General features: G+C 34.0%; 9 protein-coding genes and 2 pseudogenes across 10 annotated transcripts in view; 6 read left to right on the forward strand and 5 right to left on the reverse strand.

Annotated features, from left to right (window-relative positions):
* Positions 1-4,360: 4,360 nt before the first annotated feature.
* On the reverse strand, positions 4,361-5,043 carry LOC120209152 (zinc finger A20 and AN1 domain-containing stress-associated protein 5-like). Its single transcript, XM_039208220.1, has one exon. It carries the CDS (start codon positions 4,895-4,897, stop codon positions 4,415-4,417), a length of 483 nt encoding a protein of 160 aa, XP_039064151.1. The 5' UTR covers positions 4,898-5,043; the 3' UTR covers positions 4,361-4,414.
* Positions 5,044-10,107: 5,064 nt separating this feature from the next.
* LOC120209151 lies at positions 10,108-14,574 on the forward strand. The gene is made up of 9 exons (XM_039208219.1): positions 10,108-10,482; positions 11,102-11,202; positions 11,359-11,710; positions 12,040-12,891; positions 12,975-13,032; positions 13,215-13,276; positions 13,370-13,476; positions 13,574-13,661; positions 13,787-14,574. Exons 1-9 carry the CDS (start codon positions 10,348-10,350, stop codon positions 14,060-14,062), a joined length of 2,031 nt encoding a protein of 676 aa, XP_039064150.1. The 5' UTR covers positions 10,108-10,347; the 3' UTR covers positions 14,063-14,574.
* A 374-nt stretch (positions 14,575-14,948) lies between these two features.
* On the reverse strand, positions 14,949-19,309 carry LOC120209154 (annotated as a pseudogene).
* A 5,148-nt stretch (positions 19,310-24,457) lies between these two features.
* LOC120209158 (coumaroyl-CoA:anthocyanidin 3-O-glucoside-6''-O-coumaroyltransferase 1-like) lies at positions 24,458-25,852 on the forward strand. Its single transcript, XM_039208226.1, has one exon. It carries the CDS (start codon positions 24,458-24,460, stop codon positions 25,850-25,852), a length of 1,395 nt encoding a protein of 464 aa, XP_039064157.1.
* Positions 25,853-28,424: 2,572 nt separating this feature from the next.
* LOC120209159 (GDSL esterase/lipase At2g42990-like) lies at positions 28,425-28,811 on the forward strand. Its single transcript, XM_039208227.1, has one exon. The coding sequence runs from the start codon at positions 28,425-28,427 to the stop codon at positions 28,809-28,811; it is 387 nt and encodes a 128-aa protein (XP_039064158.1).
* Positions 28,812-47,346: 18,535 nt separating this feature from the next.
* Positions 47,347-49,854, forward strand: LOC120209156 (ADP,ATP carrier protein 1, mitochondrial-like). Its single transcript, XM_039208222.1, has 4 exons — positions 47,347-47,506; positions 48,338-48,842; positions 48,929-49,300; positions 49,397-49,854. Exons 2-4 carry the CDS (start codon positions 48,339-48,341, stop codon positions 49,691-49,693), a joined length of 1,173 nt encoding a protein of 390 aa, XP_039064153.1. The 5' UTR covers positions 47,347-47,506; position 48,338; the 3' UTR covers positions 49,694-49,854.
* A 1,098-nt stretch (positions 49,855-50,952) lies between these two features.
* On the forward strand, positions 50,953-54,385 carry LOC120209157 (E3 ubiquitin-protein ligase BIG BROTHER-like). 2 transcript variants are annotated; one of them, XM_039208224.1, is made up of 8 exons: positions 50,953-51,109; positions 51,514-51,692; positions 52,399-52,612; positions 52,694-52,728; positions 53,230-53,274; positions 53,491-53,618; positions 54,053-54,164; positions 54,257-54,385. In XM_039208224.1, the coding sequence occupies exons 2-8, from the start codon at positions 51,552-51,554 to the stop codon at positions 54,305-54,307; spliced, it is 726 nt and encodes a 241-aa protein (XP_039064155.1). In that variant the 5' UTR covers positions 50,953-51,109; positions 51,514-51,551; the 3' UTR covers positions 54,308-54,385. The 2 variants fall into 2 exon arrangements, with proteins under 2 accessions (XP_039064155.1, XP_039064156.1); XM_039208225.1 differs by having other exon boundaries at positions 54,056-54,164.
* A 2,237-nt stretch (positions 54,386-56,622) lies between these two features.
* LOC120209160 (transcription factor MYB83-like) lies at positions 56,623-58,106 on the forward strand. The gene is made up of 2 exons (XM_039208228.1): positions 56,623-56,888; positions 57,884-58,106. The coding sequence occupies exons 1-2, from the start codon at positions 56,623-56,625 to the stop codon at positions 58,104-58,106; spliced, it is 489 nt and encodes a 162-aa protein (XP_039064159.1).
* Positions 58,107-61,061: 2,955 nt separating this feature from the next.
* Positions 61,062-63,951, reverse strand: LOC120209155 (zinc finger CCCH domain-containing protein 30-like). Its single transcript, XM_039208221.1, has 2 exons — positions 63,850-63,951; positions 61,062-63,270 (listed from the first exon to the last, which is right to left on the reverse strand). Exon 2 carries the CDS (start codon positions 63,257-63,259, stop codon positions 61,070-61,072), a length of 2,190 nt encoding a protein of 729 aa, XP_039064152.1. The 5' UTR covers positions 63,260-63,270; positions 63,850-63,951; the 3' UTR covers positions 61,062-61,069.
* A 2,392-nt stretch (positions 63,952-66,343) lies between these two features.
* Positions 66,344-69,903, reverse strand: LOC120209161 (annotated as a pseudogene).
* Positions 69,904-71,310: 1,407 nt separating this feature from the next.
* LOC120209150 (ras-related protein RABH1b-like) overlaps positions 71,311-72,089 on the reverse strand; it is a 2,853-nt gene continuing 2,074 nt past the window's right edge. The window contains exon 6 of the mRNA XM_039208218.1: positions 71,311-71,756. Coding sequence (XP_039064149.1) covers positions 71,610-71,756 — 147 coding nt within the window. The 3' untranslated portion in view covers positions 71,311-71,609. The remainder of the gene's footprint in view (positions 71,757-72,089) is intronic.

Raw genomic sequence — 72,089 nt, forward strand, 5'->3', positions numbered from 1 at the left:
TTTTTAAATATGGATGTGGGATCAAATTGTAATGGAATTTTTATTTTGGGGTTATTGTTGTTATTATAGAAGTGTTAAAGCTTGTGTTTTGTTATTACACTGAGTTTCGCATATGTGTAATGACATGGAGAAGTGACGTTACGTGTATTAATTAATCTACATTAAAGTGTATTACTTTTTAGATTAATTAATCTATATTTACAAGATATTTATATAGTTTTAGATTGTGTCAAAATTTAAATATAGTAATAAAAAAATAAGAATAAATCGTATAAAATAAAATAAAATATATTTATTTATTTATTAATCTTGGTAAGTAGAATATAATATTTGTTTTAAGATAACTCTCAACTATTTGATATTAAACGATCACACCTCTGATACTTTGAACACAAAATCTTAATGATATATTTTAAAAATATAATGATATGAAATTGATTTGGTTTATTTTAAAAATTAAGATATATTTTACAATGTACCTAAAACAATCGCACAAATCTACGGCTAGGCTTGAATTTATCGTCCAACTATTTAACATTGGAGTAAAGGGTGGTTGAAATGAATTTGAATGAAAAGGGGACAAGCATTATTGCAGCAATGGGGTCTCTCCGGTGTGCATAGATGATACAAAAACATGATCTCAATTATGATTTGATTGAAGGAAAAATATGAGTTAATTGCACCATATGTCCTAAAATTATGCCTTTTGTTTTAAATTAGTCATTTAATTTTCAAACTTTTTAAACATTCCAATTTCATCCCAAAACTATGACTCTTACTCTAAGTTCCCCAAACTATGAATATCATTCTGAATTGGTCCCCAAATTTGAACATATTCTAATTTATCCCCAAATTCATCCAAATATATAATTCATTTCAATAATAGTTTAACCTGAATTTTATTTTTTTTTCAAAACATATAATAATATACTTGGTATAACGATTATATTAACAATGGATGTGATTAACATATACATACAATTTATGATAAACTCAAATGTTCAAAAAGCCTGGGACCAATTTAGAATGGAGATTATAGTTTGTGGATGAAAATGAAATGTTAAAAGTTTGAGGACTAATTTAGAATAATAGTCATAATTTAGAGAAGAAATTGAAATGTTTAAAAGTTTAGAGATTAATTTGAAATGAAAACCATAAGTTAGGGACATATAAAATAATTAACTCGAATAATGTATTATCCATTTTTTTATATATAATTTGAGTATAATGCACAACGATTTAGGATTTGTATATGTAATTTACGTTTTTCACTCTACTTTGTATATATTATACCAATTACTTCAATTAATTGAAATTCAGATAAAACATTAAATAATCGTCTCATATCATAAAACATATAATAACATCTATAATTATAAAAGAAAAAAAAAATATTTGTCACCAAAGTTGGATCTTGATTGGGCATGTCTTGGATATTCACGTGTAAGTTACATTATTATATTAGTATGTATTTCTTTAATATAATTATTAATATCGGCACGAATTAAATTATTTCAATGGTCTAAAGAATTATTATTATTTTTAGAGATCTCATATTCAAACAGATTATAAGTAAGGGTGTTTGAATATTTATTGTCAAATGATTTGGAAGCCTTTTGAACATGTATTATCTTGATTAATCTTAATCGAATACTATGAAAAATATTATAAGATAACTTTTTAAAATTATTTTTTTTAAAAATATAAAATAATTATTAAATTTATTAAATTACTATAAAAATAATAAATCGATTAAAAATATATACAATTTTTTCGGTTTCCATGCCTACCCCGGATTTGGACTTTACCGTTGTTTTCTGCGGACCAGTGTTTTGAAAATCGGACCGGATCGGCTGGTTCAATCGGTTCAACCGGGAACTGTTGTCTAGTCCGATTCAATCCACACCGATTGAACCAGCCAGAACCGTTGAACCGTTCTAACCGGAACGGCTGAAAATCGAAAAAAACCGCCAATTTTTTTAAAATTAAATCAAATGACGTCGTTTGTTAAACGAGCCAAGTCGAACTCGAGTATTGCTGAGCTCGACTCGAACTTGAAAACTTTAAAAGTAAGCTCAACTCGACTCAAACTCTCGAGCTAAAACTTATAAAGTTCAGCTCAAACTCGAAATATAATATTGAAACTTGAACTCAAAAAGGCTTGAACTCAAAAAAAAATTAGAAGCTCGATTGAAGCCTAAAATTCGAGCTTGATTGAAGTGAAAGAATAGTTCACTCAATGCTCACCAAAAGGCTCCATGATTTTGAATACCAAATTACCTCTACTATTTATAGAAGTTAGTTGGGATGATCTTCTATGTTTATTAGCTATGTGAGATTGTTTTGTTCTCATATTTTTACTCTTTAGACTTTTGGGATGCTCTTCTATGTTTCTTAGCCATGTACGATTGTTTTAGAAAAAATTAAACCAAACAATATCATTTTGTTATGACTTTTTTAGCCCCAAAGTTATTTTTTAATTATAGTTATATAATTATATTTATTATTTAATATGCTTTACCTTAAATATTATGTTGTAGTTAATTTGAATCATTTTGTTTTACTTGATTTTATGGTTTTTAATTTATATAGGTTATGACTTGCTTTGAATATGACTTGTGATATAAAAAAATTTATTAAATATTTTTAGTATTTTTATTTAATTTTTTAAATAATTATGATATCGTTCGGTTTTTTTAATCGATCGAACCAATTCAATCGATTGAACCAATAAACCAATAATATAACCGTTCACTAATCGATCCGATTCTGAAAACCTTGATGCGGACAGCTAAGTTAGATTGGGAAGGACCCGACTGTTTATTTAATTTTAAATTAAATGGTTCCTCTCCCAACGAAGAATACAATCGTCGCTAATTATTGCTATTTTTAGGAATGGTGTCAGGTTGGGTTAAAGTCGAGTTTTTGTCGATCAAATACGACTTAAAAAATAATATTAAAAATATATATTATTTATCTGAATTCAAATTGATTCAAAAAATTTATATATTTTATTTGATTCAACTTAAAATATATATATCCTCTATTTGATTTTAATCTGATCCTATTTTTAGAATATAAAATTTATATATTTTAGGAATCTTTGGCTTCTTGGCTTTTTCGGTTCGATTTGGCAGATTTAGTTGAGCATAAACAAGTCTCGATTCAATGGTGCGACTTTCTCAGTTGATCAGATCTACAGTTCAGTTTTATTGCAGGTTGGATTCTGGGCAAACATTTTATCGCCATCTATTGTTCCTCGTGTGCTAGATTTCGTGCGATGTCCGGATTCCATTATATTCGGCAGTGGTTATTGACTCTTCGTGTTGTGTTTATTGTTCCTCGATTGTTCTTTGCCATCGGTTGACTTTCCGCATTATTATAGCTTTGTTTCCTTGGATATGTGTTTTAGAACTCGTGCAGCTTTTGTGGTCAGCATTTTTCATGTTTGAATGCATTCTAGTGGTTTTACTGATATTTTAGAACCACTTATGCGATATACGTGGCATCTGCTGAATTTTGGGAGCTGATTCTATTTGCCTAGCTTTGCTTTAGATCAGGGTGATGCTGCTGGCTAGTCTTCATATTATTGGTTTTTTCATTGGTTTAGTTGTTTGAGTGTTGCTCCATTCCTAATCCTCCACACTGTTTTTTGGTTTGTATATGTTCGTCTGTCTTGAGTGGATTGGGGGATAGTGGGAGGGAGGGGATTCGAATGATAACAATCATGTAATTTGTGTATTTGTCCCTTACCACCTCTAGGTTCACTCTTTTTCTTCCATTTAGGGTTAGGGAGATTTTTTAATGAGTCATTGAGGTGGTGTACTTTGTTATCTTTTATTATACAAAATACCATTTTTCAAAAAAAAAAAAACTCACCAAATTCGAGTTAACTTGACATCCTTAACTACTTTTGTATATAATCGTCGCTACTAATCATGTGTACAATCGTCGCTACTAATTATTACTATTTATGGGGGGGGGGGGATCGTAAAGAATCCTTCATCTTTAGATTTTGAAATTTTATTGTAATTTCAAAAGATCACAGAATTATAAATCCGAAGAATTTTGCAAGAATCAATTTTCCCAGAAAATAATTGCAATAATCAATAAGAATCTAAGAGTTACATATGAAGGAAAAATACTAAAATGAAAATGTAAGAATCCTAATACAATTCATTTTTTCCCAGGAAAAGGAAAGTCGTGAAAAAAAAGGAACAGCTAGAAGAGAGAATCATCTTCATCAACTTCAACAATCTTGACGTGATTTTATTTTTCTTTGATTCAATTTTTTTTTGAAACGATCTTTGCGATCGAGCATCAATCCCCAAAGCTTAGCTAAAATTTCCAGGTTGAAAAATGGTGAAGAAATATGTTTAATTTAATTTAAATTTCGATACAAAACATAAAAGATTCAGACTTTGACTATCTTCGCGGCTTTAACCACCGGATTTTCCCTGGCGATCGCCTCTCGCCCCGCCGTCTTGTAATCGTAGCTGCAATCGTGTCGGTCCGAATACCGATGATCCGCACAGAAAAGCTCCCCGCACCTGCACCGAAACCCGGTCAACCCGACCCGCTTCTTGCATCCGGAACAACGGCTCACCACCTTCTTCTCCGTACCGGAAGCCGGATTCACACCAACGGCGCGTGAAAACGTCGCCGTTTTAGGCGGAGAACATTCGGATCGCTTCTTCGGCGAACGCGACGGATTAGATCTCGACGATTGAGAACCGGAACCAACAGCAACAGCGGTTGTGGTGGTGGTGGCGTTGAAGCAATTTTGACACATGTTGTTGGTGGCCGGATTACCTAAAACACCACAATTGTTGACGCAGAGCGTCATGGTTTCCGGCACCTTGAACTCGGTCTCTTCCTTCTCGGTTCTTTGAGCCATCGTCTTCTTCCTTCTCACCAAGGAATCCGATATAATCAGAGGAAGGAAATAAGAGAAGATGGGGAAAAGGAAAACTCGAAGGAGACTATGAGAAATTTAGGGGCTTTTCCCTTAGTGGAACAAACGGGGAGATCGAGAGGTCGGTAATGGCGATGGAATTTGGACCGCATAGTATTACTCTCTTATATATATACACGCACGCACACATGCCAAATTGTATTTGGATAACCACATAAATTAATTATTATATTTGGAGTTAATTAGATGATCAATGAGAGGTAATTTTTTTTATATTATTTTTTTATTTGAATATATAATTAGAAATGAGCATTTTATTTGTATTTGAAGAGTTTTCTTATTGGATTTTTTAGAGTTAATTTTTAAAAATATATTATATCGTTTTATTAAAACCAATCTATAATTAGTAACGTCATTTTATTTGATTTTTTTAACTTGATTTTATTTGCTAGTCGTCATTGCGAAATGCGCTAACGCGTCTTTTACTTCGTCAACCGCGCATCATAAAAATTATTATAGTTATCTCGTTCGTTTTTTTCCTTCTAGGGCTAATTGTAGAAAAATCCTCAAACTATGACTCTAACTTTAAGTTGGTTTTTAATTTTTAAAATATTTTAATTAAATCCTTAAAGTGTAAATAGCGTATCAACTAAATCATTATCACCCTAATTATTAGTTTGAGCGTTAAATATCGGCTCGGAACTAACATAAAACATATTTAAAACAATATGTGCATAGCAAATAGACATATTGATCTAACATGCTTAAAAAACAACCTTCTTAAATTTTTGCTAACATTATTTTTTGATACTAATCAAGCGACCTCAGTGATAAATGAATTGTTATTATTCATTGATGTCTCAGGTTCGAGCACAAATGTCAGGATGTGAGCGTTCAATGCCAAATGACTGAAAGTTTTCTTTGAATATATATTGCTTTGTACTTGCTCCATATTAATTGAGAAAACAATATTATTTTTGGGTAAATTACAAATTTGGTAATTGAACTTTACTCTCTCTCTTATTTCACTCACTATACTTTAAATCTTTTTAATTTCCTCACTAAACTCAATCCATTGAATTTATTGGTTACTCAGTCATTAAATAGTTAACAGTGTTAAAATGAGTTGTTATATAGATGCAAAATGACGTTATTCTAGTAAATATATTTTTTTTTAAACGACATCGTTTTTAACACCGTTAACTATTTAACGGCTGAGTGACCAAAATAGGAGAGAGGATGAAGTATGTGACAAAAAAATAATGTATTAAGTTTGGCGAGGAAAATAAAAACTTGTAAAGTTTAGTGAGTAAAATAGGAGGGAGAGTAAAGATCAGTGATGAAATTTGTAATTTACCCTTATTGGTTTTACACATCAAATATTGTTCATGTAGTAAACATACAGGTGCTTTAGATATAACCTTCATGTTTTAAATATATTTCACTTTATATCTTAAAATGCATTTAACTCTTACATTACCGATTAAAGTAACAAACAAACGTAATTGAAACAATATTGATAATTTAATAATTCAATTAAAAAATCTTAAAGTTTTTGAAACCATTTAAAGTATAAACGATAATGCGAAGAGAGTTTGACTAAGTTAATCACTGGATTATTTAAAAAAACTTAGTTCCCTATCTTAATGTAATTTTAAGAAATAAAATTCTTTTAATCATTGGTTTTTTTATATATTACTTCTTATTATTCTTCCATAAAACATATTTAAACTTAACCTTCTAATTACGATGTAATTAAGATTTAATCACATCTATCATGATATTACTTCGTATCCAATTTGAATCGATATCGAGTATACGTATAACTTTCGTGCTATCACATCCGCCATGGCGTTACACTCGTTTACAATTTTCATATTGAATGAAAACTGAAAAGATGAAAAACTACAGGGACCGAAATAGAAAATTTCCAAGAATATCACACAGAGGAATAACATGAAAATATGGTCCCGAAAAGAAAGGAAAAAATAATCAAAGGACCAAGTTGTCAAGTTGCCTTATCAACCTTTTCAAGTTGAGCAATTTGTCTCAAGTAGAGCAGCTTTCTCCCATCCCCATTTGTTGCCTCAGCATGGCAACTGGATTTTCATTTAATTTAGACCAATTTACATGTAGAGACGATTATTTTTATCCAAATAAGATGGATTTTGATTTAATTTAATATTATTAAATCAATTTTCTTTAAAAATCGAGTTTAGATTAAATTTTGTGAAAGATGATACTTTATGTGGAAAATTATCCTGTCAGAGATAATAATATTTTTTCTATATTTTGGATTATTTTTATAATACTTATTTCAATGTTTTTATAAAATAGATCTCTATTTTATCAAATAAAGAATAATTATTTTATATTTATATCAGATTATATATATATATATAAATAAGTTCCTATCATAAAATTTGAATTTAATTTGAAGTTACATTGATAATCGAGTGAAAAATATATATATATGATTATATTTAATTTTTGCAAGAATCGAGGGACATCAGTGGTAAATAAATTATTGTTATTTATTGAGGTTCTTAGTTCGAACACTAAGAATGTCAAGGGTGTGAGCGTTCGATGTTAAATGATTGAGAGTTATAAGAGATGACAATTTCATCCGAATCCGATGAGTTTGACCCTACTCGATCAATAGGATCGAATTTAAAAAAAACCAGGTTTGCGTTGTGATTTTTTTAGGGTGAGATTGGGTCTGGTCGGTTTCGGGTGGAGGATGAAAAAATTCTGATCCAATCCGACCCGGGGATATTAATATATTTTCCTTAAAATATTATTATTTAATTAAGTCCTTATTTTATATCGAATATGGTCGAGTTAGCTCGGATTTATACTCTAAAAATTTGGGTCACATCAGAGTTAGATGAAGGGTATGTATTTTTCGGGTCGGATCAGATCGAATGAAATATATAAAATTTTCGAGTCGGGTTGACCAAAAACCGACTATAGCCCAATCTCTTGTCATCCTTAAAAGTTATATTTGAACATATATTGCCTTATATTTACCCTATATAAAAAATACAAATTTTCAACAACAAAAAAATTCAAACTTTCAAAGTTTTAATATATGTATATTACGCCACTTAAAAGTATAATATCATATTTTAGACAAGTGTAATATAATTCGGTTAAAATTCTCATGATATATATATATATATATATATTGTACATAGTATTTTTGTCGAAGTTTGGGACATTATACTGAAAAATCTATTTTGGAATACACATGGTGCATTGTATGATACAGCTCAGCAAACACGTTATTTCGATAGAGAACTGGCTGTTAAGTTCCATACACTAAAAGACAAGTGTCCACTGTCCACGTCAGATTCAGATGTTCAACACAAAAGTGCGCGCGTTTGATCCGATGTTAATGGACTCATTCGACCCGTTTTATAAAGTGAATCAAACCCGGTCCAATTCAGCCGAATAGAGTTTATGAGCCCGCTCGAATGGGCTACTGACCCACTAATTTAAAAAAATTTAAACCAAACTTGCCCACTAATTTTTTTTAACCTCATATGTCTTAATATTAATTGATTAGTCTAATTCGGATATTACAATAATCTATTATGGAGTTGGCTTGTTTGGTATGCTCATCTGGACACCGCGGATTACATTTGGAGGCACCTGTTTGGTGTACTCATCTGGAGGTTGTGGAAACACCGGAACAACGTCGTCTTCAATGGTCAGATCGGAGCTATATCGGAAGCCATTAGCTCGGCTAAAACTTGGGCATGATGGATCAAACAAAGTCAAACCAAACCCCCCCCCCCCGCCATAAAGAAACAAGTTCTCAACAGAAGGAATAGGAACTGGATGCCTCCTCCGCTTGACTGCATCAAGTTGAATACAGACGGAGTTGTCCATCCTAGGACCATGGAGACTGCCAGAGGCGGAGTCATCCGCAACAACAATGGGAGTTGGATTCTCGGATTCTGCAGGAACATCGAGTGCTGCCCTGTTTTCCAAGCTTAGTCTTGGGCGGTCTTAGATGGTCTGGAGCTAGCCTGGAAGAACAATTTCCGTCATATCGAGGTGAATTTAGATAATATCGAAGTGGTGCGCTCGCTCAATTCTCCTCCTCCGCCACACAACATGAGCCTCATCAGAAAAATTCGTGATCTCCTTAGACGACCCTGGAGGGTCACGATCCACCACACCCCACGTGAAGCCAATAGGCTCGCCGACAATCTGGCTCGATTAGGATATGCAAGGAATCCGGGGTATTACGTCCTTGCTGATCCTCCTTTGGAAGCCCAACAAGCCCTCAATTACGATTTAGCCTTCACATAAGGCAGCCCATCCACTAGATCCTAGTGGTTTTCATTGTTGCCTAAAAAAAAGAAGAAAGAAACGAATGACACATTCAAAATTATCAAGACTGAAATATCTGTAGCATCTTTTATATTATATAAAAAATAACTTATAGAAAGAATATTTGGTCCATATAGAAATAACTAAAATCAAAATAAAATAACAGTTTTTTATCTAAACTAAAATTATAATATAAAAACAGTTAATATAATCTGAATTTATCCAAATCTCTCCTTAAAAACAAGCTAAAATCTTATTCGAACTCGTATCATACATGAAAGTAGGGAATTATAGACAATGAAATTATAGTTTAGGGATTAAAACCATAAAAACAGAATATAGGGACTTCAAACACAATTAAACCAGAAAAGGCCCATTCACACCTTGTTTCACGTAAAATAGATTTTGAAAAAAAAATTTGTTAAGAGAATTACGACATTCTGAGCTGAATTACGATATTCTGAGTTGAATGTCAATTTACTAACAACTATCATATTTCAATCATCATGTTAACGTCCAATTCATACGACCATCAATTTTTTAATGAAAAAAACAAGTTTAGAACATAGTGAATAATCGAGTAACCATATATTAACTTTTAATAGTTGAGGGACTATAGAAATCAATACTTTATAATTAGAGGATCATTTTATAATTTTTAATAGTTAAGAGACTTATTGAAATAATATCTTATAGTTGATTAATCATTTGTATACTTACTCAATATTATATTAATATTAAATATATAAAATAATATTATTTTAAATATTTATATTTTATAATTAAAATTTTAAAATTTGATTTATGAAACAATACCCTATAGTTGTTTGCTTCATCTCTTTTAGCTATTGTCAACCCCCAAAATACGGTAGGGGGATTCCCATATGCCATGAAACCCATTTCTTTTTCCCAGTCTCTCGCAGTCACCCCAATCCTCTCACGCGCCGCCGCTCCCGCTTTTTCACGTTGCTTGCAAACCCCTGGACTTAGGGTTTCTGGAATAACACAATTATCTGTTTGTTCTTTTTCCCTAGTTTTTATTGTATTTCGGTAGAGGTTTTATTAGGGTTTCGAAGAGGAAATCGACGAAGATGGGCAGCGTGGATCGAGTTGATGATTTGACATTTAAAGTTAATTTTAGCGGAGATGGAGCAGCCAAATTGAAAGATATAGTCAAGGAAAAACTCAAGGAGTTTATGGGCGATTACAGTGATGATACACTAGTGGTGCTTCCCCCCTCCCCGTTGTACTATCGATTATTGAGTTATTTGCATTTTCCCTGTTTTTTTTTATAAAACTGTGTGAATATTGTAATTTTGTTCTCTGAATTGTTGCATTGATCTTAATGTTGTTTCTGCATTTGTTTTTTATTCAATTAGGCAATGATAGAATGTTTTTGAGCGATATCAGTAGAATTTGAACTCTTCAAAATACTCAAGTTTGTTCCTCTTATTTTCATGTTCTATGTTCTTCCCAATAGTTTATGGCATTGATTAAAGGAAAAGGATTGAAGAGAAAGCGAGGAATTAAAAGGCATCATGATGCTTAATGTTTTGCTTAAGATTTCATGACTACGTGGATTTTCAAAAGCCCTTATTTTTTTTCTTTTCAGTTGTAAGTTTATTTGAAGTATATCTGGTTTTAATCTTTCCTATAACAATGTATCTCACATTAGGTGTAGTTTGACTAGCATTCTTGACCTTTCAATATTTGATGTTGTGCTCTGATTATATCCAATCTGTGTAATAGTTGGAATGCAGAAATTACCACATCTGTTGGAAACTATGAAAGATCATATATTCCAATTGGTTTTTAACCATATTCTCTCATTGATTTGATTTGCAGGAATATGTGATTGTCTTATTGAGAAATGGAAGACGTAAAGATGAAGCAATGAATGAGTTAAATGTTTTTCTTGGGGATGACAGTGATTCTTTTGTCACGTGGTATTTATATTATTTTTCCAACTATCATCTTTTGGAAAATAAGTGTTTATATAAACCTAGTTGTCAGGATTGTGCCCTACCTTATCCTTATATCTGATATTTTTAGTTTTCTTATGTTAGTGTGTGTATAATATTCTTATTTTTGCTTTTGAACAGGTTGTGGGCTCATTTGGCTTCAAATTTGGATGTATATGTTCCCTCTAAAGAACCTCATGTTGGAGGAGCCAGAACAGCTGTATTGGGGAATCAGTCCATTGGTGCTGGCTCTCACCAGTTGGATACTGATTCCGAAAGAGCAAAGACTACTAAGGTTTCCAGGAACCGACACAACAGGGAGTGGAAGGGACTGGTTAGGGATGCGGCTGATCCACCTCCTCTTCGGAGCTCTGTGGTTGAGAATATTCGTTTTGAAGAAAAATCCAGTCATAAAGTAAGCCTTGGAAGATCTACCTCTCCTTGTCCTACTCAGAAGAAAAGGAGTAGACCTGACGAGCGACATCCTATAAAGGTTTGAATTTCTAGGATCCATATTCATGACTAGTTGATGACCATTTACTAGAGTTTAGAGCGTATTGTTCTCCTTTATTTGGACAAATATATCCTTACAGAAATGATATAGATCAGATGGTATAGGGATAAATCCCATAATTGTCCTGAAGATCACATATTAGTCATTAGATACTTTTTTTTTGCTCTAACGATAGTTCAGAAGAGTTTGTTTCTTAATGAAATATTTTTGTGTAAATTGCATGGCAGTTTGATGTTGTGTCAAATTCCAATTATGTCTTTTTCATTTAGTTGACTATAGTCTTCTGATTCATGGATGAACTTTTATAGAGGGAAGCAGTTTCTCAGATGATGATTGATGCCCCTAGGCGCCTGCTTCAGTTTGCTGTGCGAGATGCAGTTGGAACTTTGAGGGCACCTGTTTCAGCAAAGGAGCCATCTTCCAAGCACCTTAGATCTGTTGTCTCAACTTCTTTTGGAGATTTGCCAGTTCACCCTCGGAGAATTCAGTCTGTTGCAAGAGTGGCAAATCCAATGGCCACAATGATCAAGGCTGTGGCAGAAGCTGCCGAAGATGTGACAAAGGTGAAAAATGCTGGAAGTGTTTTTGACAGGCTTGATCCTGGAACAGATGTTTTAGAGACTCATGTCTTACATCCAGAATTCAGAGAGTCTCTTCCCAAGGATGAGGAATATGGAGATCTTGACCAACCTTTGGGGAGAGCCCATTCGACATATTATCGAAGAGATGAGTATGGTGGTGGACATGGTGGTATCATAACTGCTTTAGAAAGTGAGACTGGGTTGGGTTCAGAGTCTCTGTCTGACAATGAATGGTATGATGATGATGGCCAAGGAGTTATGGACGTGTCTCGTACTGGTACATCAGGTGGAAACAAGGGTGATAGCTCACTTGTGGTGCACTACAATGTAGATAAGGATGATAAAATTTTACAAACAAGGAACAAAGATCAAAATCAATCTACTATAGCAGCAAATTCTCGTAAGATAGTTAACATTTCTGTCAATGTAAATACCTGGAAACCGCCTCATTATCAAGAGACAAGGAAGGTTTCAGAATTGGACAGTCGAAAATTTCTTCCAGAGAGTGAAACGGCTGCTAACAAATCTAATATTAGATTGATGGAGAATTACAACCCAGTTACTGTCTCTAATGGAAATGTAGGATTTTTCTTCCTATACTTATTTTCTCCTTTATTCTTTGCACTTGGGCTGTTGAATTTTACTTTTATTGTTAATTATAGGTTAAAAGTGCTGCTTATAACCAAGAAATCTCACAGAAAGCAGTGCAGCCTTCTTCCGGTGAGTTGCTTTCTATTGTTAGGATTGATTATTCGGCTGTTGGAATTGTCTTGTCTATTGTGACCTATATCTTGTTTCGATTTAACTCTTTCTTAATTTCTGTACAAATTTCATTCTGTTCTGTTGGTATTTTTCTTGCATTCTTAACATTTTATTTAAGTTTTGCCATTTTCTTTCTGCAGTTTCACATGCTGCTGGTCGTCCTTTAGAGGATGCTGATTCTCGAACCATTTTTGTGAGCAATGTGAGAAACCAAACTTATCTGTAGAGTTTAGAAGAGGATACATCTCCTTTACTCATTTTGACAATATATGGTGCTGTAACCATTGATAAGCAGGTGCATTTTGCTGCTACCAAGGATAGTCTTTCTCGACATTTTAATAAATTCGGAGAAGTGCTAAAAGTTGTTATAGTTACGGATGCGGCAACGAGACAGCCAAAAGGGTAAGTTGTTTGAAACACTTGTTCTGAATACATCAGTTTGTTTCCTCTGCATTTCTGTGGGGAACCCCTTTTTTTCTAAGGTGCAATGCCTACACAGGTCAGCTTATTTGGAGTTCATGCGAAAGGAAGCAGCAGCCAATGCTTTGTCTCTGGATGGTACATCCTTCATGTCACGAATTCTCAAGGTATTTAGTCCTTGTTCTCTGTTCTTTTATTCAACCTTTTTATTGAGTTTTACGTCCAACTTGCCATGCATATCGGTATTCCTCTACCTTTTTATTCAACCTGTTCAGTTTCCTTCTTGCTGAAGGTTGTGAAGAAAGCTTCTGCTCCTCAAGAAGCTGCTGCTCCTGTCATGACATGGCCCCGCATAGCTCGGGGTTCTCCATTTTCTGCCGCAAGGTTTGCTAGAGCACCTTTCGCCAGAGGTATGCCCGGTGCATTCAGGCCTCACCTTCCTATAAAACCTGGTGCAAGAAGCTTTCAGTGGAAGCGTGATGCTCAGGCATCTCCGTCCGATGCGGGTAATTTTCCTTCTCCTGCTGCCCGTAGTCTCACCTATATCCGAACGGAGCCCAAGTCGTAAGTCAATGCCACTACCTCCTAGTTCAGTAATCTCAATTTCTCAACATACCTCCGAGGTTTCATTGGTTTTCTATTTTTGGCTTTTTTTCTTCCCTATTGAAATGCTGTTAATGGACCTGTTGCATCCAGTATGCAATGATTCTTCGACATCTGGAGCTTAGAGAGGTATGTAATAGAAGCGGAAAAGTGGTGTTTTCCTTGGAAACTTTGCAACCTGAGGCATTGGCTTTTCTAGGTGTGGGAGGGGAATATGTCTAGCTTAGATTTGGTGTTGGCATTGTTTTTTCTTTTGAATTTTCATTAAACATTTGGTTATATATATGAAAAAAAAAGAGGAGAAAATAGAAGAAAACGATCCCAAAAAAGGAGCAAATTTAGTGTCTTGCCTTTCTTTTTGAAAGAAATTGATGGTGTTACTTGAATATTAAAATTCCGTCGTTTCTTGTTGTGTTGCTATTCCCTTAAATTTGAAATACATTTTACTGAAATATAAATATGTAATTTCTTGATCAATACAATAACATTATATATAATTGTAATTTAATTTAAATGAGAGTTCAATTTTAAATCTCAGCACAATATCCATAGTACATTCATCATATATAATTGTAATTTATTTTAAATAAGAATTCATTTCCAGATTTAAACACGTGGTTGGGTCTTTATTATATACTCTGGATTAATTTAAAAAAGTGATATTACCTTTTTATCTAAAAGAATATTATTAATAACTTCTCAAATACCGAATCTAATGCATATGATAGAAAAAGATCCGATAATCCTCAAATTTATAAGCAAGCAGAGTGGTGGCGCCGCCATATCAAGTGGCCGACGAGGGGCGGCAAAATCTGAAGATTAGTTTGCATGTATTTTCATTCCACAAGAAATTCACCATATTACATAAACAGAGCATCAAGCGCACACAAATAACCTGGACTACTAGCTGGCTGTATATATTATGAAAATCTATAAAATCTACCACAACCTGAGAGACCGTATCACAGCATAGCATAACCCCTACATACATATATATGATATATATATATATATATATATAGTATATAGTGCAGTTTTGGAGTGTTCCACTGATTAGAAGGGCAGCATCAAGCAATAAACACATTCAACAAACATTTATCATCCATCAATCACCCAGCATTGTCACCCCAAAACTGGTTTTCTACTTCTTTAAATATTAGAGATGCAGTTTTTATTGCATATAAACCATAGCATGCCCCCCATGATTCCAGCCTCTGGTTCCTCCTTTCCGCAATCCTGCATTCCCGGATTTAAAGATTCATGTTCTCAATCATGCAACATTACCCCAAATAGCGGAACTTGTTCAATATTTTTACCTTTTCAAACGGAGTGCAACACCAGAAACCGAAGAAGAGTTTTTCATTAAAAGCTGCATATAGGTCCTTGCATTATTTAGATATCCTGCCTGCATGCATGAAAATGCATTGGGAATCAATAGATACGCCTTGGAAACAAATGGGGTATTTTTCGGATGGAAATCCAAGGTTTCGCAATGGCTATATTAGATGTATTTGTAAGAGGATTACGACAATCAAACATAGAACACACTTGTAGTAGATATTGTGAACATTCACCCAATGTGCAAGTCACTGAGAAAGTCGGATAACCTGAAAAGAATCCTCAATAGAGTAAGAAAGAACGTAACAGATGAGGTATCGGACAAGTCTATATGAATAAAAGAAAAAGAACAAAAGTGGCACAAAAGCACCTAATATTCTTAGCTATGATGGTGTGCCCGTCTTCCGCTCCAAGATGGCGCAGAGCAACTTCCTCCAACTGACCATCTCGATATGCATGCTACAAATACATAATATCCATGAAAATACACTACAGAAAGTTTTGCCAGTAATGAAACCACAACACAAAAATAATACAAAGATGCAGGCCTAGTATTCAAATATAAAATCCTCGATCATTTTTGGAAGACGTGCACTGCAAACAAGGATGCTAAGAAAATAAAGATAACATTTTTTAAAGCCAATATATAGAATTATGATTTCATATACACAACATTTGGTCCAATGAACATTTCTTTATCCAGAACAGTCTTAGGAAAAACGTTTGATTTTTTAACAGACACAGAAAGCAGGAGGCGCATGACAAAAAAATCCATAAAAAAGTACAAATTCAAGGACTGCAAGGCAATACCCTTACACCTTAATATCCTCACACAGCCTCAGACTAATGTAAACTGTGAAGAAAAGTAATTCAAACTCTAATAACTTAATCTGGAATTCAATACTAATTTGAAATGTTTGAAGTCTTAACAAGACAGTCTTGGATAAAAAAGGAAGCAGCCTAAAGAAACACCAATGCTATTAAATTTCCATAATTCCAGCAAAATGGAACACACTTAATTTTAGGAACTTAATAGTGAAAATCCTCATCGCTTGAGGGGTCACTCGATTCATAATCTAGCTGCATTAAAAACAAGGCCATCTCCAAAGATATATCATCGTTTTCCAAATCTTCAGCATCAAAAATATTCATTTCATCTTGTTCAATTAAGTGCTCGAAGACATCAAAAATTGTGTCCATATCTATATCATTGGATCTGCGGGGAGGTGGCCTGTTGCATTTCCATGCATAAGAACCTGGCTTGACCGTATGCTGGAAGTCAACACAAGCATCCATTAAAAGAATAGTAAAACTAACACTCTCATGACTAAAGTAAATTGCATAAAAATGAACAAAACAGGAAGGAGAGATTACGCTAAGGGAAACAAAATCTTGAAGCATCGTGCAATTTGCTAGTGAACTTGTGATTAGTGTATTTGTAGCAAAGGGGTAGAGAAATAGAGAAGGCAGGAACGAGGAAGCCATATAAACAAACCAAAATGCCTCTAAATTCAAACACAGTCCTTAATTTATCATCCATTGTCTTCCTCTCTGATGATTAGTCCTTTACAAAAAATCACATTTGGTGCATTACAATCTTTCCTTGCATCAACTTGGTTCAGATCTCGACCATGATTTATCATCATTGCCATCCCGATTAGTTTTGCCCAAATCATTCACTGCTCTCATACTTGTTCCTCTTACCAAATATCAGTAGCCATTTTATTCAAGAAAACTGTCATAAAAGCTTGTGGTTGTAAAATGTTGTTGGAGATAAAAATAATTTTTTATTCCTACACTAGCCTCTTCAGATAGAAGTCCAATTGTTTGATATACCGGTAGATATTTGGCTAAGAAACTGCTCAAAGATTGAGCAACCATAGTGACACAACGAGAGAAGAATAACCATAAACACAGAAAAGCAGAAAATGTAGAATTATAACATAGGATCACTTCTAAAATGCTTATAGTAGTTGATACTTAATAGGGTATGAAACAATGCAAATTTGGAAGAAGGAATGCACCATTTCAAAAAACCTGAATAAATAGGCAATTATTACCTTGTAGAAACAACTATTCCCAAAAGGGCAGTTCCCATTACCAAAGTTGAAGTGCTTGCAGTCTATTGACCTGAAGATAAAAAATAAAAATATAAAAATGGATTTAATGGTTTGAATAGCAAATTTACAGATTTCTACTTGCGCAAATATAATTTATGCTCGTCAAATAATTAAAATATTATACAATACATGAGACAGATATTATAAATCACCCAAACAAACCCTTCAACCGTATACACAAATTTGAGAATTTAAATAAATTCATAATTCATGTGATGAGTGTACGCAGGAAATAAAGAAAACATGGAAACTGAAGTGGTGCTACCTCAGTTTTGCCTTGTAGCTATCAACAATTTCCTTCTTTTCTTCTGGAGTGCTATACCAAATAACACTTGGGATGACAAAATATGATAGCTTGCGACAGATTGGGCAAGTCCTTAATGCAGTATTAACATCCATCCCAGACGATGGGGAACTGCTACGCCAATTTCTAATACAGGATACGCAAAACGGATGATCACATTCTGAAAGCAACCCAAACTTCCGTTCAGCTGCTGTGAGCTTCATGAGAACACGATCCAGGCACACACTGCATTCTATTTCTTGACTATATTTCAATGCCTCAAGGTGCTTTTGCTTTTTCTCACACATTTTTATATGTTCCTCCCTTTCTTCAGGTCTGAAAGGATGCAAACAATGTTTCCCACAGGTGGTACACAAGTCTCCATGAATATGAGGACATTTTTCTCCACGGGGGCAATTACCAGCTGAAGCGAATGAGCAGATGGAACGATCAGCTACATTGCCACTCCTAGGCTCCAAAACATCACCATCATCAGATAGATCTTGATGTACAGATTCCAAATTCCATGCGTTTCTGGCGGGAGGAAGGAACCCTCCATTGGAACCAGGAAACTCTGGTGAAGTAGCTGAAAGTACAGCAGAACCACGAAATGTGCTTGTTGAAGGACCTAGAGGAACAGAACCCGGTATCCCCCCTTGGCGAGGCTTTGTTGACGAAGATGAAGCAGATAAATCCGATTGGGAAGCCTTAACATGTTCATATCTGCACTGACTACCGTATGAACAGATTCCTTTTGATAGTATGTGCAAATCTGCAAATGCCAAGGATGATGAAACAATAAGTAACGAAAGAGGACCAGCAGCAGGTAAAGATAAAACAGAAAGGTCAAAGGGAACTTCCTACATTATTTGGCGGATCCTTCCAATCATGGGAAAACTCACAGTTCTCCCCTTTGAAGCATGCTCCATGAGCAAAGAACTTACAGAGAACCCTGAAACATAACAATTTTTTTTAAACCATAATCGAGAATTCACGGAAATTAGTAATTTCAATACATATATCTCCAACATCCAACTAAACAGTTCATCATTCCACTTCATCGATACACCAATTTCATTTAAAATTTCAGGGAAAAAAAATCAGTAATATCAACGCGCAGAACACGCTTATAATCATTAAAAAACAAATTGCTAGCAAGAGAAAAAAAACACATGGCATAGAGAAGTAATCGTCAGATACACGAAAACAAAAATTGAAAGCATCATCGAAATCATCGTCAAATACCCACAAAAACCCAAATTACGATTAAATTGAAACGGAAAATCGATGATCGGGGGAATGATCAAATGAGTTTTCACCTCTTAGTCTTAGGCATGGACGAAATATCTAACGGCAATGGATTGAGAGGGGGAATGAAAGAAGCCAAAGGAATTGAATTTAAATCGTTGAATTTATCTGTTGCAAAAAATACCAAACAGCTTGAATGATAGGTGAGGGAGGGGAAGCGAAATTGAAGCCCCAAACACAACATTTAGATTAACGTAGCAGCCTAGGGTTTTTCCTTTGGGTTTCCGTATTGAAAGGGCCCATGAATTTTGGCATAATTGCGGGAATGACCCCTTCTGGATTCCTCTTTAAGATTCAAGGCGTAATTGTAGTAAGCAAGCGATTAACATCTCTTTTTTTTCTGAATTAATTATTATTAATTAAGGTTTGAGAAATAATCAATAAATAAAATACTTACTAATTACATTTCATGGTATAAATAAATAAATAAATGTATTCATGTCTGATTTGCTTGATTAATTTTTTATTAAATTGATTATAATTTAAATTAATTGACCTGATTGAATTAAATAATTTGAATTGATTTTACCGAATCGAATTAAAATTAATAGGTTTACTCGGCTAATTGATTTAATTTTCTAAATAAAAACTTTTCAAAAAAATTAAATTATTAGTTAAATAACATATTATATAATTAAAAGAAAAAAATAATTAATTTGATATCAATTCAATCACAAAATGTTATATACAAAAGATTATATTAAAATCATCATAATCGAAAGTCGGACAATAGATTGATCTTACTTCTCTTTATAAAAATCAGCTTCAATGCAACCGCAATTATTATTAATTATGATAAATTACGTGTTTAGTATCTAAATTTTCAGTTTTGATATGTTTGAATACCTAAACTTTTAATTTTTTAAAAACTATACCTAAAATATATTTTTTATTTCATTTTAGTACTCTACCATTAAAAACTATAGTTTTTGTTTCATTTTAGTACTCCCGACCAAAATTTAATGTTACGTTTTAAAAAATTGAAAGTTTAAGTACTAAAACAGACCAAAACTGATAGTTTATGTTGTAAATGTGTTAAGTTTTTAACATCGAGACACTAAAATGAAATGAAAACTAAACTTTAGGTATGATTTTAAAAAAAATTGAAAGTTTAGGTAATAAAACAGATAAAAACTAATAGTTTAAGGACTAAACACATAATTTACCCTATTAATTATGATTTGATTTTTAAAGCCAAATTCTATACAACAAATTCTGCATAAATACGCAGGATGCTTTAACACGTGAGAAAATGATAATGCATCCTAGTCAGGTGGTAGTATTTAACACTAGCTAAGTCCAGTTTTCCAGTTTGCAGAGAAGTAGAAGCAGTCTTCCTTGTTTTAGGAAAGGACTTGAGATCTTCGTTATGAAAAATGTCGCAACTTGTTCTGATCCACACTGCAAAAGTTGGTATTGAGGTGAAGCCATTATTTAGTCATTGGTCTCCCGCGAGAGTGGTCGGCTATGAAGCATGAGGACGACAAAAGAATCCCGTTTCAAGTATTCTGAGGATATTCCAGGGACGACATGTAATTGTTAAAGGAACAAAGTAGAAGATGAATCGAAGCGTATTTTTATTGAACATGATTGAAGGGTTTATATAAGAAGAATCCCAATCGAATTATATTATCAACAAGAAAAGATGAAGTAAATAAATTTAAAAATCAAATGAAAAATAACAAAAGATAATAACAAATCAATGACCAATATTGTGTCTTTGCACCCCGCAAGTTGGAAGTGGAGTCAATAACGCCTAACTTGGAAAAATGACGATGAAAGGTAGCTTGAGAGATTCAAAGGCTAAATGTAGCAGTATGTTGAAGATATAGTAAAATACGTTTGAGAGCTATCCAATGAGACATTGTAGGTTGGTGCACAGCCTAAGAGAGACGATTGATGGAAAATGCAATGTCCGGACGTGTAAAGGCCAAGTAATGTAACCTGCCTATGACACGACTATAAAGAGAGTCATCAACTGAAGCATCTTTAGAAGAAGGTTCAAAAACAGTGGAAGGAGTCATCGGAGTGGATACACCCTTACATGTGTCCATGCTAACTTCTTGTAACAAGTCCAAAATGTATAAGAAAAGACCATCATAAGAAAATAGTAGGCCTAGGCTTAATTTGTATTATTTTAAATTTAAAAGGGACCTAAAAGAAAATATAGATGGAGGTGTTATGATCTAATAAAATGGATCTGAGTTTATTTGCTACGTCATCAATTTAAAATTGAAAAAGAATGAGTTATGTTTACTTTTAAAATTGAAAGGGACTTATAAACTAGAAAAATGATAGATCAATCCTTAATTTGTCTAGTTTCAAAACTTTAGGACCCAAAAAGAAATTGTAGCAAAAAACTGAGGTGTTCTGGGGTTGGGATCTAGTTCACCTACTTTCAAACTAATAGGACCTAAAAAGCAATAAAATCCAAAAAAATAAAGAAAACGACACCTTGATTTACCTAATTTTAAAGTTAGAATGAATCTAAAAATAGTTAAATCCAATTTTTTTTTAGGACCGACCCTTCCACGTTACAAATAACTTTGTTCATGAACATGATTAAGATATATGTTTCAGTATGTAAATGATAATTTAATTTAGCGAGTTCAATTGATTTGATATTTTATTTTAAAATGAGCTCGAGTTACAAAAGTGAATTTTTGTTATTTTTTAGGTCTCGTGTTCAAGTATTAGAACGGTTAGGGGTATAAATGTTCAATGTAATGATCATTTTATAATTTTTAAAATTTTAATAGATAAAACGATTATTTGAACATAATTTAGACTTCTAGTATACTTTACCCTTTTGTGTATGTGGTATCCTTTTACTTTGGGCCAATCTGAGACTATTGGGCTTCATAAGTCATCTGCTACTAGATCTGTATCTTGCTGATATATTAAATGGTTTTTAATTTTTAATTAATATTGAAATATTATCGATGCAAAATTGCATAGTACTATTTTTAATTAATTATGAGAATTAAAATTATTTTTATTGATTTAATAAATTTGAATAATCTAACAATTTTTCAGTAGCTTGTGTAGTTAAATCTTTCTGCGTATGATGGAGAGTCCATATTGAAAATAAATAACATATTTATTACATTGCAACTAGATATCCTGCACATTTGGTTATATTATTTAATACTTCTATATCTATACCAATAATTAAAAATTATTCATGTCATCTTCTTTAAATTAATATTTTGAGTTTAGTTCAAGTAAACAATTCATCTTGTGAATTGACAACCTTAGTAGGACATCAATAAAATTAAGGGTAAATTATTGAAATAAAAAAATTTTATTTTATAAATATTTAATTTTATCAATGAAATACGAATTAAGTGATATCGATAATAAAATAATTATTGTTATTTATTGAAGTCTCAGGTTCAAGCACCGTGAATGTTAGGGTGTGAGCATTTAATATCAAATGATTGAGAGATATATTTGAACATATATTACATTGTGCTTATCATAAATTAATAAAAAATTATCGAATTATAAAATAATATTTTATTTGTTTATATTATTGAGTTATAATATTTTAATCATTGGAATGTTTTGTTAAGTTAATTTGATAAAGTGCACAATAGTAAAAGATATAATTTTTAATTTAATTATTAAATTTAGATAAAATATTAATTTGACATCTAAATTTTAGATACAATATTATTTAGACTCATGAATTGAATCAATATGTCGTAGTTCACCACCACCATCGGTTGTAGTTACTTACTATTGGACTTTAAAATTTTGTATTACTTATTTTTTAAAATTCAAAAACATTTATAATTATTAGTAATAAATCGAATAATTTATCATTTTAAAATACAGTAAAATGCACAAATGGTCCCTTGATTATATAATATCATTTTGTTGAATCGTTCGACTATTAAAAGTTACAAAATGATCCTTAAACTATATATAGTTACTTTGTTGAGTCTCTCGACTATTAAAAGTTTAAAAACGGTCACTCGACTATTCATTATGTACCAAACTCGTATATTTTCGTTAAAAAATTAATGATCGTATGAGCTGGACATTAACATGTTGACTAATATATGATATTCGTTTAAGATTATTAGATCAGATTTTATCATACCTCATTCAGCAGGTTAACGTCTAGCTCAGATTATCGTATTTTTTGTTAAAAAAAAACGAGTTTTGCACATAATGAATAGTCGAGTGATTGGTTTTTAAGGGCGCAGGGCACACCAAGACTCAAAAAGGTTCTTGAAGCCTAGGAGCAAGGAATAGGTATGCACCTTTTGTATGTGAGGCCCACCGTTTGTATTATGTACAAATATAATAATCAAATTTAATTTCAAAGGAAATAATGAAATATCTAATTATTTTTTTAATTATATAATTTTTTGTTTAATTAGTTGATATTAAAATTTATTATTATAAATAATAAATTATAATGATTTGTATTTAAAGTTATATAAGTATGGTATATTAATAAAAATTTAGAAAAAAATATTACTGTAAACAATTTTTTTGAAATAAGAAAATAATAAATTAGTATGAGCATATTATAAAAATAATTATAAAAATAGTTATACATATTTCTTATTTATCTATATATTAAATATTTATTTTTATTTTAATTATATTTAAATATTAATTTACTATATTATAGGTTATCTTTATTACATTAGTATATAATAATAAAAATGTGAGGAGACAAACAGGAAGTCTTACGTGCTTTAGCTTAATATACAACTAAAAAAAGGTGTTATCGTAAATGTTATTATTTTTTTAATATTTTGATAAAAAATTATCTAAAATATTATTATTTATAAAAATTTACTTATAATCATACCATAATTTAAACCTATAATCCTACATAAAAAATATCTAATATATTTTCCTACTAAACCAAATGATTATTGACAGATTTATTATTAGACCAAAATAACAACCCAAAAGAACAAGATAGGGTGAGATGCAAGAAACGGTTAAGGTGGCTGAAGCGGCGCTTAAGCAAAAAGTTTAAAAAGCGGTGGGAGTGATGAGCTTCTTCTGCATCGCTCTGCTTCGGCCTTCCAAGGTGTTTTTCTTTGCTCCCATAAACGTCTTACACTGGGTCACGTTTAAGGCGACAAATTTAACAAAAGAATTTCTTATAATTAAAAATTTATTTTATAATTTTTATAATTAAAAGATTAAAAAATATAATTTTAAAATTAAGAGACCATTTATGTCCATTACCCTTTCAAATAAACCTTTTAAAAGACAGAAACCCGTGTATGTAAACACTTACTTTTACTTTAGGCTTAGCACTGTTTTACGCCTGCGGATGATGTCCCAACGTTGTTCCCCCGCCAAGGTTCTTGAAGATGGCTGCGTATCTCCGCCGCCAGGCACGGTAATGGAAACCGCCATCCCCACCACTTTCTTCGACACTATTTGGCTTTCCCTTTATCTCGCTCAACGCCTTTATTTCTATGAATATCCGCACCCAAGTTCCCATTTCATGCAAAACGCTCTTCCTCGTCTTAAAACCTCTCTCTCCCTCACACTACAACGTTTCTTTCCTTTTGCCGGCAATCTCCGGTTTCCGCCACCGCTTCAGAGGCCGTATATTTTCTTCACCGACGGCGATTCGATACGCTTCGTCGTTACCGAGTCCGATGCCGACTTCAACCATCTTACGAGCGATCATGCACACAACGCTCAGGATTTACAAGCTCTCGTCCCGAATCTGCCGCCGTCGACGACAATGGAGACCGATGACTTCAAGCAGCTCCCTCTCATGGCCGTTCAAATCACTATCTTCCCAAACACAGGGTTTTCGATCGGTATCGCTTTCTGTCACGTAGCAGCTGATGGCAAGGCGTTTACTCATTTCACAAAATCATGGGCGGCAGCTTGTAAATCACTAGAGGACTTGAAATTTCTCGACAATATTCCTCCACCCGATCATAATAGGGATTCAATCCAAGATCCTAAAGGGATTTGGTCCTTTTTTGTCGAGCAATTCCGCGAGCTCAACTCGGATTTCTCCGGCCACGTAATAAACCAAACCGACAAGGTACGAGTCACGTACAGAATTAGCAGAGCCAACGTCGAGTCACTGAAAAAATGGATCGAAACAACAAACGACAGTGAATCAGAGCAGCTGAGATTATCAACGTTCGTGGTGACTTGCGCTTACGTTTGGGTTTGTTTTATAAGAGTAGAAGAAGCGAGGGAATCACCATCCGACGACGACGATACAATCTGCAACTTCCTCTTCAGTGCCGAATGCAGACATCGCCTGAAACTTCCATCGGAATACTTCGGGAACTGTCTTAAACCGTGTATTTTATCAGCCAAAAGGGCCGAACTGCTCGGAAAAAACGGGATTCTGGTTGCCGTAAAGGCCATCGGAAGGGCAGTGATGGAGTTGGATAAAGGTCCATTGGGAGACGCCGATAAATGGATCTCGAGAATGAGGGAAGTGTTATCGAAGTCTAAACACAATGTGGTCGCCGTCGGATCACCGAAGTTGCTGGTCTACGAGACTGATTTCGGGTGGGGAAGACCGAGAAAAACCGAGGTGGCTCACATCGGTTCTTCCGGGTCCTTCGTCCTCGCCGAGAATAGGGATCCGGAAGTCGGTGGCGTTGAAATCGGCTTTCTTTTTCCCCCGATTCAATTGCCCAAATTCAAAAGTATTTTTGAGGATCAACGGTTGAATTTCAACATCTCTTGATGTCGATGCCTGCTGTAGCCAAATGCTTCTCTTGTCAATCATCTCAATGCATTAGTTGTAATTTACTTTTTTTTTATTTAATTTTAAGATTTTATCTTCATTAATCTCAATCGTTTCCGATTATATATTTGATTTTAATGAATAAATCTCTCAATGATTATTTTACATATACAAAAGCTCAAATATTTTTTTGAATTAATCACTGGTATCTAATTTATTAATCGATTAATTCAGATCGGATACTGCAGAGGTGAGGACAACCTTCCTAACTCAATTTGTTATATTCGCAAACGCCATAATTTGAATATCTGACCTTACTTAAAGAATTTAATGTCTCATCTACTAGACCAACTATTTCACGTATGAATTATATGTAAAAGATTTAAACTACAATTTGCATTTAATTAAACTATTTCACGCATGATTGATATGTAAAAGATTAAACTGTATTATTTTTTTTATGGATAAGCTTTGTGTTCTTTTTATTCATGCAGCAGAACATCCTACATCAACAGTGTCCCCATATAAAAGGACACTGACAAATCAACAGAGCATCTCAAATACAGACACTAAAAAATACAAAAGGACACTAACAAATCAACAGAGCATCCAAATAAAAATTAATTTATCTTATTCTCGTATGTAATGTGATAGGAAGAAAGTATAGTAGAAATATAGTAATATATTATTTTAACGTTAAGTTGAGAACAATTTTCGTAAAATATCTTCAATTATAAATTGTTCACAATCAGAATACATACACTAAAAAATACCCCACTCCATACAGAATTTCCTATTCACAAAGTCCAATCTATCAAAGGACTTTCTCTTGATTTTAATTTTAACTATATATAATAGTATTCAAAATCTATCCTATATTCTTTCCTCCCTACCACAATATATGTGACCCCCCTATGCTATCTTTAAGATAAAAGTAATCAGAGATTTACCCTTCAGAGTCCAATTCCCTCTCCTAACACATCACCCCTCCAGACAAGTTACGGTGAAATTGGTCCAATAAATCAGGCGATTAAAAAGTTGGCCTATTAAGCCCTTCTAAAATTAATTTCGGAAGTACGCCAAATATTATCGTGTAAGACAAATTCTTGAAGTACATATGATGAATTTATCTAAATAATATTTTTATTTAAATTCGTCATATAAAAATGACAAATTTCAAAAAAAAATTATAATTTTTACTATAATTTTGTCATATTATAGTGATAAGTTCTGATAAAAAATATATTTTATGAAAACTCGTCATATCCACGTGACAAACTTTAAATTACCGTGACAAATTTCGTAATTTCGAAAATAAAAAATATGATATTAAGTTAAATAATTAATATGTCGGCCGATTTTACCGATAACATGTACCATTCAAGGATCTCGCTCCAAATGCCCCTTGAAAACGAGCATTCAAAAAACAAGTGTCCCCTGTAGGGCTGTAAATGAGACGAGACAGATCGCGGGCTATTCGAGATCGACTCGATAAAGGCTCGATAAATATTCGGGTCGAATGGACTCGAGCTCGAGCTTGAGTTTGACTCGAGTTCTTAACGAGCCGAAACGAGCTACTCGATATTCGACTCGAAAATATCGTGAGCAGCTCGAAAAAAATGTTATATTATAATTTTAGATTTTTTAAAATTACATTATAAAAAATTTATTAAAAATACATTATTGATAATTATAAAATTTTAAAAATATATTAAAATTTCTATAATACAACTACCCTCAAAATTTAATTTTTTCAATTAAGCAACCCAAGTCCAATTGTTATATTGTATATTACTAAAAGAAAAATAAAAATCCATTTAATTAAGCATATGTTAGATTACACCCTAAATCCTAAACTTAAACCCTAAACCCTAAACCCTAAACCCTAAACTATAACCTCTAAACCTTAATTCCCAACCCCTGAAATATAAACCATAAACCATAAGCCCTATACCCTAAACCCTTAATCTAATTATATGATAGGATACTAAAAAAATAAAAGCACATTTAATTAAGCACATGTTAGATTACATCTTACATTCTAAACTTAAACCCTAAACTATAAAGCCCAATCCCTTAACATTAAACTCTAAATCCTAAACCATAAGTCATAAACCCTTAATACGATTATGTGATAGGGATTAAGTGCACATGATAATAATGCATTACATACAATGATAGATTGGATCTTGATAAAAAAATTAGGGATGTACTTAATATTTAAAAAAAAATAGAAATATAAATTAGATGAGACAACTGAAAACTTACCACAAATAAACCCCATTATGATCAACATGGGTAGTTGCTAAAATATCCATATTTGGACTTTTCTCATTGGATTTGTTTACTTTTCTCATTTTATCATGTTGTATTATGGAAATAACTATAAATAGTAGGTGGTACAGTAGATACAGCTTTTAAATATTTCCCATCAAAACCCCCTCACCAAACCTCGCCATGAAACATTAAAACAGTTATTTATTTTTTAGATTAAACTTTGAAAAAGAGTTAACTTTTAAACCTTGGAATCCAATTTCCTAAGCCTCTCAGTTCTGCTTAAGGTGAAGATGAAATGTCTTGTTGTAGTCTTACTCCATTTTTTATTTGGCTCTTCGTATCTTTATCACTTTCGACTGCAACCAAAGCTAAAGTCCCAGCCATCATAGTGTTCGGAGATTCCTCCATGGATTCGGGAAACAACAATGTGATTTCCACGCTTTTGAAGAGCAATTTTCGGCCTTATGGCCGTGATTTTTACGACGGTCAACCAACGGGAAGCTTCTGCAATGGCCGAATATCTCCCGATTTCATCTCCGATGCTTTTGGACTGAAGCCAACCATCCCAGCTTACTCGGATCCAGCTTACAATATATCCGATTTCACCACCGGCGTTTGTTTTGCTTCCGCCAGAACTGGTTACGACCATGCAACCTCCAAAATGCTTGCCATGAAACATTAAAACAATTATTTATATTTTTGTCTATTTTTGTCTTTTGGTGCGAAAAGGACGGGAAGTGTCGACGTTGGAACAATAGTCTTTTGGTGGTTTTTGTTGGATATATGAACTGCAAAACTACACCGTTAGCACTGACTGAAAATATAAACAGTAATTAAGAAGAACAGATTCGTAAACCGTGTCGTGGTAAGAACCACTGCCTTAGAAACGAATTCGCCTCGATGTGTGTAATCGCTGCAGTAGGCGGACCGTCCCCCGAGGTTAACACGGTCGCTCCGAATTCCGTACACCCGAAACCGGAGTGGACTGCTGGTGGTATTGCACTTCTGATCGGAAAGCACTCAGAGAGAACTCACAGAGAGAACTTTAGAAAACACTTTGGTAAGTGAATTGTTAATGTTTTGGAGTGAGTTGAGAAGCTGAATATAGCTCTCTATTTATAGGCTAGAAATAGGGTTAAAGTCGTCCATAAAATTTCAGGATTAAACCTCTTATTTGTAACAGCTGAAACGACTAGATGAACCTGACTCAGAAATAGTCCAGGTTCATTGTATCATTATTCAGCTGTTATAACTCCCGAAATTATATCATGTAACCCCTGGAATTAAATCAAATAACTCCTGTAACTCCTGATATTAACAGCTTGTCTCCTCTGTACAAAGCTGTAAATCAGTCCAGGTACATCTTAACGTTTCTGATTTAATTTAGGAATAAACTGTTTAATTTCTGATAAAAAATAATTCAGCTGTTATTATTTGAAATTCAAACAGTCCTCAGCAGCCTATAAATATCAGTTGATATCTTTCACATTTTCCATTTGTTTCTTTCAAAGAGAAATTCCTCAAGAATTTTCTCTAAAAAGATAGTATCCGCGCGGACGTGTCGAAGACACGTATTACCACGACCACGACCACGACCACGACCTCGACTCGACCTCGACCACGACCACGACCACGAGCCGAGCCGAGCCGAGCCGAGCCGTGCCGTGCCGTGCCGAGCCGAGACGAGACGGACGGACGGCGGCGGCGGTGCGCGAGAGCCCCCCTTGTTCTCTATCACTCAACAAGGAAGTGGAATGTCAAGCCTTAAATACCATTCCCAATAGTGTTTCCAACACTATGTGGGATTGAGCATTACCAACATTCCCCCACTAATGCGAAAGAAATCTTCTGAAACTCGAAAACAAGCTTTCCAGAAGAGTAATAGCGAGATTAGTTGCTTAAGCACTAGTGAACATATCTGGAACTAGTACATAGTGATGATGAGCAATCCTTCTCTTAGATAAGTGAAACTAGTCTGGAACTTTCTAAGATCAGGGTAAACTCATAACACACAACTAACCCCTTCATCCACCTGAGTCCTCGATGTGTAAGATATACAAAAGTATATATTTGGCCATCTTACCTCAGGATTCTAGTAAGTGTGCTAGAAAAATAGCCCAACATTTTTCATAGAAGGCGGCTAACCCTTCTCACTTACATAGGTTATTTCATCAAGTTTATCTCAACATAAACCACCCTTTAAAAAGGAATATGAAATAATTAAGAGCTTTTATAATAGCTCAACCTCACAAAGGGTATGGTGACTTTTTTCAAGTTCATTATAAATGAACCACCCAAACTCTGGGCTAAGAAGTCATTAAGAATAAATATTCAACCTCATTTATCGGTAAATTCAATAAGTCCTTCTCACTAGAACCATCCAATACTTGGATTTGAATTTATTAAGAGTTTAACAAACTCAACCTTTCTGTCGGTAAGTTCATCATTTCCTACCCACTCACTCTGGGTTATGAACTTATTAAGAATAGATATTCAGCCAAAATCGGTAAATTCATCAAGTCTTTCTCACTAAGACCACCCAAAGCCTGGGCTATGAATTTATTAAGAGCAATTAAGCTCATCCTGGGCATGCACATTATTCATCATAGGGATAGGCAGTAGGAATGTGCACTATGAGTCTTTCCATGGTTTCGTTTGACCACATGGAACTTAGATAACTAAGTTGGGTATCCACCATGAATTCCTCAACCAATGGGCTTTAGACCCATCCCCCTCGACGAATCTAGGACCAGCTTCCGACTTAACCCTTTGGTAAGTGGATCTGCTAGGTTCCTTTCCGACTTCACATACTCTAAAGAGAGCACTCCATTCTTTATCAAGTGTCTAACTGATTCATGTCTTATGCGAATGTGTCTTTTCTTACCATTGTAAGCTTGGTTCTTAGCCACACATATCGCAGCTTGTGAATCACACAACAATGAAACTGGAGGAGTCGGTCTTCCCCACAACGGAATATCTGCTAACAAGCTTCTGAGCCACTCGGTTTCTTGCCCAGCTAGGTCAAGAGCTATAACTCTGACTCCATGGTAGAACGAGCAATACAAGTCTGCTTTGATGATTTCCACGAGATCGCTGCTCCACCCAAAGTAAAAACATACCCGCTCGTAGAGCTTACCTCATCATTATCAGAAACCCAGTTGGCATCACAATTCCTTCCAATACCGCAGGAAAGCCAACAAACTCAAGTTTCCAATTCACAGTACCCTTAAGATACTTCAGTAAGCGTTTAAGCGCAATCCAGTGCTCACCACTCGGATTATGAGTATATCTACTTAGTCTACTCACAGCATAAGCAATATCAGGCCGAGTATAGTTCATTAAGAACATTAAACTTCCGATTAATTTAGCATATTCAGTTTGGGAAACACTACTTCCTTTATTCTTAACTAGATGTATGCTAGGGTCATAAGGAGTTCGAACAGGGACGACATCAAAACTGTCAAATTTCTTTAGCACTTTCTCTATATAATGTGCTTGACATAAAGAAAATCCCTTCTCAGTTTTGGTAATTTTGACTCCTAAGATTACATCTACTTCTCCCAAATCTGTCATCTCAAACTTAGTGGACAAGAAATTTTTAACTTTGTTAATGGACTCAATGTTAGAACTGAAATCAACATGTCGTCAACATAAAGACTTATGATAACACATTCAGTTTCAAACATCTTCGAATACACACAAGCATCCGAACCATTCACAACAAAACCAAAACTAAGAATAGTTTTATGAAATTCTCATACCACTGTTTAGGAGCCTGCTTAAGTCCATAGAGTGACTTTTTGAGTCTACAAACTTTGCCTTCCATACCAGGTGCCTCAAAACCTAGTGGCTGCTCCATGTAAATCTCCTCATCTAGATCCCCATTCAAGAAAGCAGTCTTAACATCCATTTGATGTACCTGCAACTTATGAATAGAGGCTAGTGCAAATAATGCACGAATCGTTGAGATTTTTGTAACGAGAGAGTATGTATCAAAGTAGTCTAAACCAAACCTTTGAGTGAACCCTTTGACGACTAACCTTGCCTTGTATCGCTGAATCGAACCATCTGGCCTTAGTTTCTTCCGGAAGACCCATTTGTTGGAGATTGGTTTGAATCCCTTAGGCAAGTCAACTAATTCCCAAGTATGATTAGACATTATCGATTCTAGTTCATCATTAACAGCGCTTTTCCAAAAACTAGCATCGATAGATCTTATAGCTTCTTCAAAGTTTTAGGATCCTCATCTAATAGAAAAATTTGAGCTATAGGATCTGAAATGAAGTCTAAATCATTTATCTCAGAAATAAAGGAAGTAATAAAATCTGGTCCAAAAGAGGTTTCAACTCTTTGCCTTTTACTTCTTCTAGGCTCAAAATCATTTGTTCAGAAGACCTAGCAGGTTTACTAGAAGAAGTTGATGGAATATATTCTATTTGTGTTTCAATATTTATTCTCGGTTCCTTTAAAGGAAAAGTATTTTCAAAGAAAACAGCATCTCTTGATTCACAAATAGAATAATCTTGTAAAAGCATGAATCTGTATGCAGCACTATTCGTAGCATACCCTATAAACACTGCATCAACGGTTTTAGGTCCGATGGTGAACTTCTTAAAGTCTGGCAAGCCACTTTAGCCAGACACCCCACACTTTCAGGTATTGTAAATTAGGAGCGTATCCTTTCCACAATTCATATGGGGTAGAATCTAATTTCTTATGAGGAACTCGGTTCAAGATATGAGTTGCCGATAGAATGGCCTCCCCCACATGTTATCAGATAACCCAGAACTTATTAGTAAAGAATTCATCATCTCTTTTAAAGTTCTATTTTCCTTTCGACTATACCATTCTGTTGAGGAAAATAGGGGGCTGATGTTTCATGAATTATGCCATTCTTTTCACAAATATCTTTTAAGAAATTAGATCCATATTCACCACCTCTATCAGATCTAACTCGTTTGATTCTCCTATCTAACTGATTTTCAACTTCTGCCTATAATAAGAAAGAAGTTTTCAGCTTCATCTTTAGTTCTTAGGAGATAAACTTTTGTATATCTTGAATAATCATCTACAAAAGTTATGTAGTAGTGTTTCCTCCTTTACTTTCAGTGTTTCTAAAATCTGCTAGATCAGTATGAATGAGTTCTAACAGTTCAGTCTTTCTATTAGAAACAGTCTTAAAGTGAGGTTTAGTATGCTTAGCTTCTACACAAATCTCACATTTGTTAAAGCTAGTTGTGTCTAGTTTAGGCAGAACATTCATATTCATTAATTCTTTAAAGCATGAATATTCACGTGTCCTAATCTAGCATGCCACATATCAATGGATTCAACATATAAGCAGAAGTGGTAGCTTTATTTTCATTAAATTGAGTTTCTATGACAAATAAACCATTGCTTAAAACCCTTTCCCCACATAATCACCATTTCGGGAAAGTACAAGTTTATCTGCCTCAAAAACTAACTTAATGCCTGCCTTATTCAGAAGCCCACCACTTATCAAATTTCTACGCAAGGCAGGTACAAACAGAACATTATTTAAAGCCAGAGTTTTACCAGAAGTCAGCTTGAGTAAAACCTTGCCTTTGCCTAGCACTTCAGAGCTGCTAGAGTTCCCCATGTACACACGTTCACCAGTGTTTCCATCCTCGAACTCAGTGAAAAACTCCTTCCTTGCGCAGAAATGCTTCGAAGCGCCAGTGTCAACTACCCATTCTGAACTGTTCTCCACCAGATTAACTTCTGAGACCACCGCAGCAATGATCTCATCATCTTCTTCTACAACGTGCATCTGTGGCTTGTTGTCATTCTGGCGGTCTGAGCGGTGTTGGCATTGGTAAGCCTTGTGGCCAGGTAAACCGCAGACATAACACTTGAACGTCTTTCCTTCCGGTTTGGCATTTCCTGACTTCTTGAAGTTGGTAGCCTTCTGTGGTTTCGTCTTTTTGTCTTGATTCCCACGTTTCATGATCTTCTTAAATTTGGACTCAACCAAGTTAGCTCTAAAAGATAAATTACTCATAGAATTAGTAAGCTTATCTTTTAAACGGTTGGCTTCTTCAATCTTCATATGGCCCACAAGTTCTTCAAGCGAAATGTCTCTCTTCTTATGCTTAAGAGAGTTACGGTAATCGGACCAGGACTTGGGCAGTTTCTCAATGAGTACATTGGCTTGCAGCACCTCACACATTTGCATCCCTTCAGCGATGATGTCAGCGACTAAGTTCTCATAGTCATGGACTTGATCCATTATTGGCTTGTCGTCTGTCATCTGGAATTTGAGCCATTCGCCGACAACGTACTTCTTGATCCCCGCATCATCCGCACCATACTTCTTGTCGAGAGTGTCCCATATTGCCTTGGCACTCTTTTCTCTAAGGAACATATCAAATAGTTTATTTGACATGTGGCTGAGCAGATGTCCTCGTACCGTCTTGTTATCCTTCTCGAATTTCTCGTAAGTAGCGAGAGCGGCGGCGGCAGTTGCTAAGGCATCATCATTGAGGACCGCATCAGCATCATTACCAACAGCTGGGGTTGGCGGCATGGTAGGTGGTGGCTTGAGCAACACGTAATCAAGATCAAGTTGCTCGAAGAATATAAGAATTCTTTGGGACCACCTTCTATAGTTCTTTCCATCAAGTGCATCGAGCTTGGAAAGATCGGGAATGAGTTTGCTCAAAGGTGTCGACATGATTGCAGTTTATGGGAATTCGTTCTAAATTGTTGGATATATGAACTGCAAAACTACACCGTTAGCACTGACTGAAATATAAACAGTAATTAAGAAGAACAGATTCGTAAACCGTGTCGTGGTAAGAACCACTGCCTTAGAAACGAATTCGCCTCGATGTGTGTAATCGCTGCAGTAGGCGGACCGTCCCCCGAGGTTAACACGGTCGCTCCGAATTCCGTACACCCGAAACCGGAGTGGACTGCTGGTGGTATTGCACTTCTGATCGGAAAGCATCAGAGAGAACTCACAGAGAGAACTTTAGAAAACACTTTGGTAAGTGAATGTTAATGTTTTGGAGTGAGTTGAGAAGCTGAATATAGCTCTCTATTTATAGGCTAGAAATAGGGTTAAAGTCGTCCATAAAATTTCAGGATTAAACCTCTTATTTGTAACAGCTGAAACGACTAGATGAACCTGATCAGAAATAGTCCAGGTTCATTCATTATTCAGCTGTTATAACTCCCGAAATTATATCATGTAACCCCTGGAATTAAATCAAAATAACTCCTGTAACTCCTGATATTAACAGCTTGTCTCCTCTGTACAAAGCTGTAAATCAGTCCAGGTACATCTTAACGTTTCTGATTTAATTTAGGAATAAACTGTTTAATTTCTGATAAAAAATAATTCAGCTGTTATTATTTGAAATTCAAACAGTCCTCAGCAGCCTATAAATATCAGTTGATATCTTTCACATTTTCCATTTGTTTCTTTCAAAGAGAAATTCCTCAAGAATTTCTCTAAAAAGATAGTATCCGCGCGGACGTGTCGAAGACACGTATTACCACGACCACGACCACGACCACGACCACGACCACGACCACGACCACGACCACGACCACGACCTCGACCACGACCACGACCACGACCACGACCTCGACCTCGACCTCGACCTCGACCTCGACCTCGACCTCGACCTCGACCTCGACCTCGACCTCGACCTCGACCACGACCACGACCACGACCACGAGCCGAGCCGAGCCGAGCCGTGCCGTGCCGAGCCGAGACGAGACGGACGGACGGCGGCGGCGGTGCGCGAGAGCCCCCCTTGTTCTCTATCACTCAACAAGGAAGTGGAATGTCAAGCCTTAAATACCATTCCCAATAGTGTTTCCAACACTATGTGGGATTGAGCATTACCAACAGTTTTGTAGCCGGAACTTGGACTTGAGTTTCCATGGAAGAATGAAGTGCAGATAGTGATTGATGCGCTGGAGTTGAAGATTGTGGTGGTTGTGCAAGAAGAATGGACTGTTCGGGCAGAGTAGGAATCACAGATGGTGGTGGCTGAGGGGATACCGAAGTTGATGTTGGATGTAAAGGGGCAGAGAAAACAGGCACAGTTGGTTATGTGAGTTATATCCCACATCAGTGGTTCTTGGGAATAAGGGGTAGAGTGGAGTGTATAAAAGGGGATGAGTTTCAGCACATGAAAATAAAACCCGTTGAGCTTGAATTGAGTTTAAAATTGAGCTTCAATCGAGTTCGAGTCTCAAGCTTCAATTGAGCTTTTGAAGTTTTTTTGAGTTCGAGTTTTTTCGAGTTTTAATATTATATTTCGAGTTCGAGTCGAACTTGATAATTTTTAGCTCGCTAGTTTTTGAGTTGAGTTTACTATAAACTAATTCGAGTCGAGCTCAATAATACTCGAACTCGAGTGCTCTATAGTTAACTTCCACAGATTCCACGTAGTAAGAAATTATATAAAATATGGATACATATATCATTTGTAAAATGTTTCATCGTGATCAATTAAAATTAATGATATATACAGTTTTTTATGATAAAAACTTTTGTGAACAAATACTTTTTAAATTAAAATTCTTATATGGATAAAGTATAATAATTTTATAACACGTTAAACTTTACTATTTTTTATTTTTTAATTAGAATTAAATTTATTATATATTTAAGCTTAATATAAAAGTAAGTGGGTAAATTATATTGTTTTTTTGTTTTGCTGCATAAATTAATCGGTCAATTTAAGTGTTTAATATTACAAAAGTTGTCATTTTAAGCACTTCGATCGTAATGTCTTTAAAAATTATGTTAAATAACATGTGTCACGTTTTGATAATTTAGAAAAAAAATATTAATAAAAAACTTAAAAATATAATTTCTTTTTTAAAAAATTCATTTTTTTCAAAAGTTTAAAAACTTTTAATTTGATCTATATATCCACACCCAATCACTGTCGCTTATTGTCGTTGTTATCAATAGAATCTCCACCTGACAGGTGATTCTACTGTGCGACGTCTAAAAAACGGCGTGATCGGTTAAAGAAGTGACCGGTTAAAATTTAGACCGGTTATGTTATATCATTTAACCGGAAATATTAAGCACAATAACATATTACGCAACACTTATATAATGTAATAGGTAGCGCTTTTATAATAAATAGGCATTTAACCGAAAATATTATCAAGTACAATAACATATTAGGTAACGCTTATATAATATAATAGTAGCGTTTATATAATAAAATAAGCATTTAACCAGAAATATTATCAAGTACAATAACATATTAGGTAGCGCTTATATAATGTAATAAGTAACGCTTATATTGACCTATTTTTTCATAAAACCGGTAAATTTCAACCAGTTACATTATAAATTGACCTATTACATTATAATTATTGGTTTCGATGTTTTTGGGATTGATACAATTTTAAATGTATCGACACTTTATGCGTGAACCTGTTTGTGCTTTCTTTTGGAAAAAAGTATCGACAGAAATTTAAAAAGTGCCGATACTTTATGTTGAACTATTCTCTCATTAACCCGATATATTTATACCGGTTACATTATAAATGTATCGACACTTTATGTGTGCTTGTCGTTTGGCCATTCATTGTAGACAATAAGGATCGACACAAATTATAATAATGTCGGTACGTTATGTTGACCTGTTTTATAATTAACCAGTATATGTATATTGGTTACATTGTTAATTTACCTTATTACATTATAATTATTTGTTTCGATATTTTTGGGTTGATACTTTTGGAAAATCGACACATATGTTTCCATAGTATCGAAACAAATCTTTGTGTTTATTAATTTTGTCATTAAAAAGTATATTTTTACCACCTACATTGTAATTTTACCTATTACTTTAAAGTTATTGAATGTTGTAGTTATTGTGCATACCTGAATATGTCCTGTAAATTTAATATTGTACACACCCTTTAACTACCACTATCAATACCACATCCTATTGAAAGCACCACAGAAAACATGTCATTAAATTAACCTTTACTTACATCTCCATCAACTCTTGTTGAGACCATTGAAATTGCACAACAAAATTTTTGTCATGTTTATAATTTAATCACCTAACTTTTAAAACTTACAATACAACTATCTAACTTTTTAGTTCTTTTCATTTGATCTTTACTATTATCTCTTGTTATTGACATGACACTTATTCCGTTAACTTTCTGACTTAACAACTTCATATTATTATTCCTTCTTCTTTCGTCTTCTTCTTCATTCTTTATTCTTTCTTTTTCTTTTTCTTTCTTTTTCTTTTCTTCTTCCTTCTTCTATCATCTTCTTCTTCTATTCACCATTCTAAGGTATGGTTTTCTTTCTCATCCCTTCAAATCCTAATAATCAAATACTTTGATTTCAGAATTCGGAATAGATTAATTAGGTTTCCACTGCATGTTTCTATTTTTTGGCTCCATCTTTATGCAGCATCCATCAAAGTCTGAAAACCCAAAGTTATAATCTTTACTGAAATTAAAAGGGGTTTTGTTATGTTCAAATTTGTTTAGTAAGAAACTAATTTTTCAAGGCTTGTTGAAGTGATTTAGGATGGATGACCCAGAATCAGAATGGGAAATCAAAGAATCATCAACCGATGGAAAACTAAGTTGGGTGTTGAAATTGGGCAGGAAAATGTTGGTGACTGGAATAGCTATATCATCTGCACCACTTGTTCTTTCTCCAATTATGGCCATTTCTACCATTGGGCAGGAAGATTTTACAAAAGAATGTATAGATGGGAAATGGAGTTGAAAATGATGGAAAGAAATCTGTTGAGAAAGTTTATGAAGTTGTGGAGGAAATTAGGTATAAGGAAGATTATAGGAATGAAAGGCCATCCGAAAGTTTCGAGGAAGTTAAGGAAATGACAAGATTGAATGTAGAGCAGGAACAGCCAGCAGGTATTGAATTTGTTGTCGTGGGGACGATAAGCGCAGCAGTAATATCCAGAAGGAAACAACACTAGGATCTGAAAATGTGGAAGAGGGAATGGAATTAGTAGGAAAGATGAGACAAAGTGTTGAGGAAGTAGGTGCAAGAAGAAGAAGAAGCTGCGACGTCAGAAAGTTAATAGGGTTAAGCGTAAAGACAGACCAAAATAAAAAGGAACTAAGGGGGTGTTTGGTTCAAATATTGTGAGATTCATTCCCATATTTGGATGGCCGGTAATCTAATTTTCGATAATGTTTTATTACAAATAGTAGATTTTTTTGGAGTATATTACCGGGAATGTCATTACCTCCCTTCCCTTATGTATTGTAACATTACCGGCGTTTTGGATTAAAATGCCCTTAAATTTTTATTTTTTTCAAAAATATCATTCTTATGTCATTAAATAATAAAAATTCTACGAAGATTAAATTACAAATTTATCCTTAAATTATTTTAGATTTACAAAAAAATTATATAATTAAAATTTTATATGAAGTTAAGGGGTTAAATTTTTTTATCCTTTCATTAAATATTTTTTATATTTTTAATTTTGTAAATAAATTATATAAATATTATGAATTTAATTTTTCAAAGAAAATATATAAATATTTTATAATTTTCAATATTATACAAATATATAATAAGGACAATTTGGTCAAATATACATTACAATAATCTTTTATTCCTTTAACCAAACACGATAATCTTACATTCCTGCTAAACCAACCACACAAAATGCAACATTCTCAGTAATCCTATTCCCTGGTAATCTTTTATTCCCACTGGTAATCTTACATTCTGTGAACCAAACGCACCCTAAAAGTTTAACTGTAATGTAAGTTTCAAAAGTCAAGTGATCAAAATGTAAGTGCCCTAAAAGTTCAGGATTGTTTATATACTTTACCCAAAAATAAAATAAAAAAATAAAAATAAAATTAAGAGTACGGCCGTATCGCGGCAGAAATCAAATCAAAAGCGCAATTGCCAATTGGTGTAAGTGTGTAACTAATTTGAAGATGGCTTATGTCTTCTCATTTTGAAAGCTGCCTTTAATAGACCGGAGCCGCAAATTCTTACTAAAATTGCAGAGAGATATGATCATATGAACAAACTAATCTTGTTTTTGTTGCTGCCTATTAAGTCAATCCATACCGCATTCAGCCACCAACTTTTCTACAAAGCTCAAAATAAGTAAATAAATGTTTAATAATTGTTTAGGTCCTCAAAACTTTAAAAATATCGATATGATTCCTAAATTTTTGTTGTGTCTAATGTAATCCTTATAATGAGGGGGAAAATAATGTCATCTTTTGATGATAAAAAATATTGTTGTTCATTATAATAGTGGTATGACAGTTCAAAATATGGATATCACGGGCTATGTTACTAACATGACAATTCATGATGGGTTATGACATGACAAATAAATTTAATTGATTTTTTTATAAAATTCAAGGTATTAATTGTTTCTTTTTAAAGTTCGAAGACTTAATTAATTTGTTTAAAAACTTGATATAAATTATATATATAATTGATGATGTCATCATGCAGTTTTAAAATAATAAATATTAATTTTATAAAAATTATTAAAAAATATAATTTGAAATATATTTATGAAAAAAAATAAAAATTTCACACCCCAATAATTTAATATTTAAAACACTTAAAATTTCATTATTCATATAAAGGAAAAATCTACAATGTTCGACGAGCACCGATGAGCACCATTAATTTAATTTATAAAAATTTAAAATTCTAAAGTGCTCAACGTATAATTATAAATCAGTTTAAAATTTATAAAGTAAATATTTAAAATAAAAGGTAAACAACAACATTGACAATTTAACTATTACCCCTTTTTATTTTGACCATCATTTTTAAAATTTTGTCAATCATCTCACTCAATTATTTAAATGTATTCAATTAAGCCAATTTCCAGTAATACTTAACAGGAAAAACTGATGTGACAGTTAAAATATTTGATATAATTAAACATTTAGTTCGTATTACTTATATATTCTATAAATTTGATCACAGTTTTAATAAATTAAAATAAACTTAACTCTCAAATCAAATAGTGTCAAAATAGTCTTTATTCATCTTATTCTTTCAATTTGTAAAAGTAAAGTTATAATACTTGGAAAGTTGACTAATAAAAAATAAATATTTTTAAACAAACGGTATTAAAGTAATTACAAAATAAAATAAAACATCGAATTTAAACTCCTAAAATCATTGAAAGATATAATTGAAACACATGAATTTGTCACACTAATTATCTTGCGTATATCATGTGAAATATTGTATTTTAAGCTAAAAAACGAATAACATAGAGACATGATGGCATATCTCATCACAAAAGATCGACATGTTTATTTTACTTTATTATTAGGAATAATAAAAGTCAATAAAGAGAAAAGGAAAAATTGTACTGGCTGACATTAAATTATATTCTTCTCCAATTAACTACTTTGGTATATTTGATTTATTAAAATTATGACCAAATTGATAGAATATATAAGTAACAGTTGTCAACAGTGTAATTATACCAAATATTTTAACTGTCACATCAGTTTTTTCGTTAAATATTAACGGCAAGTGATTTAATTGAATATTTAAATAGTTGAGTGATATGATTGATAAAATTTTAAAAATGATGGTCAAAATAAAAAACAGCAATAGTTAGGTTGTTACTGATATAATTTAATTTTTATTTTAAATTTTCAACTAATTTATAATTATACGTTAAATATTTTATAATTTTAAATTTTTTATAAATTAAATTAATGGTGATTGTCTATAAATCTAAAAATTTGATTTGAGTTTAAATTTAAAATTTTGTAATATAATATTATTGTAATAAAGTACAGTTATCATTGTTGTTGTATCAATTGAAATTTTTGTTTCTATGGGAAATATACACATTTATTTAAACAGTTTTTTTAAATCGTACTAAAAATAGGTAAAAAAAAAAACTAAGAGAAAACGAATGATTTTTTTAAAAAAAAAGTTGAGATGTCATTATTTTATGCAAAATAAAATTATCTTGTGATGAAATAAAAAATATATTGAATATTCAAATAAAAATAAATAAATGAGTACAGTTAGACTAATAGATAAGAAAAATGATAAGGCTAGTAATTTTTTAATATATTTATATTTTTTAAAATATTTAATATATATATGTGTGTGATGAAAATGTGATAAAATTTTGCGTTATATTTCATTAAATATCAATATTATTGATAAAATTAATAAAATAATGGATAGAATTAAATTTTAGATATCAACTCGGAAGTAAAAGTTGTCGTGTAAACTATTTAGATAATCATTAAATTACTGGATTGATTCTATTTTGACCATGAAATTATTTTTTCTCAATTAGATCACTCATCTATTAAAATACTACCAATCAAGCCACCAATAGTTAACGATTAAGAAAATATGTGACATGTTAATTAAAAATTGTATACTTATATAAGCATAATGATAAAATTTGGCCCTCAACGATTGCTTAAATGATTACTTGATTTTTTTTTAATATTTTAGCCCCTAACATTTCATTTTTTTTGGTTAAGATAACCACTAGTAGATGACAGTCATTAGTTGACCAATGATCAATACATGTTACTAACGTGACATTTCTATATTGTCCAATCGATAACGTGACTGATGTATGTAACACCCTTAACCCGAATGTGAGTCAAAGATGTCACATAGATTTACATACATTCTAAGGTTGAAAATCCAATAAAATTTTGAACTTTTAAAATTTATCCAATTTAATCCTTTCAATAAATAATGTAATCACATAAAATCATATTATAGTATTTAAGCCTATAAATCAATATTAGTTTTGTTGGGATTTTCGGAAGCTCGAATCGACAACCGAAACGGTTTGCAAAGAGGGGTCGGAATGGTTTTGTGTTTAGGGAGTAAGGAGATTGAAAGATAGAAAATTGCACAGCGATTTAGAGTGGTTCGACTTTATCAACCAAAGTCTACATCCACTACCTTAGCTCCTCACCAAGGATTTTCCAACAAATTCACTAATTTGTTCTTTCTTTTGAGGACAAAGAGATAACCTTACAACTCCCTAGTTTTTCCGGGCTAAACTAGAACCTTTCCCTAGCTTTTACACGGGCTAAGCTAGAACCTTTCCCCTTTACAAAAGGATAATAAGTGTAAACAAGAAAACCTCTCTAAGGTAGGTGTTTACAAGATTGAGCTCACAAGAACAAAATATTTACAAGAGAAAGATGAAATAAGATTGAAAAACTATTCTCTTGTGTTTGATTGCTTGGATAGTTGTTCTCTTTTCAAGTGTCCTTAGCTTGTATTTATAGCTTGGAATGAGTTGAAGTCGTATCTAGCCGTTGGGGATGTTTTGAGCCGTTTGGGAATGATTTTTCTATCAAAAGGCTGCCCAGAATGGGGGGAATCGGTACCCCTTCATAGGGAATCGATACCCTTCATAATATTCAAATATTATGACCGTTGGGCTGATGAACAGTGAGGGAATCGGTACCCCCTTGGGGGGAATCGGTTCCCCTTTTACAAACTGGAATTTTTTAGCTCGGGTATGTTCAAACAGTGATTTACTGTTCAAATAGTAATTTACTGTTCAAATAGTAAATTACTATTCATAAAAACATTTTTGTGCTCAATTTTAAATTAAAAGAACTTTGAATTATTTTTGTAAATTTTGAATAAATTCAATTAAGTCTAAAAACATTTTGTAAATTCAATTCAAGTCCAAAAACCATTTTGTAAATTCAATTCAAGTCCAAAAACCATTTTGCCTTAAATTGTTATATCGAAACATAGTTTAACAAGTTTCAAGCAACAACTAGACAGTTCTATACTGTTACATATCGTACGATAATCTGCCTAATTAATGTCTAATTTAAAATATTTCTTTACTCTATCAAAATATAATTTTTATTTAAAACACAAAACTTAAATTCATATTTATATCCATAATAACACATTTTATATTTTTCTTATTCGTATACATGACATTTAGAAAATTTAAAATAGTACGATGTCATTAGTGATACCTGAAACTTTTTCTTTATTGATTGATGTCCACTCAGCTCCTTACTTCACTTGCTCTTCTTTTACCTACGCATGAAAATCATCACATACTAAATATACACTTAGTGAGGCATTATAAACAAACTAAAGTGTTATAAATATTAAACATTTTAGCAACATCTAAACAACATATTCACTTATATAAAACTTAATAATATCATAACAATTTAAAACATTAACTTAAGTTCTAATAAAATCACTAAATGTACAAATCGATTTATTCAAGCCATTTTTCTCATCAAGACCTGGAAATCGTCATCTCATGATTTTATTAAAACCGTGACAAACAATATCATACATAATAGTCATATCAAACATGAAACATATATATAATAGTCATATCATATTCTTTTTCATTCATATACATACAAAAAATTATATCTCATTTTCATCTTTCACTTTCATATTCACTTTCACATTTCATTTTCATAATTCATACTTTCACATTTAAGAACTCATTCTCATATTCATAACTTGTTTATGGACTCAAAACATATTTCAGATTCATAACTTTGCTTTAGATTCATAGGTTTACTTCATATTCATAGCCCAATATATATTTATGAGAATGCAAGGTACGTGAGTCGAACGATTGTGCGCATAAGCACTTCAGTGCTATCATAAAATAGACTATGCTTCAAGTGCAACCATACCATTTGCACCAACGGTGCTATACATAATGTATACAAATGTACCATATCAGAATCACTCCACCTCATGACATGCCAATTATACCTACAAATCTCAATGCAACATACAATGGGATTTCAGATCACATCTTATTAATTTAATAATCATCATTTCATAATTTAGAATTATTTAAAATTCACCATCATAGAATCATACTCAGACAGTTCATACCCTAAACCATCCATAAAACTTTATAAAAACATCATTGAAATAATCCATTCATAAAATAAAAAATATACTTTAAAATAATACGATGTTGACTTATCACAAATCGTCCTCAATCATAATAATTAAATAAATAAATTGCACTCACTCTAATACTTTATTTATAAACAAACTCATAAGCCTCGCTAAGATTTAGATTTAATAATTTGCTTCCATTTACTTCAACTACATAATTTATCAAAATTTCATACTCTATCAGTTTGCACTACATTCAAAGAAGTAATATTTTGTATTAATCTACATACTTAAATATTATTTTGTTTATACCACTGAAACTAGAATTGAATACAAATCCAACCATATAAGACACTTCTTCTAGTTTAATTTGTACAATTTATAATTAATTTTCAAAGCTGACTTACAAAAGTTGTTTTGAGCATAATCTACTGCCCTGTTTACTGATCAATCCCCGATTAAAAATTCATATATTTTTCTATACTCATCGAAATTAGTATCCGTTTGATTTAAACAAAATTATATTGTTATACGAATCCAACTGTATAGATATCATCCTCTAATCACTTATTTATAATTTATGGTGATTTTCTAAAATTACTATGCAGAACACACAACAACAAACAACAAAACCCAATTCCCATATGCAATGGGGTAAGGGGGAGGTAGGGTAGTAGGGTGCCCCCAACGCCAGGTTGAGAGTAGCTTATGTGGAAGACCTCCGGTAGTCAGAAAATTAAAAATATAGATAAAATACAAAGCATGTATAAATAAATACATAAATACATAGTTGAACAGTATTCATATGCAGTCATAAATATCATTAATATTATATGCGCGTTTGAAATGGGAAGTAATCCCTGCAAAAAAATTCCTGCGAAAAAATCTCTGCAAATAGACAGAAACGTAAGACCCGACTAAATTTAAAAGTGAAGAGAATATTACACAGAAGTCCACGATAGCAAGCCCAGTTCTAAGCCTTCATAAATACCAATAACAGAAACGTATAAAAAGTAGACTTCATGGAAATTACTACAAATGCATTAAAAGAAGACAGAGATGATACATCCTAGAGATGTGACCCACACTACTCGACTACCCTAGTCTTTAGTCTCCATACTTTCCTATCAGAGGTCATGTCCTCGATAAGGGCTAAATCCATCAAATCAGATCTCAATCAGTCTTTAACTTGCAACTTTCCTTAGAAATTCATATTTTATCCTTAAACTCTCGTTAGCTTTAACATTGTTTGATATTGATTTCAAGTACACATTCTCAAATCCAATGGTCCATATTATTTTTCATCATTTTAAAATGTGAAAATAATATTCCTAAACTTAATTTAATATTCTTCAAATTTTCTCAAAATTTAAGTTTGATCCAATTTACCGAATTTTACCGGACTTTAACACTTTACAACTTTTAACATAAATTTGGGATAAAAAATATGATTCCCACCAAAATGTCATTCTTGAGGGTGAACTATTCATTTATGAGGTAAAAAAACTAACTTCTAAAAATTACACTTTTAATCCCTAAACTTTTAAAAGTACATTTTGGTCCTTAAATCTTTCCAAACTTTATACTTTAACCACTAAACTTTCAAATTTTACATTTTGGTCACTAACCAAAATTTTGGGGTGTTACATGTTGTGTCATCAATTAAAATATATGGGGAAATATCACGTTAGCAACATGCATTAACTTAGTCAACTAACTGTTTCCATTTAACAAATGCTATCTTGACAAAAATTGAAACGTTATGGGCTAAAATGCTAAAAAAATGAATAAAGGCCAAAGTGATTAATTGAGGAAACATTAGAGGCCAATTTTGTCATTATGCTAATTATATGTTTAGTCTTCATTAAGTAGACATTTTATTAATTTGGTTCCCAAGATTAAATTTATTGAATTAAACTAAAATTAGGATTAAATTAATAAAATACATAAGTAATGAGGTCAAAAAATGAAATGAATTATACAATTTTACTACACATAAGCAATTTCGTTAACTTTAATGATTTGATTGATATCATTTTATTAGTTCACAGATCTAGTTGATTTTTTAGTTCAATGGTCAAAAATAAAATCAACCTTATAGTTTAGTGATTATTAAAATAGTTTATTCAAAATTCTTTGAGTACCAATTTGTAAGAAATTGACTAACTCGTGTACCAAATGTAATTTAATCAAAATATTATCCCACGTTGCATGGTTACCGTCCATATCCGCGCGTGGCGTGAGCGGCGTTCCCTCTTTACCCTAGAGTCTCTATCCACTTGCTCTCAACTTTTTAATTTATAGCCCCAAAAAAATGGCAGGACGGCGCTCAGTTCTTCGCACTTTTCAAAGCCTCCTTCTCTCTACAAAAAAAAATATCAAAAGAATCTCTTTCTCGCTCTCAACGCAGAGCGATAGGCGCGGAGGTCTCCAACAATCCGTCACACCAACCAATCACGCGCTTTTCTAAGGTAAAATTCTCTCCAAATTTCAAATCAAGCAAACTGTTTAATATCAGATCTGTATTGTTTCTATGCCGCTTTTTTCTTCTTCATTATTAGTATTAGAGATCTGATTGTTTTCTGCTGCTGTTAATCTGTTTGATTCGTATCGGACGCTCATTTGCACTTGAATTCTTCTGATCTGCTGATTTTGTTTTTACTTTTTATTATTTTAATGATGCTGCTTTCCATCACTTTTAGAAGCACTCCGTTTGATATTTGAATTAGATCATTTCATTACCTTCAGATCAGCGGCTGCTTATGTCTTTTCAAACACTATATATATATATATTTGTAATATTGAATTGTGTCTGCTGCAATTTGTTGCTCCATATTCTGAAATACTTTCATACATGCGTATATGTATACGTATACGCGATAAAGATTTTGATATGTTTAGTGCGTTTTAGATTATTGTTTACTCTGTTTCTGATTAAAATTGATGCGACGATAATGTTCTTTTATCATTATTTGATGTCATTTTCTCTCTTCTAGTAATACTCTCTTCTTGTTGATCTGTGTCACTTCTGCAAGATTTCACCTGAGTTTACCAAGATGCACCTTTTTGCTTATTCTTTTTAGGAATCACTATTCTTCTGCCTGATGTTTTTTGAAATTTGTTTTTCTTGGTTATGTTTTTTTCATATTCGTGATCATATATCCAACTTTGTTTCTGATGGTATGAGTCGAACCATTAATATGTTTGTATATGATTTTACCTCAGTTATTGGTATTATGCAATTCTACCTCTTGGTTTTTTTTCTATGTATTTTTATGTGCTCGTGTACTTTCTTGCATCAGAATGGATCAGGTTCAACACCCAACTATCATGCAGAAGGTGGCTGGCCAGCTCCTTCATTCTAGCCATGCTCAAGATTTCCAAGGCTATGGTGGGTCTTTAAGCAGGCCTGTTCCATACCAAAGACGTGTCGTGTATGGGAATTACTCCAATGCTGCACTGCAGTATCCTGCTGTATGGGCTTCTGGAGCTACCAGTGACCCGCCTATGGTTCCATCGACAGCATCTGCTATCTATGTTCAAGCACCTGCAGAGAAAGGATTTACCAGCTTTGCTATTGATTTCCTCATGGGTGGAGTTTCTGCTGCTGTATCTAAAACTGCTGCTGCTCCAATTGAGCGTGTTAAGCTTTTGATTCAGAACCAAGATGAAATGATCAAATCTGGTAGGCTCTCTGAACCTTACAAAGGCATTGGTGATTGTTTCAAGAGAACAATCAAGGATGAAGGGTTTGGTTCTTTGTGGAGAGGAAACACTGCCAATGTTATACGTTATTTCCCCACTCAGGTTACATATTTTAACTTTTGAATTCTTCGTTCAACTATTTTTATCGTACATGTTTTATGCTTATTGTTTTCTTCATTTTGCAACAGGCCTTGAACTTTGCTTTCAAGGATTACTTCAAGAGGCTTTTCAACTTTAAGAAAGACAGAGATGGCTACTGGAAGTGGTTTGCAGGAAACTTGGCATCTGGAGGTGCAGCTGGTGCTTCTTCCCTTCTCTTTGTCTACTCCTTGGATTATGCTCGAACCCGTCTTGCCAATGATGCAAAGGCCGCGAAGAAGGGAGGAGAGAGGCAATTCAACGGCCTTGTTGATGTCTATAGGAAGACCTTGAAATCCGATGGCATTGCTGGTCTTTACCGCGGTTTTAATATCTCATGTGTTGGAATCATCGTTTATCGTGGTCTCTACTTTGGAATGTACGACTCTCTGAAGCCCGTGGTTCTCACCGGCGGTCTGCAGGTCAATATGATGTTTAAATCTAATGTCATTGATCACAGTTCTATCTGCATCATTTGTAATGACATCTTGCTCTCTGTTTTCCTCTGATAATTACAGGACAGTTTCTTTGCTAGCTTCGCCCTCGGTTGGCTCATAACCAATGGTGCCGGCCTTGCATCTTACCCGATCGACACTGTTCGTCGAAGAATGATGATGACATCCGGTGAAGCCGTCAAATACAAGAGCTCTCTCGACGCATTTTCTCAGATCTTGAAAAACGAGGGTGCCAAGTCTCTGTTCAAAGGTGCCGGAGCTAACATCCTTCGTGCTATCGCCGGCGCTGGTGTGCTCGCCGGATATGACAAGCTGCAGCTCATTGTTTTCGGAAAGAAGTACGGATCTGGTGGTGCTTAACTTTGGGTGGTGGTCTATCTCCCTACTTTTGTTGCGTTTTTGTTTAAAGATGGCGATGAAAATCTCGACCTGAGAAATTTATTTCGGCTAAATTTCATTAATAATCCATAATTTTGTTGGGAGCAACTCCCTAAACGATTTTTGTTTTTTCAGATGGGAAATTTTGATTACCCATCTCGGATTTTTGCTTTGCCTTTAAGAATTGAAATAATGGGTTTTTATTTATCACTTACTAGTATTACTATGGTAAAAATCTGCAGGTTTTATCTTTCAATTTTTATAGTATGTCGATGGAGCACGTTTTCTTTTTTCAAGATACCCTTCATCTCGTTCCAAATTACATAAATGACAAAGATAAATTTAACATATATTTTAACGAACCGATTCAAAATTATTTTATCCAGAATAAATACAATTGCATTAATAAATTTAACAAATAAATAGTTATGTCTACCATAAAGTATAAAGGGATACACCAAAGTCCCACATATATAACTATTACCCAATTCTCCCCCAAGCAAAAAGGTTAAGTGTGCAAGAAGGGGCCTTGGTCACCCTTGAACAAAATGTAAAAATTACATTAATAGTCCTTTATAGAAATTGTTAAATTTAATTTGATACTTTTTAACATTAAAATTTCAACTTTACTCTCTCCAACTAAAGGTTCCTGATGCAAATGAAATACCCGTTTGGAAGATGGGTTATAAGCAGTTGAACAAAGCCAGTGGCCTAATATTGATTTTTTTTCTAATGTGGACTCTTCTTCATTACACATCTAGAAGAGAATCACAGGTCCACTCTTGACCGATTTCATTCATCATCCGCCCACATTGATTTGATGCTATTTTCTAATTCCTCTTTTAGTAATAAATAATAAATTATTTTAAAATTAAACGGTAGGTAATAAAAGTAAATTGTAACAAAAGTAAAAATAATTATGTATTTTATATATGGGTCATCATAGATGGAGTTTCAGATTAACTCGATTCGATCTAAGAAATATGTTCTATCCGCTTGAAATCTAATTTTAGAAAAATTCAAAAGTTTACAGATTTAATATAAAATAAGAATCATAATTTAGGAATGCATCTAAAATATTCAAAAATTGAGGGACAAATACAAAAAAGTCATAATTTAGGGACGTAAGGTGAAATCAACTCTTAAAAATAAAAAACTAAAAAAGTCTATAAATTTTTAAATGGTCGTTTGTACGTGTCAATAAACGCAAATGAAACGCCTTTCTTCACCTTCACATTTCACTATCGCACTGAGAGAAAACTCATAATCTGAGCTTCACAGTTTCTTCAGCTTCTCATACTCTGCTCTCTCTCTCTTCTTGGCTTTTATCTTAACTTTTCCTTTTATTTCATCCGTTGTTTTAAATCTCAAAGTGGGTAATTTCAGTCACATTATCAAAAGGTAAATCCATCAATTCATCTGTCAAAAATCACTTCTTCACCAATTTCCCTTTCCCTTCACTTGCCAGACCCCCCCCCCTTTCAAAATGCTTCTGTAATTGTAATCTCTTTGCTTATGTTTATTTTCTCTGTAATATACACATTCAAAGAAAACCTGGGTGTGGCTTCATTTCCCCATTTGTTGGACAAATCAAAGGTTTCTTTTTTTCCCCCTTTTTCTTTTAATATTTTTTTGGTTTTACAGAGAGATGACAAGAGCTGTGATTAATGCTTCTTTTATCCATGCAATTTAACGATTTCAACTTTTGTTTCATATAATTTGATACAGAAGCACTGCCACTTAGTTTAGCTTGCAGTTTGCACTAACATTGTTCGGATGATATTAACATTGTGCTTAATTGCAGCTTTGAGACTTGGGGGTCAGATACAAGAGGTTAAACATGAATGGAAACAGGCAAATGGAGGTTCATTTTATAGATACAGGCTTTCCTTATACTGCTACTGAAAGCTTTATGGATTTTTTTGAAGGTCTAGCACATGTTCCTGTGAATTACTCTCATGCTGGGCTGATGCATGATCAGGTATTTTCAGATTTTTAATCTTTTATTTGATGGGAAAAGAAAGAACAAAAATTCACTTGTTGTTGTAGAATTCAATGATGTTTGATTAGGGTGTTCCGTGTTCATGCTTTTGGCCAATGCTTAGGTGTAGCGTCAGGGATGGACCGATGGGGCTGGCAGGGGTGGTCGCCCCCGAAAATTTCAAGTTATCATATAATTTAGATATTTTCTTTGTATTTGTATTTTCTATTGATAATATGTATTTCCCCCCAACATAGATTCTTGCGTCCATACCTATGTGGGGTTATGATCCCCAAGTATCTCTTACATGGAAAAGCTTTGAAAAATCTAACCATATTCGTGTAGGATATATACTCGTTTCTAACACTTACACCTGCGCCTGAGTAACATGGGTCATCCCCATGCTTCTCATGAATGGTGGTTATACAACCCGTAACAGTTTTTATGAATGATCGATGTTCATTTCTTATGGATTTATGCCCTTAAACAAAGCATGATTAGTTGTGGTCCTTTTCAATAAAAAAATCGGAAGATTTAGTTTATCAGCATATGCTTTATTAATGCAGACGTTCTTACTACTCATTTGATCATAAAATCGTTCGTCTGTTAAGACATCAGCCGGTTGCTTGGTGTTGGATTCATGTTGTGCACGCCTACTCATTTCATGCACAAATGTGACTAAATGGTAACATTCTTCTCTGTTCAGGAAAATATGTACTGGTCAATGAGTATGAATGCGTACAAATTTGGGGTTTCGGATCCGGGGAGTACACTTTACTGTCCAAATAAGGTAAATGATCATTTGAAAAGAATGGATGCCCCGAGGACTTGGGACTACCCATCGACGCAGAATTCTGAACAGCCTGCAATTTTAGATGTGCGGGATGCAGTTGTTGGCATGCATGCTATACCTGAAGAATGTTAGCTTAAAATATGTTTTAATATATATTTTCCTCTTTTACCAACATTTCTATTCCTAAACATTTATTTACTTTTTGCAGGCACTCCAAATCATCAAAGCAATAGTAATTCTCAGGTCCGACCTCTGTTTTCTATAGATGTTATTCGTTTTTTTTTTCTTGCATGTGCTTGTGCATTTTGTTCTCATGTATCTGATTCAGATTCTCAATTGAAAGGAATAGACTATGAGTACCAAATCTTACGGACTACGAAACGAAGTCCAACTATTTCCCTGATCAAAATTTGGTCTCTGTTACAAATTTATCGCCGTAGTACTCAAAACCTTTCCTCTGAAAACAGAAGCCAACGATTATGATCCAGAGTGAGCAGTGGAATGTAAAGCAGTGGCATGGATACTAATGTGTGGGAAATATAACCCATGTTCTTTACCAAATACGCCTGCATTTGTTGACCTCTTTGAGCTGTAGCTCTCGTATAATCCATATTTGAAGAACATTGATTAAATTTTTGTTCTTGATTTTGCATATCATACCGTTTTAAACTCAGTTAGAAACATTAAATCCTAGAATCTATATTATTTACTGATCAAAGGATTATCTGCAATATGTTGTCTCAGGTGGTTTGGCAAGACAATATTGACCCAGATAACATGACCTATGAGGTTTTCCTTTTCAGCTAATCTCGCTTTAATGTTTAAATTACATGCATTTGCACTTCATACAAGACGGATGCATACGTGCTTACCTTTCCCTCAAGTTAAATCACTTGCAATATTAAGTTTTTTGCATTTATTGGTTACAGTATTTTGGATTTGGATTTAACTAAGCCAAAGCTTGTACCGATGCCATTGATTAACTACATGATTTTTATATGACAGGAATTGCTCGATTTAGGTGAGGCAGTTGGAAGTCAAAGTCGGGGTCTGTCCCTGGAGCTTATTGATTTGCTTCCAACCTCAAGATGCAAGTTTAGAAGTTTCTTACTAAGGAAAAAGTCTAGAGAGAGGTAAAACTTTTACTTGTATCTATTTTGTTGAACAATGTCCGCCTTCGTTAAACTATATCTGTTAACTGGCCGTTGTGGCTCTGAACTCGTATAATTTTCTGGTGGCCTTTGTCTCGAGCATCAAAACTAAATTATCATTTTTCTTCAAAAAAAAAATCTTTTTCTTGGTAAGTTTTAACATGCCTGTACATTGCAAATGTTTCGACCAGAAGTTTCGTGGAGTCATTTTAAACAGATTTAAATGATCTCTGTTCTTGTCCTCAACCGGAACTTTTCTGGTACTTGAGGGTTGAGGCTGTGGAACTATGATGCTTGCTGAATAACTGAATTATACCGGTTGCAATATCCAAGACGGACTGTTTTATCTTCCTAGGAGAAATAATTCGTTAGTTGGTAGTCTTTCGTGTGAACATTTCGCTTTGCTTGTGAAACAGCAGATGTGTTATATGCCAGACGAGGTACAAAATCGGTGAGCAACAAATGAAATTGCCATGCAAACACGTTTACCACTCGGAATGCATCATGAAATGGCTTAGCATCAACAAGGTCATTTTAATGTCACATAACATCTACACTACTTGCTTCGATTCGGTATCTTTCCTACTTACACTGCTAATCTGAAAATTGTGTTTTGTTAGGTATGCCCTGTCTGCAACAACGAAGTATTCGGTCAAGAATCAAGGCACTAAAGACATCAAAACCCGACAAGCATTAAGAGAGTAATCATGGGTTGGCATCTCTCCTTCCTGTAAAACTCTGTTTCATTAGCTTTCGATGATAAAATCGATCACTTTCGAAATATATTAGAGTTGCTTGAGAGTTTTCCACTCACATTTTGCCTGAAAATTGTGGCAATTGCTGTCGATATATGAAATTAGTGTATGTAGTAGATTGTTGGCGACACTTTTGGCTTTGATCATGGGAAAGTGAAACCTTACTGATAAATAATTCCTTTTTCTGGGGTCAATATCATCTATCTGTCTATCCATAGTTGAGGTTAGGGTGGTAAAAGTATTATACAGGTCCCTGTATCATAGCACGGATTGCATTTTCGTCCTTATAGTTTTAAAATGTACAAAGATATATGTGCCCTAGAAAAGGGAGCAAAATGGTCAGTTTACACCATAAGTTTGCAAATTTTTTCTTATGCTTGAAATTGGTCAATGTTACTTTTCTTTTCTTTCATTTTTAATCCTCAAGGATATGTCTTATGGTGTAAATAGGAACCTCTACAACTTATTGCAACATACACTTTTGTGGCATCTTTGTTCATCTTAAAATAGAATGGATTAAAATGCAATTTGCACTATAATACAGGGGCTTATACAATACTTTTACCGTGGAGGACCTAATAATAAATTAATTTTCTTTCAATTATGTTTTACAATTGTTGTTAGACAAACGGAAGACAATCAATGAGTAATGACTTAAGTCTCTAACAGAATGGTGCCTTTAAGGAAAAGAAATCTTTTTTTGGGTACTGTAATGTGCTTACACTTTGTAATGTACTTACACTTTGTTTGAGTTACCGGCCATGGGGATGTTCACGGGAACTGGTCTAAGGGACGGTAGTCTAATTTATGGTTAAGAAAAGACAAGGAAAGGGACGCAACCGAAAATGTTATAAAAAGCCTAATATTTTCAGTTAAGCACAATTTAAAATGTTAGTTTTTATTACATTATAGAAGTAAAAGATCAATATATTATAAATCGAATTAGAGCAATTATTGAAAAAAGAAAGGGTAAAGAGACTAATCTAAGGTTTAACAGAGTTGAGGGACTAGAACCATAATTATACCCTTCTGTCCTCTTATCCCTTCTCCTTGTTGGGGCATACATTACATTATGCACTTATGCTTGAACTACACGTGTGGGGTTATGTGAAGTGGAAGCAAACAGGTGAGTCTGTGTCCCGACACATTGGATGATTACCTTGTGAGTGAAGAAAAATGTGCCCAAAAAAAAAAAGACATTATTAATTGAGTCAAACACAATAGACCACCCCATTGGGTGTGGCCATGGCCTACAGGTCCCCATCCAATCCGTTCCAACAAATATGTAATGTATAATATTATAAAATTATGATCTCAAAAAAAAATTATAAAATTATGGATGGATTGTAATTTACAAGTTTATTATCTAAAGATTTTAGGTATTTGTACAACTACAAATATGTACCTAACATTCCTAAGTTCAAGTGACTCTGTTTTGTACTTATAAATATCCAGCAATACATGTCTACTTATCTCGTAAATTTTTTGATCTAACATGTTAAAAATAGAGAAAGAAATGATCCACTTGTTTCTACTCACATTGTTTCTTTTTACATGTGAGATCTAAATTGTTCATGCAATAGGTAGATGGATACGGGTTGGGTTGGATTAGATTTTCACTCGAGTAGACTCAAGAAAAGTATCCCTCTACTCAAATCCATCTTGACTTGAGTTTAGAGAGGCTCCATCCGATCCACTTTTTAGAGTAAAACTCACACTCGAATCGACACATATAATTTATTATTTTTATTTGGTAAAATAAATATCTAATTCAAAAAAATATAGAAAGAGTGGTGGTATTATTATATAAGGGATGATCACACTATCATCTCGGGTCAAATCAGATATTTTTACCCTAAATTTAAATCTAAATCGATCTTAACCTCTAAAAACTTTGAAAAGACCAGATCCAAACCGAGTTTTCGTTAAAAACATCTACTCTATAAGATCGGTCGGGTTGGAACTAGTCATATCTAGATCTAATGCCTATCCCTACAAATTGGGGACTGTTTGATGAAATTAACCCAGCTATATCTATACACATAGAGATTGCGTTATATAATTATATTATTCAAATTCAAAGTTTAAAGCAAACTCCAAAGCATCACTATCATCGTCACCATAACCACACCATGAAGCCTTGTTTCCTTCTAAAACCATCATTCCATTGCTCTCGTATATATCTCAACCAGCACAAATCAACTCGGATCATCAGACCCAGACCTGCAAAAATGAGGAAACCGGAAGGCAAATTCAACAGGGTGAAGCTGAGGAAAGGGTCGTGGTCGCCGGAAGAAGACGAGAAGCTGATCAAGTACATGCTGAGCGACGGCCAAGGGTGTTGGACCGACATTGCTCGGAATGCCTGTCTGCAGCGGTGCGGCAAGAGTTGTCGTCTTCGTTGGATTAATTACCTGAGGCCTGACCTCCGGCGTGGTGCCTTTTGTCCTCAAGAGGAACGCCTCATCCTTCATTTGCGTTCCATCCTCGGCAACAGGTAAACATATTTCTGTATGTCTGCATGTAAATGATCTTGTTTATTGCTCTTAGTGTTGTGATAAGTCACGTCTTAGCCCTAAATAAAAAAAAATACGAGTTTCAATCTTGGAGTGTTAGACAGTTAAGTAGTTTGATGTTAGTTGACAATTAATTAAAATTTTGTTAGATTTGTTAGGCTGTTAATATTAGGTTATAAATAATTAAATATCCATATCATTGTGATGGACTGTGTATACTGTTTAGTAATACTCAATTGGTTTACCTTTACTAAAAGAAACAATTTACTTTCTCAAAACAATTCTACTTAGCTAACCCTAAATAACCATCTTTTGTTTCACCTTAGATTGCTGCCGAGCTCGGCAGCATCCGGTCATTGTGCCGGAGTTGTTTTCTCAACATGGAGAATAATATTGTAGGAAATAACAGTGGCGGATTCATGCATTTCCCCGCATTCGAATTTTCTTCGATTATTCATCTATTTTACGAATTGTATCTATCATGACATTTTTAGTGATGTCCATTCCATACAAAAATTTGTGTTATTAATATACGTGTGCACACCCTAAAAATTATTTATGAATTCGTCACTGAAAAAGAAATAACTAAATCTTTGAATATGAATTGTAAAACCAACATGAAAGATCAAGAAAGAATTCTAGTGGAGGAATAATAACCCCCCTAAGTTTATGCAAAAAAAGGAATAATAAAAAAATTGTTCACGTTTCGTAGGGTAGATAAGATGCAAAAAAATATTTATGGATCCGTCACTGAAAAAGAAATAATAACCTTAAATGGAAGTTAAGTGATAAGAAATTCGATGTCGTTTATGTAAGATCTTGAATCCAAATTTTATCAACAGGAAGAACAAAGGTGATGCAACTTTGTCTCCATTTAGGGTTTCAAACGTGTAATGTAGTGGTTGAAATGTGATCTCTAATGAATATATATATATATATATGATTGTACAGTGTTGTTTTTCATTAATTTTCCAAGATATTTGTTAGTGGTCTCAAATAGCAGCTCGTCTTTCGGGAAGAACAGACAACGAAATAAAGAATTTCTGGAACTTGATACTGAAGAAGAGATTGAAAAACGCCACCACACTACAACAAAACAGGTGGTGGCCACCACCTCCACATCTTCATCGCTAAACAACACTGATTCAACACCAAAGCCAATAAGAGGAGGAACCATTTTCCCTGTACTGCATGCATGAAAACATGTCGACATCGCCACCGCCTCCTTATGCGCCGATGCATCGTCGACGTCGTCGCCACCATCGACATCGTTAACACCTCAATGACCCTTATGACATAAGTGGTGGTGCACAGTTACCGTTCCATGGGGGTATAGGTGAGGGGCATTATGGTAATTATGGTGAGGATCAAAGTGACATGTTTGGGTTAGAGGATAAAATATTCATCATTGGAACGGAGATAGCATAAGAATGGGAGAATGGGATTTAGAGGGTTTGATGGAAAACTTATATTCATTCCCTAATTTCCTTGATTTCCAAGTCCAATAGCTTCCTGCTGCCTTTGTTTTTTTGGGTCAAATGATGGTATAAGTCCCTCCATTATGCAAATTTGGGATTCACTTTCCTATATTTTAATTTAACATACCATGGTCCTCTATTTTTATAATATCATTAGTTAGTTCGGATAGTCGACACCGTTTACTATTTCAACTATAATGTTAATGCGATATTTTTTTCTTAAAAACACCCTTTCTAATTTGTGTTTTAAGAAAAAATCATGTAAGCATTTTAATTGAAATAGTTAGTGGTGTTAATATTTTGACTAACTAATAGTACTATAAAATTATAGGGACCAAATTATGAAAAAAAAAGTATAGTGATTGAATTTCAAATTTGAATATAGTATAAGGATCAAAAACCATAATTTGACCGTCCTAGCTTCCATAATTTTGAATGTCTGGAAATTAGCGGAGACTGGAGATATAAATCGATCTTGTATTTCGGTATATTTGTACTTAGAGACAAAAAAAAATTAAGGGTTTATAGTTTTAAAATTTATGTACAAATTAGGGAATAATTTGAACAATATTTGCATGTAAACAAAATAAACTGTAATAAAAAGGTAATAAAGCATATTAAAAACGTATTTTTTTAATTAATGATCATATGTAAATGTTAGTTCATGTCAATTAAATTTTTTATACTGAGTCCTGGAATTATCATTATCGGAAATTCTAATCAAATATCGAAAGAGGATAACTGTTTAAGCTCAAAATAATAAGGATTTATTGAGTATTTAATAAAAATATATTGGAGGGAATAAAGTTTAATATAACTTAAGTTCAAATTGATAGAGATCTAAATTACCATTGAACCAAAAATTTTGAAAGAAACAAATCCCTTGTCAAAATAGGGTAAATATCACAACTATCTATGAACTTTTATTTAATATGTAATTTAATACACAAATTTTAATTTGATAGAACTATACACATGAGATTCTTATTACGGTTCTGATCATGAATTTTTCACAAATATTGAGTAGTAGTTGCCGTCACGTTCTGTACGGCATCGACGACCGCTCGGCTCGGTTCAACCCCGATGGCTGCTTTTAAGATCTGCTTGCCTACAGGTCTTTGCTGTTGCTGGACTTGTATGTTGTTTTTATTCTTCATTTTCCTTTCAATACAAGTGTTCCATGAAAATTCATAAGACGGTATAATCCTTTAGTATCTTTCAAATGCATGGAATAACGAGAAAATTTTTCCTAAACCCTAAACTCGAATCTGATATTCTGACCTGATCAAATCGAATTATATTTTTTTTAGAATTCAGGTTCAAATCATGCTGTGCTTTTTCAAAAGATGAGATCCAGTCGAATTGGATTTAAGACGAAAAAAGAAAAACTAACCCAACTTGAGATAATATATTATTATTATATTTATTCCTTATATATTTAATTATAATTACAATTATATCTCTTCCTATATTATTTTTTAATAAATTCTTTATTATACATAATAAAACAAATTTTTGCATATATATTTGGATCGGGTCGACTATGGTTTTCACCTCAACACGTGGAACTCAAATCCAATTCGAGCTGGGTGAAGGAGTTTAATTTTCGAATTGGGTTAAGATGAAAAAACTCGACCTGACCCATGACGATCCCTATATGCACCTAGGAGTGACAGCATCAATGGAGACTTACAGGGATACTCGGACTAACCACCATAATAATTTCATACCTCAAAGCTCCAAGGTCTCATCCCCATATACATATATATATATATATATTGGGATGCTGGGTCATGCAAGAACATGATAAAGATACATTTGATGATGCTTTGAACCAAAGCATTGAACCTTAATTCCCAACCGACCAATAAAGGCCCTGGCCCTACAAATCACTGTCAATGCCATTTCATTTATGGGGTGAGTGGTTGCCATCATACAACAAATAGGTACACCATCCCACTTCCCCTAAAGAAGAGACCATCATCATCATCATCATCATCATCATCAATATCTTTAGGAAGTTGGATCCACATTACTTCCTTTTCCATCAAGGACTATACCCTAAATTCAGTTTATTCATGCAATTTCTTCCATGAAACGACAATGCATATGAAATACAAATTTTAACATATGCAGTGATGGACCGAGGGGGTATTGGGGGTGCGGTGGCACCAATCATGAATGAAAAATCACATGAATCAAAATCATCATACATCAAGGAGAAAAGGGCAAAAAGACAACAAAAATTGAAGCGAAGGACATCAACCATGTATTTAGGACATAAAAAATAAAGATATTGAAATAAAAACTTAAACTTGGTTTTTACATCACCATAAGGAAATGCATTATTACTAATATTATCCCATAAAATGCATAACATCTAAATCATATAAAAACAATTACCTTGGCTTTTCTTCACTGATCCAAGGAAAATAAATATGGAAGTAATATGAGACATCAAAATGGTACAAAACCTTAAACAACACGCGCTTGAGTGCTTAGTATTTGCCCCGTCTGAGGCTTCCTAAACCATTTTTGCAGGAAATCTGCTGCAGCTGTAACAAATAAATGGTTAAAAAAAATCGAAATAAAGTTCCCGGAAAATTTCCACCTACTCTTTATGCCAAGCTTAGTTTATCCTTCACGACATCTCGACCTCCTGGTGTTATCTTTTTCTCTCTACACTACACTACAAGCTGATCAAGCTGCATTTGCTCAATCCATGCTCCTATAATAGAATCAATATGGGAATTACAATCATTTGAAACCTCGCCAGATGATGCACCATGTGGGACAGGAACTACCAGCTTTTCTTTCATCACCTCGATTTGGGGTTCCTTTACAAGAGACTGGACCCATGATAAGTCAGGCTCCTCAGTACCTTTACCAAGCTCAAGCGACGACGATCCCCTTAATTGAGCCATTTCGTCTTCACTAACTGACCAGTTCAACTTCCCATTAGGTGAAGCCCACTGGGACCAAGAAGAATTCACAGGGGATCCAACAATAGGAGCAGGATTGTTAGAGCCAAGTTCCCTGGAGCTAAGGCAACCTAGCTGCTGTCGATGCTTCTCGTGCTGAGCATGTGCAGAAAGGCGAGCAGCCATGGGGGAAACTTGCTCAGTACATCTTGGTGACATTCTTCCAGGAGACCCAACACCGAAAGAAGCCTGTAACAGTGGATGCTCGATGTTTTTGTGTGCAAAAACACCGGTATTGATAGGAGAGAGCTTACACTGTTTCTGTTGAAATTGATTAAGGAGAGCTGATTTGTGAGTTGGAGAAAATATAGCAGAAGCAACTTGCTGATCAGCATATCTAGGAGATGATGAGATTTCAGCAGAAAACAGCTCTTCAAGGTTTGAAGGAGTTAATGTTCTAGACTGACCAGAACGACTCAGAGACATTGGACTGTTAAGAGACTGGGAAAAGCTGGGTAAATCATTGAGATTCTGTGCTTGAGCATCGAAATCTAACCACATATCAATGTCCTCAAGAGGGATGTCTCGGGCACTAAGGGAGGATCTCAGGCGACTTGATTGAAAGTTACTTCCAGGGAGATGAAGTGTTGGAACATTTGGTTGAGGCCACGCTAGAGATGAGTGTGAAAGGCCATTTGCAGATGGAGACATGGATTTATTAAATGGTGAAGGGGATATGGCAGATACTGATGAGGGTGAACCAGGTAAAAGGCTCATAACGGCAACCATGTCCATGATACTGGCTGCAGATGCAGCTGCACGCGGAGAGGCAACAGCCGAGCCAGTTGACACATACAGTGGGCGGAGTTCTTCAGCTGTGTGGGCAAAAAAGCATACCCGCCTATTGCAACTTGTGCCATCCTTGCACATCCGAGTGCGGTATTGTGCTGGATGTAGCCAACATTCGAAAACTCCATGGGCATATTCACACATATCCCCACATCTACAAGACCCTTTTCTGAAATCAGGGCAAGGGACACAGCTGTAGTGGTACTTACGAGGGTCCCTTCTCCGTGCATTCTCTCCTGGATGAACAAATGGACACTCTGTCCAGTCATGGGAGTATGCTCTCGAGCAGGGACGGATCTTGAATGAAAACATGCGGAACTCATCAGTTGCATAAATGCTGTTCTTGATATCAGGGAGAGATGGGTCAACAGGGTACTCTTTCCTCTCTGTTGCAGAGTTAACAGGTATATCAATGAACTTTGAAGCCATTGGTGAAGATGCTAGGTTCAAAGCAGAGGGTGATGATCCATTTTCTAGTGATGAAGAAAGGGTCGTTGAGGCAGAAGCAGAGTTATCAATGGATATCCGTAAATTGTGCTTGCCAAAAGGGTCATCAGAAATACATCCTGAAAGAAGTTCTTCCAGAACACCTCTCATGCCTTGGAGCTTTGGATGTACTACAAGAACATCAGCAGGTCGACATCCGAAGGCATCTGAACAATTTGGATCAGCACCAGCCGATAAAAGTAGATTAACAACATTAATTGCATGAAGAGATCCGCCAGAGGCAGCACAGTGAAGGGCAGTACTTTTGTCTGCACCACACGATTGGTTGACAGCCGCAGAGTGAGTCACTATAAGCTTAACAACATCAAAGCTACCATAGGTGGCAGCAACCATTAATGGGGTTCTATGCTTTGCTACTATTTGATTTGAACCCTTTTCACGACAATACCAAAGCCCGACCTCCTCTACCGAAAAAGCATCTTGCTCTATAAACCCTTTAATAACCTCAACCTGATTGTTAGAAGCAAGCTCAAGTAAGTTAGAAAAGCAGTACTCAGTTTTCACAGTTAAATGATCCATATCGATGGTGTTGGTCGCCGCTTCTCCGGTGGACGTAGAACTCGATTCAGATTTTGAAGGCTCCCGACGGTTGCACATGCTTCGATTACCTGGAAATTGTAAACAAAGATTAAACACTGGAACTTTTTGCTCACACTCACATCAGTGGTTACAACAATCTTAAAAGTTAAATCTTCTGTCAGATGACAGATCTGGTGATAACTTGGAATAATCTCGATAACTACTTGACAGAAAATTAAGAAAGCCAACGATTCTTATTCTCAAGATAAAAAAGAACACATCTTATCATGAATACAACTATAAAAAAATCTAAAAAATCTCTGAGAAAGAATAAAATGCAGACAAAGCAAGAATAAGATCTTTTCTAGTGATTACAAATTCACGCATGATTTAAATCATAATCCTTAAGCTTTTAAGGTAGCGATGAACTTGAATCAACGGTACTTATCCAAAAGATTTAAGCCACTAACGTTTTTTGCTCATTAAAGTATCAAAAAAGAAATTTGCCAAACAGAAAACCCATTTCTCAGGAGCTTCATTCCCCCCCTTCTTTTTTGCATTTTTTAGCAGAAAAAAGCAGGGAAAACAAAGCAGCAGCAGCAACAACAAAGGAAGCAATCGAAATGCAAATCAGATTATAACAAAATTTAAGTTAAAAACAAGCTTACCAGCAAGAAAACCCAAGCTGAAACTCAAAACCCTGTGAGCTAAAGCAGATCTAAGGGGAAAAGACAGAGGTGGGTGAGAAAATAAAACGTAGGAAGCAATGGGGAGTCGTATTTTTAAGGATCCACAGAGAAATTAAATAAATTGATGTGAAAAATCATCTACCATCCATCGATGATACCAAGAGAAGAGCTATTCGAAAGATTTGTTTTACCTTTTTTGGGGAGTGAGTAATGACTAATGAGAGGGAAAGAAATTGCAGAGCGAAAGTAACGTCGACAACTAGAAATTACAAATTATTATGGAAATGAGGAGAAAATGGGAAATTTAATTATTTATGCCTTTGCTTAGAGAAAACTATTCGAATATAAATTTATTAGTCGAATTAAATTAGATGAAAATAGATCACATCAATCGTGCTTACGGGTATTATTTTATCATTCAAATTTTTAATAAAAAATAGTTACTTTTATTAAAAATAAAAAATATATAAAATTAAAAAATTATAAGTATAACGTAAATAAAATTATAATTAAGATATTTTATTATAACTATTGATACAAAAATTAATCACCTAGATCACACAAAGACCACATAAGGAAAATGTTAAAAAACCTAACCAAAAGCTTGAACAAAATAAATATACGAATATATCTGACTGCATCGGTAAATAAACCACAAAATGGATAAAACTACTGAGGTCACCAACAAATTGCAAATCAGAGTTAAGCGACGTGAAAAAATAATCAACAAACGCAAAACGTGTATCTAAATCAATTCGAGAGTCCAAAGCAGAGAAAATCATCGATAACAAATAAGTGTATCTTGATCAGTCGTGGGCATGTCAAATCTAACCTTGAGAAAAAAGATAAATAAAAACAACGGCAAAAAATCGTAAGATAAAAAACAGAGAAAAATATTCCACAAAAGCATAAATAAACTTATAAGGGCATAACATATGTCACAAAGACATAATTGTTCTTATTAAAAAAATTAAAAAATAAAAAAGATAATCGACGGACAACACCAACATCAAAATCAGTGCCGTCGTCGGTTAAACGAAATTAAAGAGGAAAAAGTTAGACTAATCAGTAAAATTGACACAAATTGTAAAGAATAAAAAAATAAAAAAAATAGGAGGAGGAGGAAGAAAGCGGCTAGGGTATTTTTATCATTCAAATTTTATTTGATTTTTTAGATAAGTGTAACAATTATTAATTCGAGTTGAATCATATATATTTGTTCAAATTCCTATTTAAATTTAAATAAAATTACTTACAATAATTATGATATCGATTAATTTCAATTTAAATGATTGTTACTAATTATATATTATACATATATATTTTTCATATTTTTTTGACAAGTATAAGTAAGAGTTGTAATGTTATTTAAAAAATCAAATATCATCAAAAAATTATAATAGATTTATAACATCGTTCTTTTAAAATAATATATTTTTGGAAAAATAAAAGTATTGTTGAAAGTATAACGGAAGCAATGATTGATATAAAAAATAATGAATTTGCAAATCGTAGTAATCAAATGACCAAATTGAATATAATATAAATTTAATGAGTTAAATCACAAAAAAATATTGTCAAAAATAGAAATTAAAGTTGCATAAGTACTTTACATTGTTTGGGCCGTATGTACCTCAGATTTGATGGAAACGATGGAGTTAACATGAAGGATTTATGATTCAATTCTAAATATATACAACATAATTCAATCAAGTTTGACAATCAATTTTAATGTTTGAATTAATTTAAGATAGGACAAATATATTTTTAATTAATAACTGATATTCGATCTATTGACCAATTGATCTATATTGAATTTTATAGAAACCCATTATAGGAACGACTCTTCCGACCCAATTTGTTCCCGATCTAAGAATGTATAGTTTTGACAAGTGCTTTTTAACAACTTGGACTTGTATAGTAAGTGAAGAAGATCAGCAAACAAAAACCAAAAGGGGTGTGGGGTTTGGGTCACACATTTTTGCCCTTTTCTCCCTACCCTCTTCTAATTGGGAATAGGGATGTCAAAAAATATACATGATCGAATTTAATCTGATTCAATTAAAATGAGTCGAATTGGTTGTAACAGTATTAGATCATGTTCGAGTTCATCGAAAACTTAACCTATCTTATAACAATATCTAGTTTTAATTTCATTTTATACCTAATTAAGGGAATGTATTGATGCTAAATTGGTTTTAAATCGAAACCCTAAGATCGGAGGTAAATACTTTAATCTCATTCGAAATATATCGATCGAACTAAAATTGAATTACAGTTATTGATATAAATTTTCGAACAAACTTTTTATAATTACATTGTTAAAACTAACCTGAAATGATAAAAGCCTTTGTGATTTTGTATCATACACATGAGTTGAATATCCCACAAACCAATAAGCTACATTTTTTACAAGAAATCTGCCTTGTTTTTCATCATCCTAAAGTTTTAAATCTATGGATTTTAGGCCATTTTACATAATGGAGAAGTCATCATTTAAGCCATCTATTTGCCCTTTCAATCTATGTTGTTGGATGATCAAGACCGAGGACTCGCACTCGAAACCCGACCCCGAAAGTACATCCCCGATTGGACCCAATTCCGGGCATTCCTGCCAATCGTTAAGTCCGAGTGTTAATATCGAATTCACTCGCCCACCTTGTCCCACGATGATGAGTGTATACTGCCCTTTCAACGACCTGAGGGTTATGTATGTTTCGGAAGAATTCGCTAGATGTTTCTCCGTGTAAGCCACTTTCCTACCCGCTACGTATTTCTCGTAGAACTCCGTGAAGCTCTCGTCGTCGAGCTTCGTCTCTGCTTCTTCCTCCGCTATGTCTATAAGACCGATCAATCTCCTCGGGATGTTTTCCAAGTTCGTGTCGAGGAGGAACCGTATGACCGTGAGCTCTACTCCCGGATGCCATGCGACTCGGCCCGCGAAGGATAATGCTTCTCGATCGTCTTTGCCTCCAATGAAAATGATTGCCGCCTTACATTGGGATGATTTTGTGAGTTTTTCTGCAAAACCGGATCCTTTTTTCCACCAAAATTCCAATAGAACATGGAGCATGTCCAAGCAACTGGCGAAAATAACCAAGAACCAATACTTAATTGAATTGCTATGTTGGGTATATTCATATAGGTATATGTTCAACTTTCATGTTTTTTTTAATGTTTTATCTTTGGGTTCAAACTTAAAATGATCTGAATTTGACACGATTCGAACTTGATTACCAAACCCAAATTAAAAATTTTGAAATGATCAAACACGAAAAACTTGATTGACAAGTTTTGAATAGCCCTAATCAGAACTAATCTAAACTAACTTGTACTTTAAGTTACCCCCGAGTCCAAAACAACTTAAACCTAAAATGATAAGAGAAATTAAACTTTCAATAATTCAATTCGACTTGACTCGTACTCGAATATATGTCCGACACGGACACGGATATGAAAAAAGCTAGGAAAGGAAGGTGTTTAATTAGTTACCTTACGACTAACATATCTAAAACCAGGACTGCCTGAATCATGGGAACCATCCTCACTCAATCTCTTATGAAACGGCAACAAAATGAGGGAAACCATCAAGTCCTCCGCCAGAGAAGACAGATCCTTGGCCATGCCGTTGAACGTCGAAAGCACATGCGACCGGCTAAGCGTGATCCCGGTGCCGTCTTTGTCGATGTAAGATTGAAAAGCTTGAGTGATGTGCTCCATCATGTCGATCACCGACTCGTCGGTCACGACCATGTTGTCGGTCCCTTGGTCTTGCTTTAGCGTCGCCGCCAGTTTCTCGGTGAGCTCGACCATGTCGGTGATTTAAACGCGGAGTCCGGGGCTAGGTTTGCCCCTGGAGATATCCATTAGGAAGGCAGGCTGTGAGGCCCATGAACGCAGAGCATGATTCTGAGTTCGGTTGTCGGGTCCAGACACTGAAGGGTCATCCTTTGAACCGGGACAAGCTGCCTTGCGCGTTCAATTATGTGATTCACAACGAAGGGGGTGTGCACAATAGACAGGAAGCTCACAAGCGCCATTGAAATGCAAGTTGTCATCTCGATATCACCATGCTGCAAAAATTTGATAGGTTTAACGATTATTTTTCTAACATTTAAAAATGTATGGACCAAAAAGATTATTTTAACATAATTTATTGACTTTTAATGTAAGTTATCAATGGCGGGTTCATCTCGAAATTCAAAATTTTTCGGTTAATTATTTATTTTATTGATGATGTCCACCTTAAAATTATATTTGTGTTCACCTCATTCAAAAATTTTATGTTGTTAACATATATGTTTACCCTAAAAATTATTTGTGAAATATGTCATTGTATTTTACCCTAAATTTTTAGGTTAAATAGTTAACCACACAATAATACTATATAAGAATTTAATATTTAATATATCAAGGTTACATAATTCTATGTATCATTAGTAAATCAGATGATGACATGTCATTAAAAATCTGATTTACTAATAGTACATAAAATTTATACACCGAAAATTCATTAAATATACATTTTTAATTAATTATATATTTTTTAATTTTTATTGGAGTGTAATTTTTTTAATGAAATGTTATTATCTACAAATTTAGACATGAATATTTATGAATTATATATAATATCACTTGTTTTAATAAGTCCTATGTATAGAGTTAATTCACCATTAGCCATTGGATTAGTAAGAAGCAATGCAACTAACCCTGAGGGATTGAACGGCGAAATATATGTTAAAATGACCCTTAACCATCAAAAGCAATCCCATGGCTGCTGATTCCGGCCACCGGAAACTCACCATGATCCCGCCGATGACAGTTCCGGTGACTTTCCCGACCGATAGTATGATTAAAAGCGCAAAAAACCTTTCCCATGTGGCCTGCTGGCCCCTTCAAACTCCGTGAAATCAATCTTAAGTCCCACCCAGAAGAAGAGAAGAGGGTAAAAAAGCAGGCTCAACATGTAGTTGAGATTCCTGATCGCCCATTTCGATATCCGCCCCTCCGTCGGCAAGGAAAGCCCCGCCAGGAACGAGCTCAGGTAAGGGTTGTAGCCGAACCAAGCGCCGCAGCTGCATATGATCGCCATGAAAGCCATGGATAACACCAGGTGCGGCCCCTTGAGCGCTTTCCCTTCGGGGTTCTCGTTGTTAACCCAGTCCAAGAAGGACGGCTAGATCTTCGCCGCCACCGACGTCTGTATCACGAGCGCCGACAGTATCTTGACGACGTGCTTGACCATTTCCCTCGCGGTCGAAATCCTCATCAAGGGGAAAAATATGAAGCTGACGCAGAGGAAGACCATGCCTATCATGTCGGAGTGAATGCCTGCGACGACGGCGAGCTTACCAATGTCGGATTTCCCGATCTTGAGATTCTTTATGAGTCGGGTCAATATGTGAGAGCGGGTGCCCGCGAGAGTGACCGAAAGGACGATGGTTATGACGACCATGTTGCTCTCCTTGGTACCATAATGTAGCCATGGGGTCAGAACGGAGGTTAACAGAAACGTGAATAACAAGCTAGCGTAAGCGACTACCGTATGGCGAGCCGGTGACTTGAAGATGACGTAAGGGTCCATTTCTAAGCCTAGAACGAAGGTGTATAGAATCATCCCAAAATCAACAACGTTGTCCATGTTTAGAGCAGATTGATCCCCAAATGAATCTCGTATGGCTTGCATCGAAGCAAGAAATATCCTTACCTGCATGTATATGAAGATAACGTGCGTCACAAGGATTAAATGCAATTATAACGCATACCCTCACCAAGATGTGGTTCCGTCACTGCATATCATACAAAGTGTGAAAACAATAAAGATGAGAGACATACAAGAATATCAGAAATGATTTGAGGTTGAGATAAAGGCTTTAAGAGTTGGTGAAGAATCTTGCTCAGAATAAAAGTGGCAACGATAGCTACTAACTTCCACGATCCGCTCATCATACTGTTGGCTACATATTTTAAGCATTGTCTTTGCCCGGTGCTGTTTGATGGCGGCGGCGCTATTGGCCGAGATTTCGAGGACATTGTATATTCGTATCTTGTTTGTCTATTTGTGTTGCTTGTTCTCTTTTTTATCTGTGATTTTAAATCTAAATAGACAGTTAACTAGAAATTAACTATCGAGGGTTTTCTGATTTGAATGACAATGTCGTCTCGTCGTGATTTTTTAAAATATTTTGTAAAAGTAAAAATATACGTAAATCAAGAATATTTGATTTGTTTCGGGATAAATTTTCATGAGTGGATGTAAATTGCTGCCTTGTATACAGGAGTAAATTGAGGAAATTCAAACATTTGAGTGATCTAGGACAACATTAATCCGATGGTATCCAAGACAGAAGACTAGGGTCTCGTCAACAGGTGTCCAAAATTTTGACACTCATGAAGACATGCACATGGAAAATGATATTTACACTTGGCTTGATATTACAAATTGATCCCTAAATTTAATAATTTTTTAACTTAATACTCAAGTTTTTATTGGAACAATTTTATATTTGAATTTTAAAAAAATTGATATCAGATATTAATGTGTCATTTTAAAAACTAATCAAGTTATTATATATGATACTGATATTTTAATCCGTAAAAATGTTACGTCAACAACTTGATTTCTTGTTAAAACGAGAAATCAATATATATATTTTTTTTGAGAATTTTTTGAAATTCGAATATTAAATTGAGGGCCTACAAACAGAAATTGAACTATATCAAGCCATTACCGTTAGAGTTTGTGCTAAGAAAACGATCTTGAATACTTTAAGTCAATAAAATAAAACCTTTGATGATTTAGTACTGAAGTAAAATTTAACATAGTTATTAATATTTATATATTCTATTTATTTGATTATATTTTTAAATAAATTAATGAATTTTAACTATTTGTATTTATAAAATCTCTCAATTTTATCCAACACCTGAAAACTTTAAAAAATATAGAATTATAAAAATATTAAAAAATTGACATTATAAATTAACCAATTCATGGATGACCCTCTTGGGACAAAAGTGAAAGCTTCACAGCTAATTGATTTCATGATATTGGGGTTAATACCAACACCGTTATTATTAACATCACCAAACTCCAAATCTTTCACAGTATCGAACTCTATTGCACATGTAAAAACGGAAGCACGAATTTATGTTAGAAAAGTGAAGTTAAAAAAATTATATTAAAATTAACAATCGCACGCCCAAATACACCTTCGATTCACCGCTGTATATGATTGTTTGTGTTCCCATTTTCGACTGCATTAAGCGAGCCTACGTATTGGCTGGTCAAGCTTGAAAGATGATCCGAAGGTGAAAGAACGAAAGCAAGGCCGAGTTATTAAACATGTATTGAATAAAATTTTCGCAAATAATATTCAGATAATGCAAAGTATCTATATATAACCAACAGCAGATCGAATAACAACCCAACAAGCAAAAGCCTACAAAACTTGATATATGAGTAGCAGCAAAGTTAGCATAATTGAATGAGATAACAAGAACCGTACACATATAGGACAGGTTTGGACAAGCCCTAACTACCATGATAAAATTGAAAATCTCCTCTCTCATTAATATTCCATCAAACCCAAATGCCCAATGGCTACAAAAAAGGGAGGGGAGAAGATTTTTTTTCCTTCCTTTTTTACAGGAACACTTTTGGAAGCACGAAATAAATGTCTAAAGCATACATACCTCGGATCAATGACATGTGTTTTGTGTATGGTACGTATGTATCATCAGCAGGCACATCCTCCAGCCGGTTGCTGCGACTGGGATGAATTTGGGTTTGAAGACTTAAGATTGACATCGACCATGTCTTCTTGTTTTGTTGAAGAAAGTGTTTCCATTCCAGGTAAAGCAGCCGCAATCTTCCTAAATAGAGCCTGTCATCGAACAGGAAGTGTGAGAGGACTTGCTAGCAACTATATTGCTTTAACTCTATTTTTCTTCAAGTACTCGCATCCGACAGCCATGTTCGAGCAATACAAAGAAACGGGTATGGAGATATGGCCCTCCAAATATACGGACAAACTTTGGAAATTGCCCAACTTTCACACCCATGTCCAAGTAACTTAAGCAATGCTTGCAATAATTGTCATGCAATTGAAGAACAAATGTTGCTTCCACTAAATATAGTGGAGTTGATAAAGAAGTGAGAAACAAAAAAGACTAAGCAAACTTTCAGTGAATAGAAGATTGGTCTCAAATCATAATAT

This window comes from Hibiscus syriacus, unplaced genomic scaffold (genome assembly GCF_006381635.1).
Source record: "Hibiscus syriacus cultivar Baekdansim isolate YM2019G1 unplaced genomic scaffold, ASM638163v2 tig00018107_pilon, whole genome shotgun sequence".
In the NCBI taxonomy this organism is placed as follows: domain Eukaryota; kingdom Viridiplantae; phylum Streptophyta; class Magnoliopsida; order Malvales; family Malvaceae; genus Hibiscus; species Hibiscus syriacus.

Coding starts and splice junctions, on each gene's coding strand:
- LOC120209151 (XM_039208219.1), top strand. CDS start 10,348: ATGGGCAGCGTGGATCGAGTTGATGATTTGACATTTAAAGTTAATTTT. Junction 11,203..11,358: donor AGTGATTCTTTTGTCACGTG/GTATTTATATTA, acceptor GCTTTTGAACAG/GTTGTGGGCTCATTTGGCTT. Junction 12,892..12,974: donor TTACTGTCTCTAATGGAAAT/GTAGGATTTTTC, acceptor TGTTAATTATAG/GTTAAAAGTGCTGCTTATAA.
- LOC120209156 (XM_039208222.1), top strand. CDS start 48,339: ATGGATCAGGTTCAACACCCAACTATCATGCAGAAGGTGGCTGGCCAG. Junction 48,843..48,928: donor TACGTTATTTCCCCACTCAG/GTTACATATTTT, acceptor ATTTTGCAACAG/GCCTTGAACTTTGCTTTCAA. Junction 49,301..49,396: donor TTCTCACCGGCGGTCTGCAG/GTCAATATGATG, acceptor TGATAATTACAG/GACAGTTTCTTTGCTAGCTT.
- LOC120209159 (XM_039208227.1), top strand. CDS start 28,425: ATGTCTTGTTGTAGTCTTACTCCATTTTTTATTTGGCTCTTCGTATCT.
- LOC120209155 (XM_039208221.1), bottom strand. CDS start 63,259: ATGTGCAACCGTCGGGAGCCTTCAAAATCTGAATCGAGTTCTACGTCC.
- LOC120209158 (XM_039208226.1), top strand. CDS start 24,458: ATGTCCCAACGTTGTTCCCCCGCCAAGGTTCTTGAAGATGGCTGCGTA.
- LOC120209157 (XM_039208224.1), top strand. CDS start 51,552: ATGAATGGAAACAGGCAAATGGAGGTTCATTTTATAGATACAGGCTTT. Junction 51,693..52,398: donor CTGGGCTGATGCATGATCAG/GTATTTTCAGAT, acceptor TTCTCTGTTCAG/GAAAATATGTACTGGTCAAT. Junction 52,613..52,693: donor GCATGCTATACCTGAAGAAT/GTTAGCTTAAAA, acceptor TACTTTTTGCAG/GCACTCCAAATCATCAAAGC.
- LOC120209160 (XM_039208228.1), top strand. CDS start 56,623: ATGAGGAAACCGGAAGGCAAATTCAACAGGGTGAAGCTGAGGAAAGGG. Junction 56,889..57,883: donor CGTTCCATCCTCGGCAACAG/GTAAACATATTT, acceptor TAATTTTCCAAG/ATATTTGTTAGTGGTCTCAA.
- LOC120209152 (XM_039208220.1), bottom strand. CDS start 4,897: ATGGCTCAAAGAACCGAGAAGGAAGAGACCGAGTTCAAGGTGCCGGAA.